At 35.1% G+C, this 71197-nt stretch overlaps 7 protein-coding genes and 2 long non-coding RNA genes across 12 annotated transcripts; 6 read left to right on the forward strand and 3 right to left on the reverse strand.

Moving 5' to 3' along the window:
* The first annotated feature begins 7985 nt into the window (after window positions 1–7985).
* Window positions 7986–9395, forward strand: LOC112282141 (uncharacterized). Its single transcript, XM_024519427.3, has one exon. The coding sequence runs from the start codon at window positions 8241–8243 to the stop codon at window positions 9084–9086; it is 846 nt and encodes a 281-aa protein (XP_024375195.1). The 5' UTR covers window positions 7986–8240; the 3' UTR covers window positions 9087–9395.
* A 4690-nt stretch (window positions 9396–14085) lies between these two features.
* On the forward strand, window positions 14086–15403 carry LOC112278626 (uncharacterized). The gene has a single exon (XM_024512227.3). It carries the CDS (start codon window positions 14102–14104, stop codon window positions 14936–14938), a length of 837 nt encoding a protein of 278 aa, XP_024367995.1. The 5' UTR covers window positions 14086–14101; the 3' UTR covers window positions 14939–15403.
* A 3147-nt stretch (window positions 15404–18550) lies between these two features.
* On the forward strand, window positions 18551–20720 carry LOC112278627 (uncharacterized). The gene is made up of 2 exons (XM_024512228.3): window positions 18551–18756; window positions 19353–20720. The coding sequence occupies exon 2, from the start codon at window positions 19517–19519 to the stop codon at window positions 20351–20353; it is 837 nt and encodes a 278-aa protein (XP_024367996.2). The 5' UTR covers window positions 18551–18756; window positions 19353–19516; the 3' UTR covers window positions 20354–20720.
* Window positions 20721–22102: 1382 nt separating this feature from the next.
* LOC112282898 (putative ribose-5-phosphate isomerase 4, chloroplastic) lies at window positions 22103–24494 on the forward strand. Of its 4 annotated transcripts, XM_024521038.3 has the most exons (6): window positions 22103–22415; window positions 22860–22987; window positions 23244–23300; window positions 23532–23683; window positions 23783–23849; window positions 24137–24494. In XM_024521038.3, the coding sequence occupies exons 3-6, from the start codon at window positions 23275–23277 to the stop codon at window positions 24216–24218; spliced, it is 327 nt and encodes a 108-aa protein (XP_024376806.1). In that variant the 5' UTR covers window positions 22103–22415; window positions 22860–22987; window positions 23244–23274; the 3' UTR covers window positions 24219–24494. The 4 variants fall into 4 exon arrangements, with proteins under 4 accessions (XP_024376806.1, XP_090106985.1, XP_090106987.1 ...); XM_090250859.1 differs by having other exon boundaries at window positions 23244–23683; XM_090250861.1 differs by lacking the exons at window positions 22103–22415; window positions 22860–22987 and having other exon boundaries at window positions 23003–23300.
* A 1783-nt stretch (window positions 24495–26277) lies between these two features.
* Window positions 26278–28015, reverse strand: LOC112282289 (zinc-finger homeodomain protein 7). The gene is made up of 3 exons (XM_024519720.3): window positions 27877–28015; window positions 27022–27735; window positions 26278–26897 (listed from the first exon to the last, which is right to left on the reverse strand). The coding sequence occupies exons 1-3, from the start codon at window positions 28013–28015 to the stop codon at window positions 26818–26820; spliced, it is 933 nt and encodes a 310-aa protein (XP_024375488.2). The 3' UTR covers window positions 26278–26817.
* Window positions 28016–37343: 9328 nt separating this feature from the next.
* On the reverse strand, window positions 37344–40338 carry LOC112282101 (uncharacterized). The gene is made up of 3 exons (XM_024519319.3): window positions 39699–40338; window positions 38735–39001; window positions 37344–38611 (listed from the first exon to the last, which is right to left on the reverse strand). The coding sequence occupies exons 1-3, from the start codon at window positions 40279–40281 to the stop codon at window positions 37731–37733; spliced, it is 1731 nt and encodes a 576-aa protein (XP_024375087.1). The 5' UTR covers window positions 40282–40338; the 3' UTR covers window positions 37344–37730.
* A 31-nt stretch (window positions 40339–40369) lies between these two features.
* LOC112282102 (zinc-finger homeodomain protein 3) lies at window positions 40370–40835 on the forward strand. The gene is made up of 2 exons (XM_024519320.3): window positions 40370–40631; window positions 40756–40835. The coding sequence occupies exons 1-2, from the start codon at window positions 40370–40372 to the stop codon at window positions 40833–40835; spliced, it is 342 nt and encodes a 113-aa protein (XP_024375088.1).
* Window positions 40836–43275: 2440 nt separating this feature from the next.
* LOC141045474 (uncharacterized) lies at window positions 43276–45844 on the reverse strand. Its single transcript, XR_012217623.2, has 4 exons — window positions 44596–45844; window positions 44166–44254; window positions 43724–43799; window positions 43276–43534 (listed from the first exon to the last, which is right to left on the reverse strand). It is a non-coding gene; the product is annotated as an uncharacterized LOC141045474 (long non-coding RNA).
* A 10-nt stretch (window positions 45845–45854) lies between these two features.
* Window positions 45855–47001, forward strand: LOC112282103 (uncharacterized). The gene is made up of 2 exons (XR_002969782.3): window positions 45855–46452; window positions 46633–47001. It is a non-coding gene; the product is annotated as an uncharacterized LOC112282103 (long non-coding RNA).
* The last annotated feature ends 24196 nt before the right edge of the window (window positions 47002–71197 follow it).

Here is a 71197-nt window from a genome sequence, read left to right on the forward strand (position 1 = left end):
GCTTATCACAGCTACATACAACAATGAAGATACAATTAAAAGAAGCTTAAGAACGACAAAAGACCAGTATGGATGCCTATCGCAAGGACAAACCACAATATAATATGGATGACAATATATGGTTATTTTGTCGTAATAACAAGACTACTTGTCCTTAATATAAATTACATTATCGTAGGCTGGGACCTTTTCTTATTTGTGAACAAATCAATCCTATTGCCTATTGATTACATCTATCGGAGTCTATGAAGATCCACCTTGTATTTCACAAGTCTCTTCTACAGCTGTATAAGACAATGAATATCTTGGAAAGAAGACAAATGCCACCTCTTTGTATAGAAGTAGATAATAACTAAGAGTTTGAGGTCGAAGAAGTTTTAGACTCAAGGTGGTGCCGAAATACGTTGGAATAACTTGTTCTTTGGTACGGATATGATATTAATGAATGCACATGGGAGCCATCAAAGAATCTTGCAAATGCAACAAAAAAAGTTGAAGTCTTTCATCAACAACATCCATCAAAACCAAGATGAAGAATATCAAACCTTTGCTATAAAAGAAACAAGATGAAAGGAAAATAACATTCTACCTTCTATCTTTCATTGTAGTTTTTGTGTATTTGTGATGAGATGAAGCACCAACAACCAGCAGATTCAACTCAAGAACTTTCATTTGCAGACTTACTAAACAAGACATTGCAATTGTCACAACCTTCAAGACGACGAAATCGAAATGAAGATCTTCAAGAACAAGATGTCTTTCCTCGAATAGTTGGTGAGATACAACGTGCTTGGTATGACAACCTTGGAAGAGACTCTTGATGTTTAGTGATTTTATTAGAGGTAGGAATAACTCCTGACGGTGATCCAAATATTTTATTTGAAGGAAGTTACGAAGGCCTTAACAATGATTAAATAACAAGGAGGTCTTCTCACCCTGGTATGGACACTATAGATGGTTGAGAGGACCTACCAACTATCTTTGAAGACAGCAAAGATTGGAGTATGTAGGAAATACAATTTGGCACATCTTGGACTTCCTCAACATATGAAGACCGCTCCTTGTGGAACTTGTTCCTAGAAGGGGAAGTAATCTCATGGACATATATATTTACTTCAATAGTTATTTATATGATTAAGTAGAAGTAGGTAAATATAGAATAATTTCATAAAGTCTTCTAGAGAAGCTTTTTAGAAGCTTCATAGGTACGGTTTTGACTTTAGATGTATTTGTAGGTTAGAAACTTAGCCAAAAAGCTAACCATGTATTGGTAGCTTGTAGAATAAGTTATTTCCATATAGTAGCTTGTGGAATAAGCCAACTACATGGCGCATACATAGATAACTTGCCTTGCAAGATAAGATATGTGGCTAGCAAAGTCAACACATGTTGGAAGTCCTATAGGACATTGTTATATAGCTCTTAGTTAGATAGTATATATAGAGGCAAGTATGAAGCCTTCTTCACTCTTCTCAATGCCTTTCTAATCTTAGTCTTGTTTCAAGACTTTTTAGTCTTCTTGTTTTTGGCAATAGTCATTTTTGTTAATATTACATCACTTTTTGAGTGACTTTTTAGTTCTCTTCATTGATAGAGGAGTGTATTGAGGATTCTCTTTCTTTGATATTCATGTCCTTGATAATATTTGATGGAAGTAAGAAAAATTATTCTACATTGGTTCTAAAAGTTCACTTCACCAATTGAAATATAAAAATAAAAAATAATCATTCTTCATTCTTTTATATAAAGAACAAACTTATAAGCAAGTTAAAGACAAGCAAGTAAGATTATCTCCTCTTCCCTTTGTTGATCAATGTATAAGATAACTAAAGCCTCAACCAACTCTATGGAGGTCCTATGGCCATAGCACAAATCTTACACAATTTTTTCTTTTGTAGAAATATTATATTTTTGCATATATAATTCCACAAAGATTTCAAAAAGTAAGCCATGCATAGTTTTTACTTTATAAAATTGTCATATAGGTTTTATGGATTGAAAGAAACAATGTTGTGTTTAATAGGATTCATTGGCCAATTGAAAAATTATATCAAAAGATATGATTATACTTCATAGATTACGATAGAAATGCTTGAATGAAGCCTCAACAAAGAATATAGCGCTCTCTTAAAAATTCAAATGAATACACATAGAGTTTTTTCTAATAATGGTATGTGAATAGCTTCTAAATATCATAATAACATCAAAAATGTATGTGGAAACTTGTCGGTCTTAAAGTGGCTTAGTTGTAAGGTCATTCTTACTTTTTATTTGTGGTTGGACTTTGATGGGGTTTATATACTAACCTTCTTGTAGTAAAGACTTGAAATTTTTTTTATTAAAAAAAAAAGAAAAGAAATAAAAAATAAATCATTAAGCTTCTATCTTTGCAATATAATTTTTTAGATTTTTCAAAATAAATATATTCTAAAACTTTCTAATATAAATAAGACTTTTATTTTGTATATTTTGTTGGCTTAAAAATTTCATAGATGATTTATTATCATTTCTATAAGAATAATTAATAAAAACTTTAAAATTTTATCTTTATTAAACTTTTTAAAACATATCATATAAACATTTACAAAGTAATTTTTTATATCACTATAATTTTTTATTTAATTTTTTAATATAATATTTATCAATTAAATATTACTATATATATATATATATATATATATATATATACAATGATTTATTCTTTTAAATTTTTTGTTTCTTAAATGCTTTATAATAATGTATTTCGGTTGCATTAATTTCCATCAAGTTTGTTTTTTGTAACCTTTTGAGTCTCTTAAAAGTATTAACAAAAGTTGACTATTTTAAGAAATCTAAAGTCTAATAGTTTTAATATAATAAATAAAGTTATTAAAATTTGAAGGTGATTTTTGTCTTTAATCTTCTTTACACATATTTATAATTATAAATATAAAAATATCTATATATATATATATGAAAAATAATTTTAAAAAATATTACTATAAAAAATTATATATACTTGTATATAAGAGATTTTTTTTTATTCTATAAAAAAAATTATTTAAATTTTATATAAATATTATTATTTTTATTTTTAATTATTTTTTATATCAATCTCAAAAAAATCAAAATTAATCAATTTTAAAAATGCATATTAAAATTCATCATTAAGTTTACCATCTATAATATTTAGTAGCATATTTATAAGCATTTGATTTTGATCATTAAATAGTATATCATGCAAATAACCTTTTTCTCAACAATTTAGTTAAGAATATCAAAAATAAAATAATATTATATTTATGATTTTAGCTCCAATATATTTTTATCATTTTTGCATTAAATCCATCATTAAATATATTCTTCCACTTTGATGACTTATCATAAGGTCTATCTTCATATGTAATCTATCTTTAATCACATAATCACTATCTTATTAAAAACTTCACTCTACTCTTCATTAATTTTGATCACTTAGAGGTCTTTGTAATATAATCAAATGAAACAGTATCTTTATTTGTCCAAACTTCAAGACTGTATATTTGATAAATGATCCCTTTTTTATTTTATATTAGAGGAATCGATTTGACATGCGAGACAATCCAGTTGTGCAGTAGCTTGTTTATGTAGGTAGCAGGAATGCAACGGCAGTAAACAGTTGAGATTTTGTTTGGAAACTTACAGACAGCAGCGTGTTAGCGTAACAAGATGGTCTCGCTGTTCATGTCAGCAGATAAGCAATGGTGACTATGGTTCCATGACACAGTGGTCAATCCACTAGACTCTCCACAGAACTAGAAAGTAGCGTCGCCGGCAGACCAGTCACTCATGCATCGGAAGCAGGGTTCTCGTGACTTGCATCCCACCTCATACTGGAATGGTTACAGGACTAGCGATTCTTGCAAGACTAGGATACCCATCCCTTTTTGTGCAGAATCTATTGTGGAAGTCTAAGACAGACGCTCGGACGTAGCAGGGGGAGCGCTCCATGAGCATGTCAACGTCGAATCAAGCCAGCTCTTTCTCCTCGTCTATCTGGGAAGCGAGCAAAACCTAAAACTGGTAACAATGACGCTTCGAATGCTGTTGCTGCTGTCAACAGTGCAGAAACGTGGTGGTCTGTAGAGTAGATAGGAGAGGTCCCACACATCCTGCTGCACGGGAGTCTGTGGATAGAGTCCAGTTTTCGCTGCAGGGAAAGGCAGCGTTAACTCTATCTTGAGCAAGACACACGTGATAAGTCACTCCGCTAGCCTGCCGTGTGCGGTGGATTCTCGAGGTCATCCGACGACAGACTTTTGGCCTCAGGTTGCGGTTTTCTGCAACATGTAGATTTTGCAACCCCTAAGCATCAACTCGGTTCTCTTCCTGTTTCTGGGCTCCAAGACATCGAACGATTCTTCTATCGCCGGAAAAATCTCAACAGGTCACTAACTGCTCGTCTACCTATATATAACTATGTGTGTATATTTGTGTACATATTTCTGGATTCAATGGTTCCTCTCTTAGCCGGCAGGGGAATCACCCACAAAATGCGCATTGACTGTGTTGTTTGGAGGTGCGAGAGGACAGAAAGTATTATTCAATGCACATCCAAAATCATGCACAAGATTGTTTTACAATTTGTTTATATCAGTGCTTTTTTTGACATTTCGCCGACGCTTATCTTCTACAAACAAAGAATACACCTATCACGTGATTAGTTACAAAAATCTGATAATGAATTTACCTGTTTCGCAACAAAAAAATGTACTGCTGAATTGCCGTTGTAATATATGACTGTTTAGCAGGTAAGGAATGTTGAAGTACAAAAAGAAGAGTATTTCAATGGATGATGACTAATTCCTGTGAAAATGGTGTCCAATATTTCTTGTGTTTATTTTATGAGTATTGTGATTTGTCTTGTTCTGTTTCTGTGAGTGTGTGATAGATTTAGTTGGAATCTATTGTGATTGTGAGGAATGAATTAATCTCTCTCATGAACAACTAAATGAACATTTTGTACTTGAAATTAAATTAAGTGTATAGATTATTACAGATTTGGGGATCGGAATAAAATGTTGGTTAGAGCATGTTATTGATGCTCAGTGTAATTGACAAAACAAAACACCAATTCATGGACTATACGATTGAGGAAGATTTTTGCAATGATAAATCAATATCAATGAAACTTTGAAAAATAAAATAAGAATGATCTATATGTGCCAATAGAACGAATAACCATAATTTTTTTATTGCTCTATACTACAAAACTGAGGATACTTTAAAAAATTAAAATATATAAGTTTTTGGATAAAAGTTCATTAGATAAAAATGTAAAGAAAAAAAATTCTGAAGAAAATTGAATTTCAATGAAAGGTGTGAAGTTAGGCAAGTCATGTGGTTTATTCTTATTTGCAAAAGAATTTATTACTTTCTTTTAAGTAGGCAAAGGTCCAATTTACAACCTTCTTTTTATACTTTTCTGTGTTTATCATTGTATTCTCATTTATGTTCCAAACCTATCTTCTTCCATATGGCTTAGTAAGAGTTATTTTTTAGAATAACATGCTGTAACCAACATTTCTTCAATATGACAAAAATGTGTAAATAAAGCTGGAGTTCTAGTTATATTTACAAGAACAGATTGTGTTATGTTTTGTTATAATTTAGAAGTCAAAAAGTAGACTTTTAATTATGGTGCATAATGTAAATTAATTAGATAGAAGAAAATAATAAATTATTTGAATCCCAACAAATATTTGAATAGTATATAATTATTTCTAGATGTCTCTTGTAAATATTTAAAAAAAAAAAATGGTAGAATAATTTGAAAAATATTTAGCATAAATATAGTAATATATTCAAATCCAACTTTAATATAATAGATGTATGATGTAGATCCTACTTTACATATATTCAAATTCTAAATTTTAAAAATAAAATGTACTATTTAAAATATCTACTTAGTTTTAGAGTTAACCTAAACCACAAATAAATCTATTTCTCTAATTATTTTATTTACTAAATTAGAAATTTTTAAAAATAATCTACTTACATCTAAAATAACTATCAAAGTGTTATTGTATTAAACAAAAAGACTAATATTTTTACAAAATAAATTGTAAATATTAAGTACCATTTGTAAAAAATAAACTCACAAAAAATTGGTTAAATTATATTATTAAAAAAATCTGATTATTAGTAATGTATTTATTTTATTTATTTTATGTAAAGTTTAGATATTTACTGAATTCTTCAAGCTTAAATTATATTTAAAACAAAATAAAATTTACTAACTTATGTCAAATTTTGCATTTCTTTTTTATAATAGTTTTACATACATAAAAGTAGTTCTTAAAAACATATTTATAGCTATTAGTGTGATTAATCTTGAATGAAAAGATGTATAAGTAAATAAGATTTTTTTAGTAATATGTATATTTTATCAAATTTGAGAGATTTTGAAACTTAATATTAAGCAAAATTAATTAAAAAGTATTTCAACAAAGTTAAATAATGTACTAAGTGAGTACTAATAATTACCAAGATTATTATTATTATTTTAAAATTTTATAAAACACTTAGATAAAAATAATAATAAAAAAATATTTAGTATCAAAAGTAAAAACAATATCAATCTCAATCACACAAAAAACCATTGCAATATGTTTAAGTAGTAACTTTCTAATAAACACCTTAAAAATATATTACAAAGCTATTTACTTTTAACACACAAGTATGATCAAAAAAGACTAAACAAAAATTATTATTAACACATATTACAAATTCATGCATTAAATTGTTAAAAATAAGTATCTAAAATTTACAAAAAACAGATTTTATTTTTATTAGTATTCAACTCTTATATTAAGAAATTATAATTGTTAAGTTAGTGTCACTAATTTTAAGAGAAATCTTATCTGAAAAAAAAAATTATAAAGTGAATAAAAAGATATAACTAACATTTTTTAAAATTACTTAGAAATTTTTTACTAATTTTTTTATTTTAAAAAACTAAAAAGAGTTGTAGCAAAATTTAGAATAAGGTTATCAAACTTAAGAATAAATAAATAAATAAATAACATTATAAGAAATTTTGCATGAAAATGCTAATCTTGTGTTAAAAAGTACAAAATAATTTATAATATATAAAAATAAATAGATACTAAAATTATACTATTAATATTATAGTATGGATGTTTCATACATATATATATATATATATATATATATATATACACATATACTAATAGTCGTATAAAGATATTTGAAGTTGTAATTCTATTATCAAGGATTGTTGCTATAGTTTATATAGCTTTGTTTTGTATATTTACATATATATATTTATATTTATATACATATGCACATATTATTACTTCCATCTATAATCTTTATACAATTATATATACATAGAGAGGTCTTATTATGTCAAACTTCAATTGGGGAGACAATGATTTGTCTATGACTCGTTGCTTGCATTCGGCAAGCAAAAAGCAATGAGCTAAATCCTTCTTTCAACAAAATAAAACTTCTTTTCTCAAAGAATTGAGACGTGGTGGTGAGGCTCTGTGGAAAATCCTAGTCTCTATACTTCCAAAGTGAACCACTTTGATTCATAGTGGTGATAAGTATGAGATGCGGCAAATAAAGCATTGTCGAACCCAACCTTTGTTCTAACACGCCCTCCTACCTTCTTCAAGCTCATGGATCACACTCATGCCTCTTCTACTCTACGGCTTTGTCGACACACATGACTCTTCCAAGTGCCGAGTCTGGTGGTGTTAGTGCGTTGGTTACCCTAACAAAGACTATGGGGGGAGGTGGGGGAGAGGGGGAGGGGAGGGGCAGGAGCACAGGACAAAGGGAGGGCAGCGCCCCCACCTGGGGACTAGTAAAGTTATTTATAGTGCAGTGGTGGTAGAGGAAGCATTAATTTGCCATGTGCTGTTATGGAGACTCCTGCCGAGGCCCCACCATTAAATGCGAAACTCACGTGTGGCCGTGTGCATGAGCCTGGCCTGAGTCATTTATACCCTCCTCCTTCACCTCCACCTCCCGCATCCCTCACCCCCTTCCGGTCCAGATTGCAGTGAGTGAGCGAACTAAACACGGGAATTTGTGTTGTCAAGTGACAAAGACTGGGTTTGTCGATTATTTCGCTTTTTGTTTTTTTTTTTTTTTTTTCGTTTTTGCAGGAATCCTGTGAGCTGAACTTTTCCTCCAATTCTCTCCCCTATCCTTCACCTTGAGCTTCTTGAATTGTTTTCGTTTCGATAACGATGGAGGAGAAGAAGAGGTCGACCCCCTTGGTGTTGAAGCGGAACGGGCAGGTGTTGGGTATCAAAAAGCCCGCCGCAGGCTCGATCTCTAAAAAGCAGAATTCTCATGCACTTGGCAACACTTGCACCTCGTCTTCGCCGCCTTGCACCTACAGAGGCGTGCGGATGCGCGCGTGGGGGAAGTGGGTCACCGAGATCAGAGACCCCGCCAGCAGGACGCGAATCTGGTTGGGATCCTTCTCCACTGCCGAAATGGCAGCCCGCGCTTACGATGCCGCGGTTGTGTGCCTCAAGGGTCCATCGGCTCCGGAGTTGAACTTCCCCAATTCCCTCCCAAACTTCATTCCTGAGGTTCGATCGCCGAAGGACATTCAAGCTGCGGCAGCTGCTGCTGCCACTGCTTCGGTGTCCCCCGCGATCCCTCTCGCCGTCGGGACCGCCCCACCGACTCAGACTCAGGCCTTAAATGATGTACAGGATGAATTAGCAGATGAGTTGACGAGCATGATAAGTAGTGCTTCATCAGAGCAGGACTCGAATAACATGGCGTTCGGAGAGGATGCAATTGCTGCATTCCAAGAGCAGCCCAACAGCAGCCCTTCAAGCAGCTCCTCAACGATCACTTCAGCAGTGGAGGCTTTTGTGAATTGGGAATTTGCGGAGTATGAGGAATCCAAGCATCATGGGATTGATTTGTGTCAAGGGTTGATGCGGGGGGACAGCAATGTGATCGAATTCTATTATCCGAGAATAAATGGGAACTCGCAAGATGACAAGGTTGGATGGAATACAGCATCTTACGACTTTTCGGTAGCCTACGAACAAAGCCTTTGGTGCTTCTCCTAATAGTTCGACAGACAAAAGAGGAGAAAAGTGTGTTTTATTTTAGTTGTAGGGAAATACATTTTCCTCTCCTGGAAGTGAATCAAAAAGTGAAATCAGAGTGTACAGAAAAAAGAGGTGTGGCAACAATTTTGGAAAACAGTGATTGCAGTTTCAGTGCCGCCACAGAACCGCTCCACTGGTTGCCCCCATTTAGTTACTTGAGGTAGTTAGAGTAGATCACATGTGAGAGTAGCTTCTCAAAGCATGTTTCCCACCCGGTTGCTTTTCGAATGAATGAATTCAAGCAAGAAATCTTGCCATCTCTATCAATTCCGGGTTCCACCTCGTAGCGTAACCACAGCGTGAGCGTCATGGACTTCGTTGCAGACACAGACCATATAACTCACAAGCATCCAATTCTTTAATAAAGCACTTCTATCCTCATCCTCCCTGAAAATTATTCTATTATCAGATTGGATGCATGTACCTACTTACATACATAATAAAAGGCGTTTCTTTTTCTTTTCTTTTCTGTTTGTCCACAAAAATCAGTGATTGACTGAGGTATGAAATCAGTTATAAAATCAGGTATGTGGGGAGAGGCACCATCCACATCTGTTCCCAGCCCCCTGTCCTGCGTCTTTTTACTTAACACATCTTCCATGTATATTGTGTATGAATTTGGATTTTCCAAACAACATTTTCTAAAATTAAAAATCATGTACAAATAACAGTATATTGATTCAATAAATTTGGTTTATATATGTGTGTTCATTCATCAATTTAAATTGTTGAGAAGGTTTAAATTATTATAAACACTTCATTCTCAACCAAAACTATATTGTGCAACTTTTAAACATTGAAATATTCTTTGGTAACTTTTTTACAACATATTTTCATCATAGAAAAACCTCTATCATATACAAATATCAGGGATTCAAGGTTATTGCAATGGTTATACAATTATTTAGCTTGCTAAATGGGTTTTATCTAGCATATGTATGTATGAATATATATATATATATATATATATATAAAGATAGATGTTTGTTCAATGAAAATTTTGACATGACTACCATCCTTGCTTGATCAAGCATTTGATTAGTTGCTACACCGTAAGAATCTCTCAAATACTCAAAGACACAGTCGACATTCAATTACAGGAGCTTCAAATTTATATTAAGTGAGGTCAAAATCACATTAAACAATTAGAAACTTTATGCAACCCAATTTCATCATGTCTCAAAACATTACATTAATGCAAAAAATGAAGTATTATTGCATCTTTCAATATTTGAATTTAGTGATGCAAGTGATAGTTTGCTATGAATTTTTCTATTATAGCAGCATATACCTCATTCATTCAATTCATTTTAGTCTAACTCTTGCTTTGCAATGCTTATGGCTGAGAAGAATCTCTTGCTAGATTTTTAATTCTCTTTGTGAGGTAAGGTTTTAAGGATCAAAAAGTGTATATATATATATATATATATATATGTACATACACATATACAATGCATTGTTATCCATCCTTGTTCTTTTTCTTATATGTCTTTGCTTTTCCATACAATAATTTTGATAGAATAAAAAAATTATAATTTTTTTTGTAAAATATTTACATTTATTTTTTGTCTAATTTTCTAATTAAATGTCTTTACTTACTCTTCTTCAAGATATTTTATGTTAAGTTCATATTTAACTTTCATTGTGATTGAAGGTATAATTTGCAAAAACAATAAAAATAAAAATAAAAGATAATTGGGAGACAATCCAATACTAATGTATTTCTCCTAATATCAAATTTGTAGATCTAAAATTCGTAGAATCAACCAGATTTTTCTAATTCTTATATATTACTAATTTTATTGATTTATAATTATTTCATCATACTAATTGAAATTGAAAAGGAAAAAGAAAAAGAAAAAGAAAAAACCTGAAGATTTAGGTAATCTTTAAGTCTATATTAAGTTAATTGTTCCATAGTTCACAGGTTTCTATTGTAATATGATGATTTATTTTTGTATTTTTGTCACATTCTAATGACTACCTAATATCCATCCAATGCTTTTTTGGCAAAGAAAAATGTGTTTTCTTGCAAGATTGGCTATTTTCACATATTTTATTTTTTAAAATGCATACATACATACATACATACATACATACATACATTAATTTTATCTAGTGAATAGGTGTATTTTCAGGATAATAAAAAAAAAATTATTTTGCCAAGCAAAGAGCCAACATAAGAGATGAGGTATTTAATATGAGGACCAATGATAATTTTTAGCTCAATTCTCTGCATGATTGTAATTTGTTAATGCATTTAAATATACTACAATTTGCAATGTCCTTCTATAAAAAGCATCCAGGGTCCTTCACATTAATTTTTCTTAGCTTATGTTCTTGTAAAACTAAGTTTTTGTGAAGCATTAGTGAATATGTAATATAATTTTTAAGTTGAATTATTAATTAAATATTCTTGTAATATTAAGTGGAATTTATAATTGAATAAATCTCAATCTCAAAGATCTATTAGAAGGTGTTTCTATTCTAAATATCTCTTAAAATAAGAAAATGTTTGAACTTAAAAAATTTCTTGGCAAGCAATTATTTGTATTGATATAGATTTTTGGAAATTAAGTGATATAGATTTTGCAATAAAAGATGTTACTTGTAGTTTTATTTTATATTTTTTATTTTTCATATTTATGTTTAATTAAAAACTGAAAGTTTAATAAAAATAGAGATGCATTTTATGTTAAAATAGTGCCATCTTCGTTTTAAATGTAGGTTTATTCTCAAAGTTTTTATATCACATTCAATGGAATTTTTGTAATTTATAATTTTTAGTTTCTTTTATTTATTTATTAGAAAGTCTAATGTTGTAATTGTTGACAGATGCTTCAAGTAAGTTAGATAACAAAATAGCTACTTTACAATCAAGTGAATTGTATTCTTATGTAGGCTATAGAACATCAGTATCTTTAACTTTATTTTGCAACGTAGCTACAAGAAGTAATTATTATTTTGTCGCAAATCACAAATCTAATAAATTTTATACCATATTAAATATATAATTTTCTATGATGAAGAATTACGTCTTATTTTAATAAGTTAAGATTGGGTTTGCAATGTCTATTTGATTATATAGTATCTTGTTTAAAGTTACATCATAATATATATATATATATATATATACACACACACACACACACACACACATATATATATATATATATATGTATATATATAAACATATGTATATTTATCTGCGAAATTTTTCTATCATCAATATTACGGTTTTTCTTTTTCTTTTCTTTAATTTTTGTACATAAATGCATTAGTATTCACCATATATTTTACTAGAAATATATTTATTTTAAAAGTAGAATCTGAAAAACAAGTGTTGAATTCAACATCCTTTAAAATATCCATTAACATTCATCTTTCTTAACATTGATACTAAATTAGTTTGTTTTGTAGTTGCTTTGATAAGCTTGCCCTTATATTCCACCTATAAAGATATATTTTGGTCATTTTTATTAGGAATCTCAAAAATATATGTTTTGTTAAAATTTTATTATCTTTTATTTTCTCTCAAATTTTCAAAATCAAGATAATTGGTGCTACACATTGTTAACCATAGAAATATATATATATATATATATATATATATATCTTCCATTAATAAAAATATGTCTAATAGATACTGATCTATTTCAAGAATTTTGGCACATCAAAAGTCATTCAATTTGCCTACTTGTCTTGTTAACCTATAGATCTATATGGAGTATATCCAAGTGAATGTACTTTATTTCAAATTGAATATAATACATAATCACTTTTAGTACTAGGAATCAATGTTATGAGATTATTTGTTACAATATACTCAACTACTACATATATTCAAATCTCTCGTCTATACTCTCTCTTTTAAAAACATCCAAAATTCCCATTTATTTGTCAAAGTGAGTATTGCTACGTTCAAATAAAACACATAATATATTTTAAACATATTTGCTTTCATGAGACTGAGTGTATTTTTAGGTTTGTTTACTCTACCCCTGTTACTTCACTCCACTGCCACCACACTTTTCAAAGTCTCGAGTATAAAAAGTATTATCAAAAAGAGAAAAATATCATCAGTTTCTTTAGTCAAGTATATCTCACTATGGGCGAACATGACATGTCTTTGCAATGGGACTTTCTAATGCAGTCAAAAAGGAAAGCAAATGATGTTAAAGCCGAGTGGAATACATAAAGCCAAGTACACAAAACAACGACCCATCCAGGACAAGAGAAGTGGTACTATTTGTAACCAGTCAGGGCCATGAAAAAAGACCGATAATTCTCATCATCCAACTGGTGAAGAAGGGAGGGGAGTTGCGAGAAGACCCCGCAATTGAGATGAGCACGGCACTCCAGAGATGGATGGATTCCCCTTGCGAATCTGGGGGCGAGCCACAGCGTTTCATACAATGAAACATGTGTTATTTGGCATCATCTGTGGCTTCTATCTGTCTCTTCTGGAGTTAATTACTCCTGGTCTGGCCCCACTTGCGGGACCGACGCCAGTAGAGCCACACGCATTGGTGGTCACCCTCTCAACTGTTATAGTCCTCCTTGCATGTATGAAAAGTTCCGGGCTATGAACAGAGAAATATATTCGCCTTCCCCTTCATGGGCTTGGGATTCGCTTGAAATTTCTCGATTGCGCTGACTACGGGGTTCTCAGGAATCGGCATTGGAATCTGTGTACTTCTGTGGTTTTCCAAATGAAGTGCTTTTGGAGCAGGAAAGATTAGTATGCATTTCTGCACACTTGAAGAAAACACTATCCTTCACTAGCAATCATAGCGGCACAGCGCAAGGACGCCACAAGTGACGCTGCGTGCGGACTCTTAGTTGGCTACAACAGTCCTGAAACATACTGATCTGTTAGGATTGGCTCGAAATAATCGAAGAACTGGGGCTAACTTAGGCACGTATCAAATTGTTGTTGTCTCACGAGCAAGCGACGATTATCCCATCTGGATATGGTGGAGAAGAGGAAACTGAAAGCCATTCAGGTGAGACGAGGAGGATACCTGCTCGGGTCCCTGAAACGATTCTCCCCCTCCTCCATTGCCAAGACGTCTGCCTCTTCTTCCCTTCACGGACACAACTGCCACCACGCCCTCCCTTCGCTCCCCAATGCCGCACCCTACAAGGGCGTGCGAATGCGGGTGTGGGGCAAGTGGGTGACGGAGATCAGAGATCCCATCACCAAGACGCGGATATGGTTGGGATCCTTCGCCACCGCGGAAATGGCCGCCCGAGCGTACGATGCCGCCGTTGTGTGCCTCAAGGGAGCGTCGGCTCCGGAGCTGAACTTCCCCGACGCCATTCCGCCGTTCTTGATCCCCCAGTCCACGTCCTCTCCCAAGGAGATTCAAGCCGTCGCTCTGGCAGCTGCCACGGGCTCCATCCAGCCGGGTGCTCCCGCACCCATCCAAGCCGCATCAGGGGGTGCTCGCCAGGAATCGGAGGTGGACGTCGTGGGCTCCGCATCGTCCAAATGCATGGACGTGGAGCACGCACATGGGAACGACGCGGAGGGGGAGAATCATGACATGCCCGACGTGAAGCAGCGCAGCAGCGAGGCAGATTTGGAGGAGTGGATAAAGAAGGAGTTCGGAGAGATGGATCCGGTGGAGAGGGAGCCGAGCGAGGATCTGTTGCAAGAGCTGATGAAAGGAGGGAACGACGAAGACACGGCGGGAGCGTTGGGAGGGTACAGCGGAGTGGAGCAAGCATCGGAGTGTGTGTGGCCTTCGTCCGATGAGGCAGACGAGTCGCTGGTTTATGATGTGAAGTTGTGGTCGTTTACCTGAGGCGTCAAACATCGCTCGGCCAAGCACCGCATTCTGAGGTTTAACTTAAACACTTCTGTAGAGAAAGCCTCTGAAGGCAGCGGTGAAAATGCTGCAATCTGTAACTGACGGTTGCTCGACTATCTAATTCTGTTCGACACACGACGTTTAACAGCAACAGTGCTTACTGACCTCGACATGGAGATCGAGGGCACCGAATTCATTCTGTGAGACGCATTCAGAAATTCTATTCTCACCTTATTCTGGAATGTCACCAATTCTTGAACAGCAGAATTTCGGCCACAATATTTTTGGAACGTCAACTCAGACTAAGCTGTAGGAACATTCGTTATGGCAGAGCACAGTGCACTCGCAGTCAACCAGCCCAAAATTCTGAATTCGGACTTTATAAAATGTTCCACAACATAGTTAATTCTCCTCATCGTCCAGCATGGCGGCGGCACTGGTTATCATGCAATAAGTCTCGGAAGTAAGAACACTGTCACATCACTTTACAATTAAATGATTCAGGGCACAATCCCGAACAAGGCTTTTCTTTTCCATTTTCTTTTGACACAATCAGCGTCTACTCGTTGCGTAAATTAAAGAAGTGAAAATACAAAACAAGACATCCTGGGCTCTAACACATCTCCAATGCGAGCGTAGGAGTACCATTCCCTTAACCCTCAAGTTTTGCGAGCTGAACTGTTGTCAGAAACAATGTGGGGTCCTCATGTCTGCGGTGAATATGGGGGAGATGTACGCATCATGCCGCCGTTGATGACGACGGTACTCGCCAACTATGGCGTTTCTGACCACGTCGTCACGGTTGACGCAGTTCAAGGCAAAAGAAGAGACTTCCTGGGACGAGAGTACTATTATTGGTCCGGCAAGCCAGTTAAATCCCAACTGCCAAGACGTCATTCCGGATGCATCAACAACAGCAGCAACAACAACTGAGGAATGAATCTGATGAGAATAGAAAGAGAACAGAATGTTGCAAGTACGAAGAGTGGAATTAATGCATGTGGGATTTATTTATTTTATTATTTTATTATTTTTTGTCAAGAAACTGGGTGGTTCTATATCCTCTGACATGGCACATTGTTCCCAATCTCTAGACCCGGGGATTACCACGGAATGACACGTGGCGCGCCCTCCTTCGTCGTCCAACTCCTTGTTTTAATTTTATCTATTTATTTTGTTAACATTTCGGTAACATGTACAGGGGTGCACCAATTCAGTGAATCCTTCATTCCTTATCCAATTTGTGATTTCCTAACCCATTCTGGGAAACTTTTATGTTCTAAGTAATAGTCATGCCATTTCTAAGTGCTAAAATTCTTCTTAATTTCAACATATTGTCCCATTCATTAAAAAATATCAACAATTCTTTGTTAATTATATATTTTTCTTTTTTTTTTCTTAAAAAAATTCTATATTTATTTTGGATTCACTCTTCATTTCTTGCTCAAATGCCAAATATTTTCTTTAGATCTAAATAGTTAATAAATACATGTCTTTTATTTTACGTTACTATTGGATCTTACATATCAATACATTTAAGTAACTATATATATATATATATATATATACGGTACACCATGCAATTGTGTGACATCTAACAATAAGTAGAAGAATATGATATATATCTTAAACTAGACATTAGATTCAAATGGTTTAGTAAACTATAAATAATTTATATCTTATAGAATTTAATTAAGCCACAACATGAGTTAAACATAAGTATCCAACTACAATACACATCTTTTAATTTAACTTTGTAGAATATTCAGAATAAAAAATATTTCAACTTTTCTTAATTGACCAATGGGCATTGGAACAGAAACCATTGTTTTGGACAAATTCAATAAACAATGGTCCTTGTGATGCCTAAAGCTAATCTTCAATATAAAACTTTTTTTTTTGGAAAAAATTTAAATCTGAAGTTAAGTCTCTTCATGGCTAGAACAAGCTTGTAGACAATTAAGAAGCAAAAACTTTACATGATCCTTAGACAAGAACAATAAATCCTCTCAAAGAAATCAATTGAGATAAAATAATTGAATATAGCAATATTTATTAGTATAAAATAATGACTATAGTAAATAAATCATTTCGAGAATGCATCTTCAGTGATGTGAGGATTTTGCTAATCTAAAACTTAGAATCAAAGAAAAAGAAACTTTATTAGCAAGTACTAATATCTTTATTCCTCTCATCTTTTAAAATCTAAATCTCCTATATAAACAAAAGATCTTACAATAAGATATAAGATATGCAACAACCATGTTAAGAAAAAATAGTGATATTTAAATTGCAAGCAAATAAATACACCCTATTTTATTCAAAATATATAAAAAAGTAAATTCTAAATTATATTATTTATTATATTCTATTATATTTTAAAAAATACCAACACATAAGATGTTACGAAATAAGTTTTTTATTTTAAAAACATCATTTAAACTTTATAATTTTAATAATAATTATATAAACTCTTTTTTGAATCAATATTATTAAAATATATAAGTATATATAATTATAGTTATTTTTATATATACAATTATTATTTTTAAGATAAGAAATTTAAAATTTTAATGGTGAGAAGTGTCATTAGTATTAATGGTGCCAAAATTACTTATTTAAATTATAAATTATTTTGCACATACATGTATAGATATATGTATAAATAGATGGCTTTTATGAATAGATGCATACAAATAAACTCAACCTATATGTGTATATATATATATATATATATATATATAATTTTACAATGATTATACTAATATTCTTATTATTTTTGTATTATGTTTATATAGTCTTGAAAAGAAATCTAATTCACATTAACCTCAAGTACTATTTTTTTTATACATAATCATATCAATTTTAGCTTTGAAGATCTTTTTGGTTCTAAATATATATTTTTTTATTCTTTAAAGATAATTGCATAATTAAAGTCTATAAAGTATATATATATATATATATATATATATATAATAAGGAGTTGTTAAAGCAACACCCCATTGTTGTTAAAGCCACACCCCATTGTTGTTAAAGCCACACATTTCCATTTCATGATCAATTTTGTCCATTTCCATCTCTATCCTTTATTCCATGTCTCTTGTCTTCTATTCCTAACCTCCATGCTTTATTCCATATCTCCATCTTTTATTCCATGTCCCCCAAAATTAATCATGAGTTTGGAAGATGTGGATTTAACTATTATATATATATATATATATATGTATATATATATTAGATACTTGAATTTTAAGAAAGATATTATAACTTAAAATTTACAATATTTAAAATATTAAAAAAATCTTATTAATACGTTTCATATATATATTTGATTAAATATATTAAATAAATAAATAATTTTATGATATTAATTTAAAGATTGTAAGTTTTAATTTGTAATAAAACAAATAATACATTGTAAGTTTAAAGTTGTAATATAAAAATAAAAGACCATAACCAAGAGCGAGTATTGGATGAGGTACAAGCAGGGGATGGAAGGCAAAGGACGAAATTTAGGGTTTGGACACTTGAGGGGCGGGGGTCGCGGCGCCGAGCCCGCCCGCACGCGCGCCACCACGCGCGGCGTGTCGGGGTCCACTGGGGAATATGCTGGAGGGAGTAGTTCCAGAGTGTGGCAGAAGAAGCGAGAAGAATCGAGTGGCGCAACGGAGGGCAGTAAAGTTAGATGTGGAAACGCATCGCGGGGTGGGTACGTGAGTGAGAACGCCTCGGTGAAAAGATGGAATAAGTCGCCTGCGTTATGCCATGGCGTCGCGTCGCGGGGCCTACAGCAGCAACTGCAGCAGGAGCAGGTATTTTGGGTGCCTGAGAAACATGTGCTCAGTATTTTTCGTGAACAGTGCATTTCTTAGCATTGGGTTTTACCAGGTGCCAGGACGCTCATGGCGCGTCCAGGGTTACCTTCCAACTTCGGGTGTCGCCAGGCCGGCACGTGGACTTGCGCAGTCGCGTTCACTCTCGATGGAATCTCTCCTGCCTCCCTCTTTAAAAAACCCCATGTCTCACAATCCCTACCGCACCAGCACAAATAATTCGCAGATTTTGTGGCCTTTCATCCCTCAATTGGAAAGTGTACCGTGGGGTTCTGGTGAAATTCTTTGAGATTGCTTCGATCATTGCTCAAAGTAGAGTCAATTTTTGAAGATTGTTGTCAAGACTTTGAGAGAGTGGGAGTTGAGTGCTCTTGATTTTGACGCTGTTGAGGAGTATGTGGTATGTAAGTGTGGGTATTTATCTCTTCGACGGCGAGCTTGTACGAAGAAGAGTGGGTTATGAGTCAAGTGCTTGCGTCCAAGAAATATAGGGTTGGAATTGATGCAGCTCAAGAAGCTCGCTGCTGCAACACCGACGAATCACAGACTCTGTTTTAAAATTCAAAGTGTTTCAGTGACGCAGCAGAAGAACGGAGGTCTACATTCTTGCATTGGGACATTCCAAGAACATTGTGAGGTGTTGAAGTTGGATCAGCAGATTCCAAGAACTGAGATCAGTTTAACAGCCAGCGTTAGACTAATTTCGTCAGAGAGAGCAAATCCACTAGTATAATTGGATATGGTGGAGAAGAGGAAACTGAAAGCCATTCAGGTGAGACGAGGAGGATACCTGCTCGGGTCCCTGAAACGATTCTCCCCCTCCTCCATTGCCAAGACGTCTGCCTCTTCTTCCCTTCACGGACACAACTGCCACCACGCCCTCCCTTCGCTCCCCAATGCCGCACCCTACAAGGGCGTGCGAATGCGGGTGTGGGGCAAGTGGGTGACGGAGATCAGAGATCCCATCACCAAGACGCGGATATGGTTGGGATCCTTCGCCACCGCGGAAATGGCCGCCCGAGCGTACGATGCCGCCGTTGTGTGCCTCAAGGGAGCGTCGGCTCCGGAGCTGAACTTCCCCGACGCCATTCCGCCGTTCTTGATCCCCCAGTCCACGTCCTCTCCCAAGGAGATTCAAGCCGTCGCTCTGGCAGCTGCCACGGGCTCCATCCAGCCGGGTGCTCCCGCACCCATCCAAGCCGCATCAGGGGGTGCTCGCCAGGAATCGGAGGTGGACGTCGTGGGCTCCGCATCGTCCAAATGCATGGACGTGGAGCACGCACATGGGAACGACGCGGAGGGGGAGAATCATGACATGCCCGACGTGAAGCAGCGCAGCAGCGAGGCAGATTTGGAGGAGTGGATAAAGAAGGAGTTCGGAGAGATGGATCCGGTGGAGAGGGAGCCGAGCGAGGATCTGTTGCAAGAGCTGATGAAAGGAGGGAACGACGAAGACACGGCGGGAGCGTTGGGAGGGTACAGCGGAGTGGAGCAAGCATCGGAGTGTGTGTGGCCTTCGTCCGATGAGGCAGACGAGTCGCTGGTTTATGATGTGAAGTTGTGGTCGTTTACCTGAGGCGTCAAACATCGCTCGGCCAAGCACCGCATTCTGAAGCACGACACCGGAGAAATTTCAGATCGACGCACCGAAGACGCCAAGTGTCTTTCCTAAGTGACTCAGAAGGAGTACTTGAGTCAGTTGTATTAGAGTTAGATTTTCATTTTTTTCATTTCTTAATCATGATAAACACTATTATCTTCCACATATCTAGGGCGTGTGGTGGCAATTTTTTGGGGATCACCCTCACTTCCGTTGTGGAAACATTCTTTGCGGCAGAGCACATGGCCGTTACGACACCATAGATTTCACTCATTCTTTTGTGTAACATGCCAGTATTGCTGGTGAAACATTTTAACAGAATTTGAATCATGCCGTTTCTTTATTTTTCTTTCTCCGAATCATTAGTTTGAATACAATTGACGAGCTTCAACTTCCAGTAATCGTGCTGCAGATAAGTCATGCTGTGACAGTTTCTAGGATGCAGAAGCTCATGCAGATTATGGAACAAGCTTGCAAAGATGCAAATGAAGGTTGACTAGGATGCATTGACTTTACACTTGACCGTTGCATCCATGCAAATATAATAAAAATTTGAAGCTAAAGCACCCAACAACCATCCCATTTCTCAACAATTTCATTTTGATCTGTGATGTCTACTTCCAATAATTTCACTTTCACAGAAACCAATCACTCCATGAATCAAAAAGTTGTTACTTCTATCTTCTTACCACAGACAAGAGTTTGTTTTTAGTGGAAGCTTGTCATCTTGTTGTTGAACACTCTGGGTGCTGCGTAGTCTTCGAGTTAAGTAACATGTTGCTTTTTGCTCGAGGATAAGCTGATAGTGAAGGATAAGTGACTCAAAATCATCCTCAAAATCCATCAGCACTTCACACATCAAAATATCCAATTCTAAATACTTTCGCAATGTATTTGTAGGAAAAAGGAGATTCACTCTCTGCACTCAAGTGCTGCATACTTTCAAATCACTTGCAGTGCAGACGGAATTTGTTCAATAAAGATGTTTCTAAACCCAGTCACACTGTTTATACGTTGGGGACAGGCAGCATTGGCTCGGGTTTGTTAATAAACAGGCCAGTTGATCGTTCGAGAACCGCTTCACGCAACAACGCAACTCAACTTCAGAATTGATTCATTGACATTCAAATTACCAAATGGTAAACAATCACAGAACCACTCATTTGTTAACATGGGATAGTGAGGTACCCAAAAAAACTTGTGAAAAAAATATGTCTTGCATACTGTGCACACCTGCAGTTTCATAAGAACCTTTGAAATACCATTCACATTGGCCATAAAGAAGGGCGATTCGAAACGGTTGCCGAATCTGAAATGTCCAAAGACTGTGGAAGGCTGTAAAGCTTGCCTTTCCACTCGTGCAATTCTATCAAGGAATGAGACACTCGAATGCATTAGCTCGGATAGTGCTGTTTTCATTGCAGTGACGAAGCTGCAACTTCTCAAACAGGCGTTCGGACACATTTTGTGCGCTGCATGGAACCGAAACTAGGGCATGCAAATGTAAGAATAAACTACGTGATACACCAAGAGAAGATATATACTAGGAGATCACCACCTCAACAGAATGGAAATTGTGAGGGGGAGTCGAATTTGAGCTGGGTGAAACAGAGCAGGGGCAAGAGAGGCAACAGTCCACTACTTTTGGTCATAGGTCCACAGTGAAAAGTACTCTCGAATAAGATAGCACGCTGGACTGATCTGCTGGAGGAGTCTCTTCTGCCTCATTGCGAATTCTAGCTAGCCGCTCCACCAATTCTCTCCTGTCGTCTTCTCCTCTGCTCCTGTTGTCTTTCAGCGTCCTTCGAAGACCTCTCCCTATATCACCGCACTCTGTCTTGTTCTCCCATCCAGTAGGATTGCCAAATCCCTGCCACTTTCAGACAGGACCGATTTTACATCTTCATCATTCTTGAACGGGAGTGAGGTTCACTTCCTCAGCTGGTAAAAGGTGGCGATTGGCAGTAGAACGGTATTGGAGAGAACTCTGAAAGTCCATCCTTCTCTAAATTATCTCGATGATGCGGCGAGGCAAATGGTACGTGATTTTTCATTTTTTGCGACTATGTAATGTTAAAGAGACATGTTGATTAAATTGGGTTGCTTCAAGTTTTGATAAACTAGTGATTCATGCGATTTTGAACTCACCAGGTATTGATTCATAAATTATTTTTCAAAATTCGAAGCTCCCATAAGTGAAGGGTTAATGGAAGGTCGGCTGCGTCTTTGAGCGTCTGAGAGATTCTCATGGTATAGCAACTGTTCGAGCATGACCCAGCGAGGATGGCAGCTTTTTCATATATTTCTGGACGATTTTTTTTGGATGTGATTGCTTGGTCCTTCTTACCGCAAAAGGAGAATCAATAGCTTACCGATCATCTGGAAGCTCAATTCTTGTAATTTAGGGAGCCTTGATATTGCTTTCCAATTACAGGTTGGATTATGACTAATATGTTGCTCATGTTGCCATTGACTTGCGCAGCTGGACTCTTTTGGGAAGAGTGGAATGGCTGTTGGGCTTGGAATAGGACGCGCTTCCTGCATGGCTATTGTCGACATCGGTGAAAAGCTTAGAGACGACTCGCTTAGAGACATCATTTGTGTGCCAATGTGAGTGCTTTTATCATTGACGAGAAACAGTTAGTTGACAAGTTGGAGGGTGCAGTCCCTGTCCTTGTTCGATCGGTATGCATGCAGCCTTGGTGTCAGTAATTTTGCAACTTATTGCGAAATATATTGAGGCAATGCACATGCTTGTGGTTTGGATTTTTGGGTTACGCGACAAATGTCTAACCTTGAAGACCTACTTAGCACCACGAAAATGTGCTGAACATCAAACTTCAGCATTTAACTGCGTATTTTACAGGAGAACTGGCTAGAGGTGGCAGAAGAAATCGATGACGTATTTCTGGGTGATGCTGAGGTATAGGAATGTTCTTGAAAGTGGGAGTTAATAAAGAAAAATTCTGTAAGAAATCTCATTTTGAACTTAATTGTGACTCTGACCAGATGGTTTTGTTCTGACTTTGACTCTAATTCTGCAGTCAAGATGGTGATAAAAAATCGTGCTCTTGTGAGCCTTCAGCGCCTAGCTATTGTTCTCCGAAATTGCAATGCTGACTGTATTTGGTTTTTTCGTGCAAATCTGGAGAAGACCAAGCTTCGGAGAAGCAGGGCCATCGGGTGGAGACAATCCTCTTATAACGCCTGAGGGTCACTTTGTGTTGGATGTGGTCTTCACGACTCCTATTACGGCTGGAAACTTACCTATGAGCTGTCGAACTATTCGTCTCTGCAACTCACCATGTAATAAGTGATGTCGATTTTTGTGAATTCGTAAACCCAGTGCTTGAAGATTCAAATTTTGTATTTAGTGCTCATTTGTTGAATGGGCTTTTGGTGCAGCTGAAGTGGCAGAGAACTTGGAAACCATACCTGGAGTTATGGGACATGGTCTTGTGATAGATGTAGCGTAAGTTCCTCCAACTTGTTGAAGTTGACATGCCGATTTAACTTATTGCTTACAAACTCGGTACTAGGTAGACTAAAAATCTTACATGGCAATGATTTCAGGTGCTTGATCATTTTAGGGTTACCGGAATTAGCTTGTGTGATCATGATTGCACGTTAACCGATCATTTCATACGCAGTTCCTATATGGTGCGACAGTTTATGCTCTTTTGATACATACATGATTTTGTCTTTACCTCTTCTACATTAACCTAAGACATTGTACACTGACCCCTCTACTTGATGCAGGTCTGCGGTAGCTGCAGCAGGCCCAGCTGGGACGAGGATCAGAACACCATTGTTCCAAGCTGCCCTCACGTCTACGGAGTGAGTTAACCTTCGAGTTCGCATAGCAGTATACGTGGTGAATACATTCAGGAATTTAAGTTGAGTTCTTCCATGGAATTGTCAGCACACCTTACATCACTGAACACCATTGCAATAGAGGCTTAGCGAAGTTGGAATACCTATATTCATAAGGAGCATTCGACCTAATAGATTTGGAAGTTGGGATAAACTATTCAACATGGAATCAAAAAGATTCAGAATGATGGAGTTAGGTCTTTACAACATACTAAGTTACCTCATGTGTCTGTCTTTGCAGCCATTACCTCTCCAACTACTCATTTTGCATGTTACATACCAAGAATTCTTTCTAATTTTTTTGTGTTCTTTTGTAAGCTTGACCACAAATTATGATTTTTTTATTTCACAAATAATTCAAGGTTTCAATTAAGTCTTTTGTTTTGAGATAGTAAATGCATTGTCAAATTCTATTATTATAGCCATTATTACAAGGTAGCTAATTCTACAATTTTGAATGTTTGTAATTCATTGATGGTTGCAAATCATTGTCAAAATTAAAATTACTATATTTTATTTTATTATTTTATAATTATACAATAGTAGAGATCCATGTCATTTGGCACAAAAAAGTTGTAAAATGATTTGTTGTAAATAGTAATAAATTAGAGGTCTTTTTGCAAGTTATGCATGGCTTTTTGTTGGTTAACAATTTCTTTGATTTTGGCCAATGCAAAAGGTTTATTTTATTTTATTTTATTTTTTTATTTTATGTCTTTGTCTTATAACTAAGCTTCCTTATTCTATAGATGTTTGAATGGCACTACATCTCATTTTAATATTGGTGCACTTAATAAATCTAAAGTCAGCATTGGCACTCTCTTGTTTGACATTTCTATAACTCCAAATCATAAGTATTATTAGTTGGAAGACAATTACTTGGAACTAAAAATGTATATTAGATCTTAGCTATTAAAAAGATACAGAAGAATATTAATTCCACCAAATACAACTCTTTAAGTACCAATACTTTCAAGATTAGTAAAAATTGCATTAATTAAACAATCTTCAATGTTGTACTTGATTTCAACCATGATTTTGAAGTTTGATGAATCACAACAATAAATAAATTTAAAAGAAAGAAAAAAAAAATCACTTTAACAGGGCAATTGATAACAATTGTTCTTCTACTCCCCCTCCAACCACCCTGAGCCAAAACCTTCTTGAACTACACATACAGGTAGAGAAAAGAGGCAGATTCTAGGCATGTCAGCACAACATTTCATGCAAAGAAAAGAAAGAGAGGGTTAGCCTCACTGAAACAGTAGCCTGTTGAACGAAGCCCAACTTTAGCTGCCCACTTTTTCTAGATTAGTACTAGTTGCCAATTGGAAGCTCGTTATGTCAAATCTACACACACACCCGAAAGACTGCGGGTTAAAGGAAAAAGCATAAGGATAGACTCATCAAAGGTAAGTCATTGGTAATCCAGAAACTTTAAGGTATTGATCAGCTAAAACACGCCTTGACGACTGCTTCAAGGTTGAGTTAACTTGTACTTAATACTTCACATTCTCTCCCAACAAAAGATTCGTTTTCATGCAGAATCTAGACTTTGATCCTTACGGATCTGATCTAACCACCCTAGTGGTGATCTAGCCATTCAGGGGAGGGTGTTCGCAACCATCCGGCATCAGTTTATCATGAAGCTCTTGTGCTATTGCTAGAAATACGACTGCGAATATGTTCCCAGCAGCAGCTCGGGAGAGTTTTTGGTCTGTAGCAAGTCAGATACTTTCGCATGGGACATGCACTTCGAAAATTGCAGTGCGAGCAGCAACATAGAGTTTTGTGCTGACCCATCCAGCATACTAAGAAAGTGCTGATGGTATTAATCTTGTTTTTAGGACTTGAGCAAGGTTTGAAAAGAGTATGAAACCAATTTTGGTCGTTAGCGGGGGCTTCAATATTTGGAAGATACTCTTGTGATGGCAGTAACATATGCTGTCTTTCACCGGCCTCATGGGCTCTGCGTTGTGATCATGATAATCTATGACTAATTGCAGGATATGCGTTCAAAACGAGAGTAACTGAGAAAATCGATTTTTACAGCTTTGGCGTTGTGCTCTTCGAGCTAGTGATCGGAAAACGTGCCGTTAGTTTAGCCATGTTCGGAGAACCAGCCGACCATGTGTGATGGCTTCACTTAAGGGTTCAAACACAGAAGTACAAGAGACCTTCAACTCCTACTTAAAGTACGGTGAGTGCACGAAAAAAATTGATTGCCTTTCAGAGGATTGCACTTTTGTACATTGTTTCATCCTCGTGAACTATGCGTCAATGTAAAAGGTTGATTTCTGATGGATTTTTTTATACTTGACAGAAGACCCAAAGAAGGCACTGCACCGCACTCCTTTTTGAGCAGGAATCATACTTCTCAGGAACCGAGGTAATCAATGGCCTCCAACCTGAACTTCTGTATTGCCTGTCTATGATGAAAGTCCCCACCAGTCTGTAATCCTTATATCGATTCACCTGTCGATACCGTCGACTTCATCAATGTCTCAGTTAGATTATCCACCTTTGACTTCACGTCAACCTGCGAAGGTTTATGTGGTGTGAGGATGCTACAGCGCTTGATCATGTGATCGCTTCAGCTTCTGCTTCGCATTGTGGATCCAATACTTCAAAGTCTTGGGTGTTACACCTGGAACAAGGCAACGGTCATTTCTTGTGTGAGTGGCGCTTGACAGATACTTGAGAAGTTTTCAGAGAATACTGATCATTCCAAGTTGACGAGAGAGCAGCAGTTGCATTCGGGAGGCTGTTACCGATATCTTTGCAGGCTGCGGCGATATTTTCTTTGCGCTGGCCAACGATTGTCCATCCAGCGTGCTCAGCGTATGATTTCATCTTTTCTCGTTGTTCATCGGTCAACTGCGTCCGTTTCCTTTTAGGCTTTCCAGGGTGTGATCCATTCTGAGCTTGACCATTTGGTGCAGAGATTCTGTCTACTTGGAGCAGGTTGCTTTGGATGTGGAGGTGGGAAGGGGACAGCTGTAATTGAGCCCTTCTTCGATGCTCTTTATTCATGACCGGGCTTACCTCGGACGACAATCGGCCATGATCTGGAACACTAGGACGATCTCGAGAGCTCGCGCTTTGTTGAGTACTCGCCGCTGTCTGTAAAATGCCAATGCATTCAACAGTGGATAGCGTCACCTTCGAAATGTGATCCAGATTTTCGATGGAAATTTTCATCACAGTGTCAAGCTCCTTTGTGGCAAGATCATCACTCCCTCGTGGTGGATGATCTGCGGCAAGTAGGGGTAAAGCTCGCCCAGTGGCTTCCATGAGGTTAAGCGCAACGGTTTCAATTCTGCTCAAAGAGAGATGCAGATCATTGTTGATAAGTCGCGGCTGAACTGCATCTACTTCTCCAATGGTATCCAGTTCCTTGCCATTGTCCCCAACTAGTACACTTCGGTGGTAGCTGCGGTGACAGCCGCAAGCCATGCATTGCAAGGCCTCTTGTCCCTCTCTTCCTACATGTGCATTCACAGGCGCTGTTTCCGTAAATCCAGCTTAAGAGTTGCCAGAAACATCTACCTTTTCGGAGGAAGAGTAAAAGTGAAAAAGAAAAAGAACAATTTCAAATTCTCAATGGGTCTGATAGAAAATTATACCTCGTCGCATGAATTCACCGCAACCATCAACACAGTGGTTAGCAGTGTCAAGCGCTTGGTTCTTTTGGCACTCCTTGTACACCACGGTGCAAGTTCCTGATTTCGCTTGAAGGTTTGGCTGAGCAGATCGCTGGTCCATGGAGAACCCCAAGAGGTCGTCTTCATCCAGCTGTCCTCGAAAACGCGAGGTTGTGTTCTGATTCGCCCACTTTGCTTGTTCTTGGTCATCTCTCTGGTTGCCGGAGGTTTGATTCTCCCCGGGCTGAACTGGGTTGAGATCCCACCTGAACAATTAATGTCATTAACGGTACTGATACTGTTGGACACTGTTCCTTACATCATCGTTGTAACCATCGACATCCACAAGGAGGTGGGGCACATTTGCTCTGTAGATGATTGAGTATGTGCACCTGGCATGAAGTGCTGCAGAGCTAGGCTGCAAGGATCCGCCATAGCCCCTGCCACCAAGAAAGCCTTGAAATAGGATGGCTCCCTGGGCGGTCCCAGCATCTCCTGCACTGGCAGCATTGCAGTTGGTGACGTTCCCAGCGTGATGACCCGCTGATATTACTGGATTCATTGGGCCAACCTGCCATGGATTCCTGGTCGATGCTGCCAAGAACAGGTTCGCGGCCTCCTCCGCAGAGTCGCCATATCCTCCACGTCGATCGCAATTATAGTTCATGCTTCTTATCGCAATGAAGTTACGTTTGTTCTTTTATAAGGTCCCTCGAAACTATTCCAAGAGCTCAAAGGCCCCTAGGCTTGGAAGAGTGCTCGAGGATACCTGTGAAAGCTAACGGTGGTGAACTTTTATCTACTGTTGACCTTGAGGCTCACACCTGTCTGCAACCCACAATTAGTTCTACATTATGGTGCGTAAATGATTCAATCAGCTCTATCCTAGGCTTTTATAAGCCAAAGGCTGATTGGTCCTGCTCAAGCATGCAAGTCCGGTGGCCTGTGCACATCCGAGTGGGTATATATATCAATGGATGAATCTACTCACGTGCGCTTGAGATAATTAAAAAACATTGTCTACGTCCAGCGGTGGTCTTTCTAAACTGCATGGAAGCCTCACTCCGGCTTTAGCTTTCAGACACCATGACGACCGAAAAGGGATTACAGCGAAGGGGGGAAGTTTTTTGAATCTACCACAACTGCAGCTGTGAGTGCCCACAGTGAAAGGTGCATAAGCGCAACGTTCGAATCAATATCAGGAACAGCGTAGGAATTCTGTGCTGGGCTGCAACTGTGTGGAGATCTAATCATCAGTCAAATGTTGCGTTTGACCATGAAGATCGATCTGGGATGATGAGCTTGCAATCGGTAACGATAGAACACGACCCAACCAACTTACACGGGCTAGAAGTGACTGGGAAGATCTCCAGCAGATCGCTGCACCAAGTGAACCGTAAACCTACTCCCTCGGTATCTGCAACACTTCTTCCGTTTTGTGACCCACCTTCCTCATCCCACGCTATGTCAAAGTCAACCGAAGGCAGATGCACCACCGCCACTTGTTCGTTCGTTGTCTGTGTTTGACTTTTGTCGGTCTTGGCCATTCAGCACTGGCGTTGCGTCTCCTCCGATCCATGAGTGCCTTGGCTGCTTTGTGGGTTTCAGATCCATGCCCATGAATGTTGCTCACTCATTCACAATTGAATCTTTGCCAGGAAATCATGTGCTCCGTTTCATTCTGTTTTGAGTTCATTGTGAGATTTTATAAAAGCTGAGAGTTTCAAAGTCATTTCAAAAATTGTGGGAGCTTGGTGTGTTCTATTTGAAGATTCCTTTTGTTCTTTGGTGGCAGCAATGTAGCTCGTATCTTAATGTAGCAGCAGTAATATAATTGAAGGAAAGGTAGAATATGACTTTGTTGTGTTTGACGATTTTGATAATATCTTTGGAATAAAAACCAAAAAGTCTTCCACTTAGATCTTTTTATTTTTAACAAGATATAGTTAGGTAAATTATATTTATATTTATTTTTATTTTTTGCTCTATTTTTTATTAAATCATTAACATTTTGAAATATAAAATTTCTTACAATTTTTAGTTTTTTTTACTACATGAAATAAATTTCAAAGACACTTTTTAAATGTGTTTGTATGTTGTTTTTGGAAACAAAGAATATAATTGAATTTTAAGCTACGACCACATGATTATAAAAAACAGTAATAATAATAATAAAATAAATAGTGAAATAAATTTGATCAGTAAAAATACATATATATTTTTATAATAATTTTGATATAACAATCTAAGAATATATCAGAAAAATATATTTTTAATATTCAAAAAGTATATCTTTATTTATTTAAGTAAAAGATAAGATAGATGTTTTAGATTATAGAAAATACTTACACTAGGTGACTTCGATTTTTTTACTAATTAAGATGTAGACATTTTTAAATATTTATTTTAAAGAGCATTGTTATTTTTTTATACCAAATTTTGGAATGACTGCTGTAACTTATACTACAAAGAGATCAAATATTAATTGTAAAGCCTTAAATTTTTTATAGTTATGTCTTTATATCTAGAAACTCACTTTGAAAGGTTTTAGTTAAAAAGGTTATATGACAATCTCTTACTTGGTGAAAAATAAATTTTCTTTAGAAGGCTTGAAACTATAGAAATAGTAAAGAATAAAAAGATGGCATGCTACAAAAAAATAAACAAAAATAAATAAATAATCTATAATAATTCTAATTTTAAAAAATTTCATATCTTAATTTTGAGAGTTACGAAAAAATAACATTATATTCGAAATCATTTTTTACACATTTTGGATTTTTTTAATAAGAATCTACTCTTGGGATAGACCAACCACTCTTTTTAAGAGACAAGACCATTCATGCCATATAGAAAAAAATGCACTTTACCTTGTCTTCTCAGTCTCTCTTAAAAACATTAAATATAAACCAACTGAAGGATGTTACTTAATTTCAACTAATTACAAGCTTTAAAAGTTAAAAGCTCTTGATTTTAACTTAAAGATCTCTTAAATTTGTTGCAAATACAATCTTTTTATTTATTGAGATTGAAGTATTTTTGACTTTTGGATTTTATTGACTTTCAAAGTTTTTTTGACATCTTGTACTTTTATAATAGAAAATAACCAATTTGAATCTTTTAAGCACATCCTTTATGGTCTAATAAACGTTTGTATTGCATATAATGACAACAACTTTGTAAAATAAGAATAAATTAGTAGTGGTTGGTAATTAGTTTAGTCTTAATATATTTTAAATATAAATATAAATAAATATATATATATATATATATATATTAATAAATGATCATTAATAAAATCAATGATCATTTGAAAAATATTAATAGTTGTAAATTTTATCATGAAATATTTTGATAACTTGATTGCAATTTTAAGTTTTTTTAAAAATTTATTTTTAAAAATTTTATTTACTTTTAACGTTGACTAGTATTTATTAATTTTTCTGTTTAAAATAGAATTAATTTGAAATGAAGATAATTAATAAATTTAACTCTATGACTACAAGAATTTATAAAAAAATAATAATATTCTATAAAAAATATGGATACATTATGGAATCACATTATGGTGTATAAATTGAATTTTTTATTAGATTTCTTATTTTTAAATTATATTTTGATAATTTTTTATAATTAAAAAATTATCTCTAACATAAAAATATAATTTTTATTATTTTCATTGCTTAGAAAGTAAATAGTATAGACTAAAATATTCTTTAGTTTCAATATAAAGTTTTTTTTTAAGTAAATATTTCTTTAATATTTATTAAATTCAAGACTTTTTTATTTAATTTATTATTTACTTAGCCAAGTGAAAAAAAAAAAACTAATTTACAAACTAACTATCTCAAATAATTTGGAACAAACTCTATAGCTACTAAACTCTTCAAAAAAGATTATATATATATATATATATATATATATATTCTTTTAAATTACACAATTTAATATCACCTTTGTGTCAAGGACAAGAACTCGATGAAAAAACAATTCAAACAAGTGAGCATTTACTCAAAGAGAGATAACAAAATATATATAAACAAGTATATATATTGAAAGAGAAACTGGAATGGCTATTGCCAAAAGACAAGAAAACTAGAGACCCTTGAAACAGACTAGAAGGAAGAAAGGAGTTGACAAGAGTGAAGAAGCCTTCACTCTTGTCTCTATATATACTATCTAATTAAGAGCTACGTGGCGACATTCTATAGGACCTCCAATATGTATTGACTTTGTAGGGCACATGCCTTGACTTACAAGGCAAGTTTTTCTACTTGTGGGCCACATAGTTAGCTTGATCTTTAAGCTAACAACATGTGTGGCACATGGCCAACTTGTTGACCACGTTTCTAATCCAAAAAGTCAATTAAAGACACCTATGAAGTCAAAGCAGCGTCTAGGAAGTTTCTAGGAAGCTTCCATATTAAATATTATAGAATTAACTTACTTTTACCTACTTTTATTTACTTCTACCTATTTCTATATGTAATTATTAGCTTACATGATTATGGCCGTGACACTTTGTGAGGCCAAATTTCACCACTTGATGAAACCTATGCCACACAACAAGTCCAAGAGGTGGAATTGGAGAGCTTCCAATTGTATAATTGTTAGATTAATTTAAATCTTTATATTGAAAATTCAATTAGTTTATGCCTTCCAAGCAATGGTTACCAATATTAAATTAATATGGTAAATAAAATTTACTATGCAAATACAATAAAAATAATTAACTAAATTATTACTATTAATTAACCATAAGAATAAAACTTAAGTTTGAATTAAAAGTTAAGTTAAAAGTTAAGTTAAAAAAAAGTTAAAATTAAAAATTAAGATTAAAAGGTTAAATTAAAAGTTAAAATTAAAAGTTTAAGTAAAAAAGTTAAGTTAAAAGTTAAGATTAAAGGTTAAGTCAAAAGTTAAAATTAAAAGTTCACTTTAAAAGTTAAAGTTAAAGTTAAAAGTTAAAGTCAAAAGTTAAAGTGAAAATATTAAAGGATAAAAGTTAAACTTAAAATTTATTAGCCAAAGAGTGAAATGTGGAGCTTACAATTGTGAAGATAATAGTAAAAATAAAGTGAGAGAGGTGAAAGCGAAGGTACCTTGACAACACCTAAGGATTGAAGGCAGCGACCCCCCTTTACTCCTAAATTTGCCAAAATTTGTAATCAGTTTTAATTTAAATGATTCTTAGCTTGTTGCAAGGCTGACTTGAAGACGCTTTTGATCCAATAATCTTCGTTGCAATCTAATGATCCAATCATGAGAATTCCTCCTTTGAAGTTGAGTGATCCAAACTGCCATGGTGACTAACCCTCTTCACTTAGAAATTCACTAAAAATTCAGATTTTCTTCAAATTCACCAAAACTTATGTCTTTCAAAGCTTAGATTATAAAGATTGATGCTCCCAAAATCTCAAATAAATCAAATCACCATGCACTGAGAAATGCCTTTCCAAACTTGATTGATTCAAACTGCAAAGGCAACCGACTCCCTCAAACCCAAAAATTCACCAAAAATTCCTTCTTACTCCTAATCAAGCAAGTCTTATCTTGTTGGAAAGCTAAAAACAAAAGCTACAACTATTCAAAATCTTACATTGAGACAACAGAAATTGAGTGTCTGATTGAAGAAAATCCGAGGCCCTTGAAACCCTTGGGGTATCTGGAAGGCCGAGGAAATATCTACCTCAATGAAACATATTTTAAAACTTAATGACCATCCTTCACAATGCAAAATCCATACATACACAATCACAAGGTTCACAATGAGAATTAAAATCTAAATAAAATTAAGATTAGGGTTTTGGCCAAATTTTGGCATACTTTTGCCCTTCATCCAAAAGAGGAGAGAGAAAGGGCTTGGAAAACCAAGCCTCTTATACAATTGAGTGGAGGCTCATAGAAGGGTGGCTACATCTCCACCCTTGATTTTTAAGAGCCCTAATCTAGATCTACGGCTTTCATTCATCCAAGAGCCAATCTCGTTACCAAGGCTAATGGCTCTTATAAGTGGTCAAGAAAGCATTTTTTTTTTTGTAAATCTAACTTCACAATTGTGTTCAAAACACCTTTTTAAGCTTAGATCGACTACTGACATGCCTCAATCCAAGCTCAATTATAATTTTCATGGAAGTTTTTACTTACAAGGATCTTGGCAATTTTTGTGAAATTCTTCAAAATGAGAATTTCATTGCTTTTCTTGTATTTTGAAGGAGAGGTTGGTGATCTTGTTTTCTTCACTCCACAAGGTAAATCTGGTGCCACCATTGCATTAAAAAGACTCCCATTAAGTAGAAGAATCACCATTCCGCTTAAATTTGTCGAATTTGGAGGAAAATCCAAAATTACCATTGCTAACTTCCCTAAATCTTTTAGAGAATTATAATTCCAACTCCTAAATCATGTGAATGATTATAGATGCACTCATAGGCTTTTAGTCAACCCTTATAGTAATGACTAACAACCTCTAAATTATTAAACTAACTAAGTTGCTATTCTAATTTTCTAACTCTTATCACTTTAGTCCAATTAACGTAATTCTAGGAATTAGGCTATGATTTATACCATCAAGGGTTGTAATCCTAAAAATTCTATAAAACTGAATTCCACTTATATAAATCCTAATCTAACATATTTAATTATCATAAAATAGGAAAATGAAATAAAAAATAAATTTTAGAGCATAATTGAGAGCTCACAACCTTCAAAATTGAGTTTTTGTTTCTCTTGTTTTTCTTTATCCTACTTTGTTAAAAAATTAAGTAAATTTGGGATACATATTCTACTTGCATGTCTAATCTTTAGGCCACAACTCAATATTCACAACAATTGTATATCGTGATATATTATTAATCCATATTTTTTATTACTTCTAAAGTTATTCTTTTAAATAAAATTAAAATAAAATTTCTATAAATATTTTAAAATATAAAATTATTTTAAATTTTATAAATAAAAATCTAACTAAAATTTACATTAAAAATTCAAAAGATATGTAATATTATCAAAATAAAGATACTATACACTCAATTATAAATATACATCTTTAAGAAAATATTTAAAATAAAAAATATATAATATCACCTATTTAATAATTTCCAAATCTTCTACGTAATACTATAAAACATAATAGCATCTAACACATAATGGATGTGACTTGCTAAGTCTTTAATATAATATTCTTTTGAATAACCTATGATATGGACCAATTAATTTTTTTTGTAAAATAAAAATTAGCAAATTGGATAGTAAAAAATGGTCAAATTATATTCAAAGTTTTGTTTTAAAATGTATTTTTAAGAACTGTAAAAAAATTGGCACCAAGTATTATCTTATCAAAATTTTTTATTTTTTATTTTTTTTAAAAAAATAAGGTAATCTCATTGCATTAACACAATTATATAAAAATAATTCTACATGTACATCTTTCCTCTTTAGTGTTGTTATATCTAGTAAAGAAACAATTAAATTCTAATAAAAAATAAAAAGAATGTTATATGATTATGTTATCTTATTTTTCTTCTTCTTTTTTAAAGAAGTTATTTTTATCTAATATTAGTTATATTTATTAATAAGATTTGGTTTATTTTTTTTTACAAATCTCTTTTTGATATCTTTTTATATTAGTTTTTTTATATTTAGAAAATCATATTTATATTAGTTAGTTTATATAATAATCATTCTATATTATCTATTTAAAATTACTTTTTTCTTTTATTACACATAGTTCACAAGAAATTTTTTGTGATAAGTTTGAAATCACTATAAGTTTTTTGAATCTTAAAAAAACTTTGATTGCAAAAATAATTTATTTCTAAAAATATTATTTCCATTGTTCTAAGCATCTAAAGCAAATGATCATCTTGTAAAGAAGTAATGTGGTCTAATCTTATATCTTTCTTAGTTGAAAACATTTCCAAAATCAGTATATGAAAGATCCAATGTTTGAGTTGTACATAGGAGGCAAAACAACAAATAATTAGTACTAATCTTTGTTTTCTATTTATTAACTACTGTTCCTTTATGCCATGTGTGTCACAACAATATGGCTTCTTTTGGGACTCTAATCTAAAGCCAAGTCTTCTATTATTTAGAAATAATATCTTATTCTATATTATTATTATTATTGGACGGAGTTCCAAACACAATTGACACGCCCTTTAACTTGTTCTATCTTATTTGGTTGAATATATTATTAGACCATCTCTATCATTTTATTTATAAGTAAGTGGATCAAAAAACAACTTTACAATAAATCTACTTTTTTGGATAATAAGATGTGATAAATATATTTAAAAAAAATCTTGTTCATATTCAGAAAGGCCATGTGAATGGACAATTTTGCTATGTGACATAAATTGTTTTAAGTCCATATCAAAAATCTTATTAGGCCTTCAAATTCCATCCTTACATAGGAGAGCTGCCCTGTCGGCTGTGATAGAGTGGGGGCCTAGAAGAAATTTTGATTATGGAATCACAAAACACAAGAAAGGGGGAGGTAGGATTTGATTTGATAGGCATAAAGCAAAGCTCATACAAGTTCAGTGCTCAAAGTTTGTGGGATAAAACTGGGCAAAATACATTGCAAATCATCTGTCCAGATTTCTTTTTTTTGTCTGTATCTTCATCAAACTCTTTGCAGTTGCCCAGATTGCCATAAAAGGTGTTAAATTCTCTGCACCTTTCAGAAATGTAACATTTAAATTCTTGGACTTTCAGAAACAAACTGACCCAAAAGCATTTGCCTTACATGGGACCTGACATATTGTGGCTAGATGCACGTGATTATTGGATTGGCAGAGGGGAGAGATGTCTTGAATGAGGCCTAGCAGAGCTCCACCATTCACTGTTGAAATCCAAGGGCAGAGAAGATGGAAGAACTCATGAGAGAGTTGGTAACCGCCGCCTGCCTATCATTAAAAAGTATTAGTCTAGAGCCGCACCAGAGCCTAAAAACACTCCTCTTTGTCGAGCGATGTACAAATTGTGAGAGGAAAAACATTACAACTCAGGAAATGAGTTCAAGGCTGCGTTGTTACCATCGATAACTGGAGCTAGAGGATATAAATGGAGCTCATTGAGTCGAAACACACAGCTAATGAGAGTGTCAATCAGCCTTTGGAGTTACTGCAAGATGAGTACAAAATTTGAGCAAATCTTTTCCTTCATTCATCTAAGCACAAAGTGTGTTTCTTTTGCCAGCCTCTCAATTACTAAGTTCATACTGATGACTTGTAGTGTCGCCCAAACGAAGGGGCATGGTTTTCCCTAATAAGCATCAGCTCATGCTTTAATTAAGTGTTGACAGAGAGCATGCCTGACTTCAGAATAAACGAAGTGTGTGCAAAACTGAATCCAGATGAGCATATGACATTTTAGAAACCTGCAAATACAAGTGATATCACATTTGGAATCAAAGCTCCGTGGATCGAACAGACAGAAAACCCTTTTCAAGTACAAACTATGTCTAAACTTGGTGATTTTGAACTTTACAAGACAGAAAGCTGGTTGTCCAAATGTCACAATCTTGCATTTCTTCCTTTTTTAAATGATCGCCCGCTTAAGTCTCCATGTACATATATCTACAAGCCCTGCATACTAGTGCTGAACCTTCAAATCTCGATTTCAAGTTGTCCTTGAAACAAGTTTGAACTCTTCTTTTCTCAGTTACCCATCAGAATGAGCTAGTTGCAACTCAATCCAAGAGACGAGATCTTCAGTCAACTATTAGGGCTTCCAGGTGTTGCTAACCATTGAAAAGAATGAAGGGAACCGTAGTTTATACATCCACAATTTGGCAAGCTTCTAAACCTGATTTATTTTCTGTAGAAAACCTAATTCTGGCCCAGATATGGGTCATCTTCGAAAGAGTCAAATGGTAGTTGTCCACTTGGAGAAGCGATCTCTGGAAAAGTTGATTGCAACTCCCCAGGTTGGTCAAAAATCTGATCATAAGACAATTCTACGTAAGGGCTAGGATTAGCCGAGCTAACGCTTAGGTTATAGTTTACGACTGGCAAAGCTTGAGGCTGACTTGGTGGGAAGCCTTGCCCTCCCGGATCAAATACCACGTTTGATCTCCTATAATCTACAGAGAACGGGGTACCCAACCTGTACTGATCGTAATGTAAAATTGGGTCATGAAGTTCATCAGCATATAAATCCTCGTGTTCCAAGTTCAGGGTGGGGCTTGTAAGTTCCGGATATTGCCTTGAGGTTTGTGAGTTCTGTGGCTGTACGGGATCAAGGCTTTGATCACTCCTAGATTTTGGGCGTGACCACTGAGGATAAATTAGGGGTTGCTGGGAGGGCCTCAAACCCTGATGTGGACCAGATTGGTTGCTGCCACTACTACCACCACCAGGTTGTAGTAAACCAGTAGATCTAGGATAAGGTTCATAAGCTTCTGGAGCTGCAGTGACACTAGACATCTGATGAGATGGAATAGAAGCTAATGGTGAGGAATGAAAAGGTACTGATGCTCCAGCTACTGAGGATATGCTACGAAAACTCCTGCTCACAGGGGCTGGTTGGGTACTATGACCGGAGAATTGCGAGGAGGACGAAGTGCAGGTGGAAGGAGTGGTTGCAGAAATTGAGATAGAGGAAGAGTCTGGTTGCGAAGCAGTGGTGGAACCCACTGCAGAAGCGGTGGGAGGTATGATTCCGTCGGGAAAATTGAGCTTCGCTCTTAACCCTCTGAATCTAATGGCGGCTGCATGTACCAAGGAACGCAAACCAGTTACTGAAATCCATGAAGAACCACATTCCTGTAGTACCAAGAAAAATCATCAATTGATACCAGCTGCAATTGTGAGCAACGAAGGTAACCTCTTACCTTTGTCGTAAGCCATCGCTGCCTCTTCGGCTGTGTTGAAGGTCCCCAGCCAAACTCTAGCTGCTTTCTGAGGATCACGAATCTCGGCGGCCCACTTCCCCCAGGGCCGCTGCCTTACCCCGCGGTACCTTCGTTTCTTCGTAGGCGGGACAGATAATTCTTGAGTCTCTGATGGTCCCTCCTCCCTGGCTCCCTGTAGATGACTGCCATCCCCAATCCCAGCTTGATCCAATTGTTCCAAATTGCCACCCCATGGTCGAGGCGCATCTGTTACAGCACACCCATGAGAATCAAGTCCTGACCTCCGCACCATGACCACAAATCCCGCTCTATCATAGCTCCTAGGAAACTAAATGAAAAACCGATTACTATGAGGAAAGACTGCAGTTATTACAATTAATTATTGACATGGTGTCTCACCGACCACGAGAGCGGTTACAGTGATTTGCACGCTATGTACACTTGACATTCATAAACACTCCGTGGCGAACACCCTAACGCTTAGATATAGTAAAAACGTCTAACCTTGGATTCCTACATCCAGGGTCCCACCACCCATGGCATCCTAACCTTCAAAAAATCCCCTCAGCTGCGCAAATTAAGAACCATAATTCTCCAAGAAGCTTGCAAATTCGCAGGATAAAGACAACTAAAACTAACTGCACGAAATTCCACATGACCCGAAAACGCTCGACATGCTGTACATAAACTGTTGCGAATCTAATGTGTCAAGAGTTAACGGGCTGAGAAGATTCTCGATGCCGGCGAGCTTTTTAGAATTCTCATGCTCAGTACTGTGATCACAAATTGAACGGGTTACTTTGAGTTACAGGAACACCTTTAAGGTTCTTGACTGGACGAACACCCGATGACTGCTGAAGGTAGCTTCAAAAACCACGTTGTCATCTAGAGCAGACCCAGCTAAATTTGCGCAACTATTTGCGCTAATCTGAGTGCAGCGTACCTTCATTTGTGGGAGTGGACAAATGCAGTGGCCTGCTGAAATCAGAAATCCTGCCAACCTGATCCTGGCTTGGAAAAGTGTCTTGAGTGAGGCTTGGACTGGTGCTGTGAGTTCCAAATCTCTCAGATTCCTCCCCAGTAGCATCTAAAAGTACTGGAGCCCATGTCACCGCACTCGCCTCCGTCACATTGACATATGCTGTTGCGCCTATTTTCTGTTCCTTAATACCCATACTGGCGTCTACTTTATGTTTTGTGCTGAGCATGCTTGGAGCCTGCTCAGACCTCGTTTCAGCGTGGCTTACCAGCTCCCGAGTAGGACTATCTCGGTGCCGCTTTCGACATGTAATTGCTGCATCTTGTGGGATGTTTTCGGGATGCTGTGATCCGGTAAAAGCCTGATCAGGCCTTGCGACGCCGGCTTGCGTGAGTGCGGACACCATCAAGGACACCTCCGAGGCCGAACCTGGGCGCACCCCCGCCCACTTAGGGCTGGAGGAACCACTGGTGTCAGGCGGATCACTGGGCGGATCCAGTTTGTGTAATAATCGGCTTCTTCCTGGCAGTGCTTGCAGCCAACACATGATCACAATCAGTTACGTTCGTCTGCCCGCCACGCTATTGAGCCCAGAAACAAAGTCGGAAGCTTGATTGTCCAACGTAAGCCCTGTCATGAATAAAGAGCATCGAAGAAGGGCTCAATTACAGCTGTCCCCTTCCCACCTCCACATCCAAAGCAACCTGCTCCAAGTAGACAGAATCTCTGCACCAAATGGTCAAGCTCAGAATGGATCACACCCTGGAAAGCCTAAAAGGAAACGGACGCAGTTGACCGATGAACAACGAGAAAAGATGAAATCATACGCTGAGCACGCTGGATGGACAATCGTTGGCCAGCGCAAAGAAAATATCGCCGCAGCCTGCAAAGATATCGGTAACAGCCTCCCGAATGCAACTGCTGCTCTCTCGTCAACTTGGAATGATCAGTATTCTCTGAAAACTTCTCAAGTATCTGTCAAGCGCCACTCACACAAGAAATGACCGTTGCCTTGTTCCAGGTGTAACACCCAAGACTTTGAAGTATTGGATCCACAATGCGAAGCAGAAGCTGAAGCGATCACATGATCAAGCGCTGTAGCATCCTCACACCACATAAACCTTCGCAGGTTGACGTGAAGTCAAAGGTGGATAATCTAACTGAGACATTGATGAAGTCGACGGTATCGACAGGTGAATCGATATAAGGATTACAGACTGGTGGGGACTTTCATCATAGACAGGCAATACAGAAGTTCAGGTTGGAGGCCATTGATTACCTCGGTTCCTGAGAAGTATGATTCCTGCTCAAAAAGGAGTGCGGTGCAGAGCCTTCTTTGGGACTTCAGTGAACCATAAACGTTTGCAGTTACTTGCTCGAACAGCACAACGCCAAAGCTGTGGATTTCGGTTTTTTAATCCACTCTCGTTTTGAACGCGTATTCTGCAATCAGTCGTAGATCAGTACATTCAAAACGAAACTCCTATGAGATCGATGAATTGAGAAGCGTAAATAACTGATATCACAAGAGTAGCGTCGACGTTTTGATGTCCCTGCCAAACCAAAAATGGAAGCCTCTATACAATCCAAAACCTTAATCAAGTCGTACAACAAGATTGAAATCACCAGAACTTGGTGAATATGTTCGATGGGTCAGACCCAAATCACCATGTGGCTGTTGCACCACTGATCAAGCTTCAGCACCACGGATCAATATAGGTCACTAGCTTCTTATACGAGGTGGCGTATATTATCTGTCAAGAGTACAACATTCACTCTTGCTCCTCGTCCAGATTTCTCTATTTCAAAAGCGTCGTGGACTAACCTTCAGAGCTAGCTATTTGAGCGGGAGTGCCTGAGCCTGACGTGAACGTACACAGTAGAGTATCGATCTGGAAGTCCACTCAGTAGAGACGTTGTGAATTGCGTAACCCTATTCTCTGCTGGTTACTCGAACCTTAAGCTGCACCGACCTTCGCCAAACCTGTAGACTTTCAATAAATTCACCAACTTCTTGTCCAGGTGTTCTTAGGTCGATCAAAGACCTGGTCCTTATGCATGAGGCAAATAAAGACTTCATTAATCCAAAATTATGCCTCCGGTGGTCAACTGTAAGCTCCTTTCGGTTGTTGCCGCATTTGGATACATGTGCACAGGCTCCGACCACTTTCCTCTCACGTCAACCCCAAACATCTCAAGTGCGCAGTACAAACGACACAAAAGCAACCCTTTGGTGAACCCGGAAACAACACTGCACCCGAAACCCCCATACGGTTACAATCTGATGCTGACGCAGTTGACCCAAGAGCCTGGTTTTTCACCAACTCCTCTGACGACAACAGGCTTACCACAGCGCACCCACCCAAACCTTGGTTCCAACCAGTACAACATTTTACTACAACATATCCTTCTCATGCAGATTCCCTTTCCATCTGCGACTTTCCACATGGGCTGCTGCCGCTGCTGCTCCAGGGTGCCTGCAAACGTGATTCCAAAAAGCTCCAGGCTCTATCTCCAGAGCGAAGCCTCGACTTGGTCCCCTGTAATCAAAAGCTCATTGCACCTTCACTCGGGCCCTCGCAGAATCCCACGTACTCTCCAGGGGGGGGGGGTGTTGGGAGGGAAAGGGAGAATGTTTATGGGGTCCTTAATTTAGTGAAGGTCATCGACAAGGAGGAGTCGGCGAGAGGGATGGCAGCAGCTTCATCCTAAGCGGCGAGCGTAACTAAAATTGCGGTGACAGAAAGAAAGACGTTATAGGACCAGAATTGTTAACTAGCTATTCTTGACGTGCACGGAAACTGGGCCGTGCCTGCGTTGTAAAAAAAGAGGGCTAATGCCAGAGAGGACCTACCAACCCCTAGATCTTTTTCCCGTTGTCATGAGCTTGTAAATCTTGTGACAATTGGCAGCGCATGAATACATATTACTCCTCCCATCATCCCCGTTGATACAACAGCCCTTTGACCTTCTGATCTCCACCTCACATGGCCACAGCTCCCTTCTGACTGACTGCGAGACTCCCCTCCTGCTACACGCCTACACATGAGCAAGCCTAGATTGCATTCTCCATTCAATCTAACCTGCTCTACTCAGCTCTTATGGAATCGTCTAGAACACACGAGCACCTGCTGACGAGGTTAGCGCCGTAGACTGCTTTAAACTATCTCAATGATATGTGATCCTGTTTTATCCTTCTTCCTTTCTCCCTTCCCTTTTCCCTCCTCCACTCTTCATCTAAGTTCATTTAAAACTCAACTTAAATAAAATCTTCATATCAGATATGCCAGCATCAGATACCAACATCAGTAAAAACTCGTATGTCCTGTTTAGTTTTACTTTTCCAGTCTGATATCAAGTTCATAACATGACACACCACTCATTTCATCTTATTTTATTTTATTAGCTACAACAAACTTTGTTTGAAAATTGTCAAGCCCACTTGGACAATGGAGGGGTGAATTGTCAAGAGGTGTTGGAAGTAGTACATGAAGTCTGCCGTATTTTTTAATCACATAAATCTCAAGCTTCCCATGTTCATACCTTCAGCTATTGAAACTTCAGGTTTGAATAATATGTGCTTGGACTAATATGTGAAGGGAATATTTATTGAGCTCTTCTTGGACTACTAATAATTTTAAATAAATAAATGCATAGATAGCTTTCTTCCACCCCCTTTAATTGAAGACTTTGTTGCTATATTTATCCCTCACCCCTCAGCATTATGATTTTGTACTTTTCTGCTTTTTCTGTCAATTCTTGACTGGTTGAGCTGTAATTCAACTTTGCATCCTCTCCATCTGAATGATAGTACATATTGCTTGTTGGAAGTTAGAAAAATGAATGTGTGTAAATATGTATATATATATGTATATATATATATATATATATATATATAGTATTCAATAACCTTGGGATAAGAGCAATAAATACACAGCAAAGGAGTTGGAAAATGCTTCCTCTCCCAGAGATTGTACTTGGGGCTGCACCTGCCAAGATCTACTATTCCACAGCTTTTGACTGAGAATATGCAAAAATCTTGATAGACTTTTGGGTCAATTTGGCCTGCAATATAGAATTTCAAAAATTGAGAGTGACTAAAGTTTTTGGTCTACAAATTCAACCTTCAAATCCCTACTATTGAGCACAAAAGATGAAGCAGCTCATCATCTTGTTGATGCCAGCCTTCCAACAATGGACTTTTGCCTTTGGACCACTTAAAAAGTGTGGAAAAATATTTAATAAAAAATAAAATCCCATGAAAAATTGTCTGATGAAGTTATTTTTTAAAAATAAAATAAAAAACAAAACAAAACAAAAGTATACAGACAAACAGCCTTTTCCATTCTATTATTTTATTTCTCTTATGCTTGCTGAACATGAATGGTGTGTTGGTTCTTTATTCTTTTATTTTATTTCTCTTGTACTCACTGAACATGAATGTTGCATTGGTCTTCCTGAATTTTCTCAACATGGTAGCCATGGCTTTGAGATGCTTGCTATGATTTTCTCAGGAGAGTCTGTAGCTCCACAACCCCCCCCCCCCCCCCCCCCCCCCCCATGATTATCCAATGCCACAAGACAGCAAGACAGCAAAGTTCAAAACTTATGCACATTAACTTTCATAATAAATGATAATGATAATATTAAAAGAATATATTTTTAAAATAAGATCCCCAACAAACAAACAAACAAACAAAAGCTAAAAATGAAAAGAACTTGAGACTTGAAAGAAAGGCCACCATATGTCTGATACTGTAAAGTTGTGTATCAAGAAAATATTCAACGTTACAGTATCAATAATATACACAACTTTACAGTATAAAAAATTGCTGCCCGTGATACGAAATAATCGACGAACCTGAGTTGGAATCGACAAAGCAAGTGAGGGTGAATCTTTGGAATATTTTGATGAATGAATGCACAAGCTCATGCTGCAAAGCGCAAAATACGTTTTTGTTGTGGTGTTTGTGAGTCTTCCTGAATAGCGGAAAGAGATTCATCAACCATAAAGTTGAAAGGACAAGGGAGAAGCTAGAAAACCAACTACGTACTCGCACAGAGCTTTGGGTTTCCACCACATCACAGCGCTTTCAGTCATCGTGTGGAAATCTACACCCACGGTTCCTGTTCGTGAAAGAGAGGAGAATGGATCCGCTTTATTTCCTCTTCTTTAATCCAAGAGCACAGGAATTGGCGAAAAGCAGGACCCACTTCCGGAACATGAATGGACTCTCCAACGACTTGAACCAAAACTGCTGGATCTATATCCTCAAACAGACACCTGATGAGGAACTTTGCGGATGTCCTCAAGATAGCGTGAATTTGCTAAGAAAAGTTCGGTTTAACTTCCATGTAAGGAATGTCTCCCAAGGTTACTGTTCCTACATGTAGAAGCCTTGAAGCTTTGGCTTTCGTCACTTTTAATATTGTGGACGGACGATAAGTAGAGCAAATACAGAGCTCGGATTTTAGCAAACACCGCTGTAGATTCGGATATTCGAGAGTTTCGTAGAAGCAGACAGGAAAGATAGAGGGAAGTTGTTAGTTTGTTATTGACCCGCTAGGTGGGAGTGCGCTATTTGTCCAGGTTGCTGTACTCCCGAGCATGGGCACGATGCTGCCGTCGATTGAATGGAATTACAATGCTTGAGTACGTGCCGTTACAGTATGACCCACACTGTTCCTGTGATCTGGAAGCACCGTGCAGTTGGGTTCGGCTTCTAGAATGTATCCTCCTTAACGACTAGTAGCAAACAGGAAATCTGTGTCGAAGCCATCGCAAGTCGCAGGTGCGAAATCGGTGGTTTTCTCAGGTTTCCGAGCTGCCAGCCATCCTAGAAATAAGCCAAATTAATCGCTTTCTGTAATCGTTTCCGATAACTCTCATCTCTTTAATGGCAGGTTTGAATTGGGATACCGTTGCGGTTGCTGCACGACATGCCAAATAAACCTTCCTGATGTGTAGTGAATAGAAAACGAGATCGGATGTTTCGGACCTGCTTGAAGGCTTGCTGCCCTTTAATTAAAGATTCCTGATAACCCCCCATTCTGATGTTGCTTGGATGCACCAGATAATCATGGCACCAAGGCACGTCAATGACCAAAAAAATCAGGAGTCGATGCGGTGCTCCGTTTGCCCTGTGTGCCAAGCCCACATCAGTTTATGTATCGCGAAGTTCATAAGTTGGTGGTAGATTTTGTGTGCCCCTGCTTAGATTGTTGACTTGGTCACCTAATCTCACCACCGGTGTCTGTCTGTCTGTCTGTGCCGTGTACGTTTTACAGGACTTCCGTGGCAACCGCGGCGTTCTTATCACTGGTCGATGTTACGGTCTAACAGGGGTTTTCGATCCATTGATTACGTGTGTTGGGCTGATGTGTCGCCATTATCCAGCAAAGTCCTGGGGTTTAACTCTCACGAGTGACTTTAAATGAAACTGTAAGTCAATATTTTAAGAGTCAAATTCTGAGAAACACATGGACTCCGCCGCAATCCCTCCCTATGATGGGCTACTTCCTGAAATCATGGTAGCACATGCTAATAGCCTTATGAATATTTATCAATAACCCGCCCCACGCCCAAGCTCGTTTTCTCAAATCTTCCTGAAACATCGGCCTTTGTCAGTGTATGAATTTCAGACTTATGCCCTTGTGAAGGAGGCACTGCAACTCACTCCGCCGTCATTTTGTGTCGAATACTGCGTGAGATACATGGGTATTTTTCTAACCACCTCCCCTTCAGTAATCTGATTGTTGTGTTTTTTTGGAATTCTGAATCGGGAGGTAACTAGCGTGATGCATGTAATCGCCCATCAAACAGGGGATGTCCTTGAGTAGATTTTGCCAGGCTGAGATATTCGATAGAATGATGCTAATTTTGCTTCGAATTCGGCAGGTCTTCGTTGGTGCACTAGCAACGCTGGAACCCGTGACTGAATTCGGCAGGTCTTCGTTAGACCATTCTAGGTTTCAGAATCAAAATGTTTGCGTACCTTCTCGACTCCGTGATGGGCCTTCGGTAACCGCCTGAAAGGAGAGTTGAGTGCACCAGCTTTAGGAGGCAGTTGCAGGCGGCTTCCAGCCAGCAAAACCTCCACAAACAATGCTGTAGCTCCAGCGGTGCACAATCTCTATCGGTGACAATCTGTGCAAGGCCACAAAATCAATCTACACAAGCATGTATCGATTGAGGTTTACACAGCAGATCTTGCAGAAATGTTTTTGGGAATATGTTTATTATCGTCTGTGTAGATACTTTCTAAAATTCCCCTCCTGAGAAGTAAAATAAGTCCAGCTAAGAGAATCAAGAGTCACATCAGTCAAATTATTTATATCACCTTCATGTTCATGACAAAATCAAGATCATATCAAACCCATTGTCATACATTAAATGAGAATTTAAGTCCACAAGCTCCTTCACATTATCCCATGTTCGTAGATCGAACTTACACTAGATTCGACTTCTGAACCATACGTCAGAAAAGATGGAAAAAGATGGTACTTTAATTTGCCACCCTATCCAAGGTTGATTGCTTCCGCAGTAGGTCATCCTGATTGAAGAAAAAACAGATGACTGAACGTTGAGATTGTATCTGTACATATCAAGGTATATGTACAAAGTAGTACTGCAAACCAGCGAAATTACACACTGACTGAGAAAATCTGGCATGAACGATTAAAAGATTCACATACTTTGCCACAATCTAGAGGAATCTGGAGTGGTAGGAAGCAAAATCAGTTCATTAGACTTTCTCTAGAAAGTTCATGGCCTATTCTGCAGATGTGAACTTTCCAGAAGAAGACGTGATGTACAAAGGAATGCACAGATACTTGCCTCCTAGTGAGAGTTCTAGTGTGTTGCACTCATAGTAACCAATAACTCCTCTCAGCGTCTTAGATGAAGCTCAATGTATTGGAATATCAGCACTGCTCTCCACAAAGAAGTAAACTCCAATTTAGGGCTTGGATATTTGTCCTCCATGCCAGCTTCGTGCTTCGTTTCGTCTGTGAACAACTGCCTCTTCTACTTCTCCATTCTCTTTCAACCTTAATGATACAAAACACCCACTCTCTAAATTACAATTAGCAGTTTTTGCATGTTTTGCATGGTATTTTGCTAATGTAAATCATTTTTCCAATCCACCCTTGCAATGCTCATTCTTCTTTTGTAAGTCACCTTTCTAATAAAATTATCATCTAAAAATATTAGATTTGAAAATTTTTATATAAAGTACAAACCATGTACACTTCTTTTTTTTAAGCAAAGTTGAAGTTGATGAAACTTTTAGAAGAAGAATTTATAGAAGTTAAAGATAAAATAGAAGATATTGAATACAATAGAATATTAGAATTATTCAATGTTAGATATAAGAGTGGATCTTTCACATATGGTGAATGTTGTAAATCAAGATATCCTCCAAGCTAGATCTAAATATTATTAGGCAAGCATAAAAAAATAATCTTGAGGTAATTCAAAAGCATGTTTGATCTCAAATTACACTTTAATAACAAAAGGATTAAAAATTAAGATCAAATTAATTCATATTTATCAAAGAAATGAATTTCAAAGAATTAAAAGATCAGTATATTCTTGTGTCACTCAAAAGACCAAAAAATCATTAAAGATGATATAATATTAAACTAGTATGGCTATTGCTAAAGGCAAGAAGACTAGAAAGTCTTAAAATAAGTCTAAAGACTAGAAAGGCATTGATAAGAGTGAATAAGTGTCAAGGACATGAATCTCAAAGAAAGAAATCTTCAATACACTCTTGTATCATTCAAAAGTACTAAAAGTCTACCTAAAGTTGATATAATATTAAATTAGAATGACTAAACTAAAGACAAGAAGACTAAAAAGTTTTGAAACAAGACTAAAGACTAGAAAGGTGTTGATAAAAATAAAAAAAGGCTTCATTCTTGCTTCTATATATACTCTTAACTAGAAGCTATATAATGATGTCCTATAGAACCTCCAAAACATATTGACTTTATAAGACACATACCTTAACTTACAAGGTAAGTTTTCTATATGTGTGCCACATAGTTAGCTTATTCTGCAAGCTATCAATACATGGTTAACTTGTTGACTAAGTTTCTAACCTGTTAATTAACTACAAACACATGTAAAATCAAAGCAGCATCTATAAAGCTTCTAAGAAGCTTTTCTAAAAATTATTATGGAATAAATTTAATTTTATGTGCTTCTATTTAATTATATAGGTAAATATTAGAAAAAAAAATATGTCCATGACATTATCTTTCCTTTTAAGCACAAGTTCTACAAAGAGTAGTTAATAACTTTCATAGATCTTGCAATTCTTCATCTTGGTTTTAATGGATGTCATCTATATTAGAGCATGGATAGGATAATTATATTATTGACACATAAAAATAGGTAATTGGAGTCATTTTTGAAAAGTTTTTAGAAGTTTTTTAGAATTGAGACTAGGTTGGTGGTCCATATAGGGCCCACCATAGAATATCCTAGAAGAATTAAGGACAATTATCTAAGTAGAATCTACTTTTAGAAGGTGGTTATCAAAGTGGCGTAGATTTCTAAAATCTTCTAGAAAGGTAATTATTTTGGTGGAATCCACCATTAAAAACATTCTAAGAAGTTCCAAGATGGATGACTATTTGAAACATTGAATGAGATGTGACTTTGGTTCCTATCTTTTAATAAAGTTTGATTTATATTTTTTATTTTGTTTTATTTTATTTTCTTTTGCTTTATTTTATCTTTTATATTCTATTTTTTTAGTTATATTCAATTTTATTTTGGTCTATTTTTTCCTACTTTGTGACAAGATTTATATTACTATAGACTAGAAGGATTTCAAATCTTTAAGAAAATTTAGTCTTATTTCATCATTGATAAAAATCTTCAATCTTCTTTGCTATATTTTTAAGATTCTTTACTAGTTCTCATATACATTCACTAATATCATATCTACACCAATAAATAAGATATTTGAATTTATTTTAGTATTACCTTGAATCTATGTCACAAACACATATTTATTGTAATTATTACCTTGGTGATATGAATAGATAGAAGTAGGTAAAAATAGATTAATTTCATAATATCTTCTAGAAAAGCTTTTTAAAAGCTTCATAGACATTGCTTTGACTTTACATGTGTTTATACTTGATTGATAGCTAACTATATGGCACCCACATAGAAAACTTGTCTTACAAGTTAAAATACGTATAGTGCAAAGTCAACACGTTTTTGGAGGTCCTATAGAATGTTGCCACATAGCTCCAAGGTAGATAGTATATATAGAGGCAAGAGTGAAGCCTGCTTCACTTTTGTCAACTTCTTTCTTACTTCTAGTCTAGTTTGAAGGATCTCTAGTTTTCTTGTCTTTTAGCAATAGCCACTTTAATTTCTTTCTTAATATACATATTTAGTTATTTCTATTTTTTCATCTTTTTTTGAATAAAGTCTCACTTGTTTATTTATTTTTATCATATTCTTGTCCTTAACAGATTGATAAGAGTGCACTTGCAATATTAAAGCTTTGTCTAATCTTGATTAAGAGTGGATTACTCCTTTCTCTTGATAAGACATAAATGTATTAGAAATTATAGATTACCCTCTTCTAAATTGATATTTTTCTTAATATTTTCTTTGTTCTTAAGTCCTCACTTCTATTTGCCTTAAGCAATATTAGACATCTTTTCTTTTTTAAGTGTTATTATGGCAAAACTTACTGAAATGAAGAGTGCAATGGCACAAATGTAAGAGCAATTGAGGGAGTTAATGCTTACAATATATCAACTCAATTTACCACCACAAGGAATAACAAGTTTGGTAGGAAGTGAAGATATAGAAATGATTAGAGCTGCTTCAATATTTGCACCAAATCATGTCCCTTCTCCTATAGTGGAACATCCTTATAGTATTAGAAAACCAAGAATTGTCCTACCCAAGAAGTTTGATGGCATCGGATCAAAATTTAAAGGATTTATCAATCAAGTACAACTTGTGATTGAACTTCAACTCCAAAGCTATCCAATTCCAAGATCACAATTTAGATTCATTGATATACTTCTTTTAGGTTTAACATTATCATGATTTTCATCTTTTCTTGAATGACGAGATCTAATATTGCTGTCACAAACACAGAAATACAGACTCGAGATCTAACATGAAGTTCAAGAAGAACTGGCAAGAACTAGATTAATTACATGAATACAAGAACAACACCAGAGAAGTGAGCTAGAGCTTCAAGAGATGTGTTGTCGAGACTGAAGAATTCTTCAACCTCGATTCCAATATATACTCCTATTTAGGAAGCTTCTCAAGCAACTTCTACCAACTAGGAAGCTTCTAGAAAGTTCCAGAGACTTGCTTCTAGAAGGTTCTAGAAACTTATCTCTAGAAGGTTCTAAGAACTATATTCCTAACATCTTCTACTAATTAAGAAGCTTCTAAAAGGTTCCAAAGACTTGCTTCTAGAAGGTTCTAGAAACTTATCTCTAGAAGGTTCTAAGGACTATGTTCCTAACATCACCCCCTCCTTTAGCTTCGAGGTCTCTGAGAAGCAATGTTGTTGTTAATCAGTACTAATGCAAGAAAATGAAGATCTGTCGCATAACGTCTGCAATGAACTCCAACTGTTGTTCACAAGGTAAGTGGTTCATCAGCCCTTGAAGCCAACGGTAGTGGCCCACTCCTTCAACTTCTCACCAAGCATGAACTTCCATGTCCTCATTGTGAAATTGTCCTGCAAACACACCTTTTGGCTAATCATCGTAAGCAAGCTCGGACTCAAATACAATCACCAGTGATCGGTTACTCGGTATCCTCCGTCGTTGTCGTGGTGTAGGTGGTTCTTCATCTCGGGGTCGCCTTCGTGAGCTAATCGGTTGAGATAATCTGAATGGCATAGTATCTATCTCTTGAATATCCATATCAGAAGACCAAACTATGGCTACTGAAAAAATTCTATTTTATCTTAGAGAAAATAACTACATCAACTATGAATTTTGGTGGTGCTCTCTCCCTTATATTCTTGGGTGAGCAAGCTTCAAAAGGAAGCTATCGTCGAACCGGCTTAAATTTATGAGGATGTTATTGATGAAACTCTTGTACCTTTTGTGGCGCATTGGCGAGATTTTTAGCTGGCTCCCACGTTCGTTCATTAATGTCGTAGCCGCACCAATGAAGAAGATACTCCAACTTGCCCCACCTTCACCGTGAATCTAACACCTTTTCAACCTCGTATTCATCGTGGTACTCGATCTCAATACTAGGTGGCAGACATTGCACTCTTCTAAGAAAAGACGACTCTCGATAAGGCTCCAACAGAGAAACATGAAAGACTGGATGTACCTTCATAGAAGCCGGTAATTCTAGACGGTACGCCACTGGATTGATTTGCTTTTGGATGATAAATGGTCCCAATCTTCAATAGTCCAACTTATCACATGATCGCTTAGTCTTAATATTCCATCGAAGAAGCCATGCTTTATCTCTAATTTTGAAAGTAGGTGCTTGATTCCGAAATCTATCTGCAGACGCCTTGTAGGATTCTTGAGCGGATTGTAATTGAAGCTTCAATGTATTTTGAAGCTCTGATAGTTGTTTCGCAAATCCTTCAGCTGCTGGATTGTTATTTGTTGACAGACTCAATAAATCAAGCTTCGGATGATACCCATAGTTGGAAAAGAATGGTGTGTATTGAGTCGACGCATGGAGGGTGTTGTTATATGCAAACTCGGCTAGCGGCAGATATGTGGTCCAATCGTCTTGCTGATAGTTGATGTTGCATCGTAAGTATTGTTCCAAGACTTGGTTCACCCGTTCCGTTTGGCCATCAGTTTGAGGATGAAAAGTCGAAGAAAGCTTGATATCCACCTTCAGAATCTCAAAGAGAGATCTCCAAAACTTTGATACAAACTGGGTTCCTCGATCTGATACGATATCATCTGGTAGTCCATGATATCGATAGACATTGTCGAGAAAGAGCTTTGTTGTGACTTCACTGGATGATGTCTTCTTGCAAGGGACAAAGTGTGCCATCTTTGTAAGCTGATCTACCATGACAAAAGATGCTATCAAATGAGTTCGATGATGGCAGGTCCGTGATGAAGTCCATGGAAATTGAAGACCATGGTCGACGTGGAATCGGAAATGGCTGTAGGAGTTCATAAGGGCGATGCCGAGGATTCTTAGATCTTGAACAGATGTCGCACGAGAGGACAAAATCTTTCACATCCTTTCACATTTGGGGCCACCAAAAATCTTGAGAAATAAGCTCCAAGGTCTTGTTGAATCCAAAATGTCTCGCAGTTGGAAAATCGTGGCGAGATTGAAGAACTCGGAGTTGTGTTGGTCCTTTTGGGATATATAACCGCTCCTCAAAGTATAAAAGATCTCCCTCTATCTTGAACTTGTCGTCATTGGTACGCTGCTTAATATCAATGGCTACTGAATCTTCAATGGTCATGGCACGTACCTGATTCAGGAAGTCACCATCAATTGGCACAATAGTAGCGCAAAGTTGAAATTGCTCTGGCTTCAACAATGTCGTACATTGTTGATCAAACGCTATTTCTCCAGCCTTTGGTACAAGATACGATCTCCTCGATAAGGCATCAGATAGTCCTTGCTGCTTTCCAAGTCGATAAGTGATAACAAAATCGAACCTAAATAGCAACATACTCCACCAAGCTTGACGTCAATTTAAAACTCGAGCCGACATGAAATACTCCAAATTCTTGTGATCTGTGTATACGGTCACTGGATGTGCAGCTCTTTCAAGAAAGTGATCCCATTTTTGGAAAGAATCCACTATACCAAGAAGTTCTTTATTGTGGATCTCATAATTGATTTCAGCAGCAGAGAACTTTTGAGAATAGAATGCAACCGGATGGAGCTTCTTGTCTTCTCCCATTTGTGAAAGTACAACTCCCAAAGCAAAATCCGAAGCATCAGTTTCTAAATAAAAGGTCTTTGTAAAGTCTGGATGTACCAAGATTGGAGCCGTAGTAAATATGGTCTTCAGGTCTTGAAACGCCTTCTCCGCTAGAGGTCCCCATTCCAGCTTATCCTTGCATGTCGAAGTTGTTTTAAGAGACTAGAAATCAAGGGTAACGGATAACGATTCTTCTTTGTTACCTTATTGAGGCCTTGATAGTCCACGCACATCCGTAGCGAGCCATCTTTCTTCTTCACAAATAAGATGGGTGCTCTAGCTGACGATTTTGAATGAAAGATGAAGTTCTTGGCTAGATTCTCGTTGATGTACTTTCGCAACTCTGCCAACTTCATCTGCGATAGATTGTAGATTAGGCCAAAAGGCAGTTGTGCTCCTTCCTGCAAGTCTATGGCGCAATCATATGGTCGGTGTTCCGGTAGCATGTTGGCATTCTTCTTTTGAAACACGTCTTTAAAATCTTTATATTGCTCAGGTATATTTGTTGTCGAGATCTTCTCCCCAGTAGTTGGAGCCGCATAAATGACAAACGATGTACCTTTCTTGGATGATTTTATAAACGCTCTTGCTCCAATGAATAAGGATTTCTCTATTTGGGGTTTTCTACTAGGCTTGCTCTTGGGTGGTTTTGTGAGAAAGGTCATCTTCCGCAACCTCCAATCTATGGATGGGTTATGCTTTTCCAACTAGGAAAGACCAAGAATAATAGGATTTGATGGAGTTCTAATAATATTGAAAATAATATGACTACTATGGCCCTTAAACATCACTTCTATAGGTTCTGATTCATGGGTGACACTACCAGACAATAAAGGTCGCCCATCTATGACCTCAACATGAACAGATTTGGATTTTTGTAGTACAGGGATCTTATGACACTTCGCAAATTCTTCGTCTAAGAAACAAGTAGATGCTTTTGAATCTAATAATGCTAAGGTTCTAAGTTTCTAAGGGCCAATAAACAAAGGGATTGTAAAACAAAGGACAGGTTGAGCGGAAAGAAAAGAGTCTGGTTGTTGTTGCGATATTTCACTGTATAGCTGCATGGTTCCTATTGTGGCTAGGCATCCTCGTTTTCTTGAACAAACATGCCCCTAGTCTTGACAATACGTCAATTTTGCTTCTTAAGGCAGTTTCCAACTTTGTGGCCTTCTTCACCGCAATACAAGCATAGACCTTCCTCGATACATTGCTTTTTTTCTTCTAGGGTAAGGAATTTGACACGTACCGCATCAATTTGCATGTTTTTTAGCTCTGAATGTGAATTCACGCTGCTTGCCAACATAATTGGGATGTGGCGAACCGTATGTTGTCTTGAACATTGATCTTGGCGGCGTTGGAATAGGCGATTATCATACTTCACAGCTTGGCTAATAGCTTCGTTGAGCGTTTGTGGATCAGGAAGAGTTAATAGCAAATCCTTCACATCATCCTTTAAACTCCAATAGAATTGACTCATCAATGCTTCTTCGTCCCAATTGATGTCGCATGCTAACTGCCTGAAGTTCGATGCATAGACTGATGTAGAGCGCATCTCTTGTCGTAGTGATCGGATCTTTGTTATAGCCCATCGAACCTTATCGTATTCACCAAATGCTTCTGCAAACGCCTCCAAAAAGGTTTCAAAGTTGTTTAGTATGGACGATAGTTTCTCAAACAAAGGAACAAACCATGATAGAGCTTGCCCTGTAAGTAAGGTTCCAACAAGCCCAACACGTGACTCCTCCGTTGGATAGTGTTTGGGCTGTAAAACTGTTATCAACCTGATTTGATTGACGAATCCTTGAAACTTGGAATGCGTACCATCGAACTTGTCTGGAAGGCTAACTCGGGGCTCCTTATATTGTAGAACCAGCGGTGCTTGTTGAACCTGAGGCAAAGTTGCTTCTCCAAGTATAGAAGTTTGAGGCTGGTGCAACCTAGATTGTGCCATCCCAGATGCTCTATCATTATGAAGCCTTGCCACGACTCCTTCAATCTCTGCAGTTCTTTGCGATAACGTAGCGATGGCATTCATGATAGCATCCAACTTAGACTCCAAACTTTCCGTCATACTAATGTCTTGGCCTCCAGCCATTCTAAGAGAAGGACAAAAATGACTCTACAAGAAGACAATATTGGTTTAGAGGAGGGTACTCCGCAACCTCTAAAATGCCTTAAGAGCTTCAAGAAAAGGGGTAATCCACTCTCTCCAAGAAGAATAAGACTCTAATATTATAACAAAAGAAGTATCAGTTTAGAGGAGGGTAATCCGCAACCTCTAAAATGTTAGTACACTTCCAAGCAGAGGGGTAATCCACACTCTAACAAAGAAGAAACTAGCTCTAATATTTGAGGTGAGTGAAGTCTTGACAAACTGTCATGGACACAGAAATACACACTCGAGATCTAACATGAAGTTCAAGAAGAATTGGTAAGAACTAGATTAATCAGATGAATACAAGAACAACACCAAAGAGGTGAGCTAGAGCTCCAAGAGATGTATTGTCGAGACTGAAGAACTCTTCAGCCTCGATTTCAATATATACTCTTATTTAGGAAGCTTCTCAAGCAACTTCTACCAACTAGGAAGCTTCTTGAAGGTTCCAGAGACTTGCTTCTAGAAGGTTCTAGAAACTTGTCTTTAGAAGGTTCTAAGAACTATGTCCCTAACAATTGCATAATCTAGAGGCTTTTTGATAAAGTTTAGATATGTGTATGGAGAACATGATGTAATTCGTGTTGCAACCAACAAGATCCTTATTTTGTGACAAGGCAATCGATCAATAACGTTGTATGCTTCACAGTTTTGATAACTTGCAACTGATATCAAGTGGAATGATGTTGCACTTATTAGGTAATTTCTCTACGGATTACAATATGAAGTAAAAAAATTAATGCTCAACTTATCTAATCTTTAAACATTGAGTCAAGCAATTGACTTTGCTGTGAAGTGCGACAATGGTCTTTTTGAATTTTGATCTGAGAACTGTACAAGTGGACCTCAATGCTAATATAATTCAATGGCAATATCAATATCTGTTCAACACATACATTCGGAGGTAGAGGATATGCAAATTGATGCAATAGGTTTCAAACCTCTTATTGAGCAAGAAAAGACTTCTCTTCGTCAGAAAGGATTGTACTTATATTGTAAATAACCTAAGTACATTGCTCAATATTGTCCAAAGAAGTGATGCAACCATAAAATGAAAAGTATGGCTATCAAAGAAGATAATATGTTGGAAAACAAGTTTGTCTAGTTACAATAGGGACTGTGCAGTTAGAATCTTATACAACACCTAGTGAAGGTCCTATTCTCTCCTTAGAACCCTCTCCTTGTTTTACAATAAATGTTATTTTAGGACCTAAATATCACAAAGCCTCTGCCTTATTAGATTCAAGAGCCTTAGCATGTTTCTTAGATGAAGAATTTGCTAAAAGACATAGCATATTTTTAGTGAAGAAAACTAAACATGTTCATGTAGAAGTCATAGATGGTTCTTCCTTGTCTTTAGGAGATGTTACTCATTAAACCCTTCCTATAAAAGTAGCAACTAATGGTCATAGTAGCTTTGTAATATTTAATATCATTAAATCTCCTTCTAATCGAGTCATTTTAGATTTATCATGGCTAGAAAAATATAATCCTAAAATAGATTGGACTTCTTGTAGTCTTGACTTTTCTGAAAGTATAACTAAGAGCATAGTTAATCAAGTAGAAAGTCACAAGTCTAATACAATTAAACATGTATTTATAGGTGCAAGAGCTTTCTTGCATGCTGCAAAAAAAAGATCACCTTGTATCATTTATGTCGCACTTATTTCTATTGGTAGAAAGATTTCAAGTAGCATTCTAAGTCAATATTAAGATTTTCAAGATGTAATTGAGAAGAAGAATGCAGATACTCTTCCAGAACATCGTTCCTATGACTATTCAATTGACCTTCAAGAAGGAGCTCAACCGCCATTTGGACCAATCTACAATTTATCACAAAATGAGTTGGCTGAACTTAAGGAATATATTGAAGAAAATCTGGCCAAGAACTTCATACGCCATTCCAAATCTCCAGTAAGAGCTTCAATTTTATTTATGAAGAAAAAAGATGGATCATTTAGGATGTGTTTTAATTATCGAGGACTCAACAAAATCACCATCAAAAACAAGAATCCGCTACCTTTGATATGTAGACCCCTTGATCAGTTGAATTTAGCTAAGATCTATACAAAAATAAATCTACAAAGAGTACATAATTTGATATGCATCAAAGAAGGAGATGAATGGAAGACTGTATTTCGAATAAGGTGTGGATATTTTGAATACAACGTTGTCGTGATGTAACACGACTAATAGGTGAAAGAATGTAGAGATTATTGTAATTTAAGAGATCTTGGTTCAAAGTATTAGAACAAATTATCTTAGAAATATAGTTAATAGTCAAAGGGGTAGACAAATTAAAAGATACCAATGCTGCCTTTTAGAGAGGTAACTTCTACTTACTTTGTAGCACCATAAGTAAGGCAAAATAAAGTAGATTGGAAAAATAAATGATATAGACATCTTTAGGAGGAAGTTAAGAGTAAATTCTAGAAAAAATTACTTAGAAAAATTAGATATTGATACCCAGTTATGAACCAGGGTCGAAATCAGACTATGAGGCACAAAACCAAGTCTCAGCGACGACTCCGGGATTCTTTGGCAGATCAAAGAATGAACTTTGATAGGAGATTGAATAAAGTTTTTATAAGTATTAATTTTGGATGATTTGGAGTTGTAATGACTTTGTAAGAGCTTTGCAAAGTCAAGGTTTGTTTCAAATGACTTGGGTTTTATGAAATAAAATAGGATTTTATTTTGGATGATTTTGAGAGTTTTGAAGCAGATCTATAGGTGAAATTTTGTGGATTTATGGTTATAGTTGTGTTCAATATATGTTGTGAATTTAAGCTCGATCTAATGAATTAAAAGATATTGAAGTTTAAATGGGTCAAGGTCTCAAAAAATAGAATTTTAGGTCTAATGAGGATTTTTGAGATTTCTTGCAATCTACTACTTGGATTGGAGTGAAACTTCGTGAGAAGATATTAGACTTATTTTTCTATGTGATTGAGAATTTTGAGATCAATTGAATGATTCAAAGAAGAGATATTGGCTCTGGAAGATTAGCATCAAGATTAGAGAAGGAGGCTAGCCAATATCCAAGCACATTTTTGAAGTTATCATCAATTTGGTAACTTCGATTCTTTTCAATTTTTATGTGTTTTTTTTAACTTAATTTTTAAGAAGTGAGAAAAATTTGAGTTAAAATCAACGGTTTATTCATTAGTTATTGAGGTTTAAATCTATTGTAGGAACTACTAGGATTTGGTTTAGGATTTGTTTAGAGTTTGATTTAGGGTTTAGGATTTGGATTAGGGTTTGATTTAGGATTTAAGATTTGGTTAGGATTTGATTTAGGATTTAGTTTAGGATTTAGGATTTGTATTAGAATTTGGTTAGGATTTGATTAGAGTTTGGTTTAGGATTTGGTTGAGGTTTAGTTTAAGGTTTGTTTAGGATTTGATTTAGGATTTGATTTAGGGTTTGGTTAGGATTTTATTTAGGGTTTTGATTAAGGTTTGGTTTAAGATTTGGTTAGGATTTGGTTTAGGATTTAGGATTTGGTTAGAGTTTGGTTAGGATTTGGTTTAAGGTTTAAGATTTGGATTAGGATTTGGTTTAGAGTTTAAGATTTGGATTAAGATTTGGTTAGGGTTTGATTTAGGGTTTGGTTAGGATTTGATTTAGGATTTGATTTAGGATTTGATTTAGGATTTGGTTGGCGTTTGGTTTAAGGTTTTTTTAGGGTTTGATTTAGGATTTAGGATTTTATTAGGATTTAAGATTCAATTAGTTTTGGCCTAAAGTTTAAATGAAGTTCAATAGGATTTTAACTAGAATTAAATTAAGATTGAATTGAGATGTATATGAGTGATATTTGTGATCCTTTTAATATTTCTTTAAGAATTTTTATTGTTTTTTTGAAATTTCTTTGAGATTTTTTTGAATTTGATTAAGCTTATTTAGCATTATTATGGTATATTTAGAGCATTGTTAGTATTCTACTAGAATTAGGATTTTGTTATTGTAATTTCTATTCTTCCTTCTACAACCAGGTGCCCGGAGCATTTTCAAGCAAGACTTCATGTATTATGACAACGTCATGCCTTTTGGACTTACAAATGCACCAACAACATTCCAACATCTATTGAATGATGTCTTTTGAAAGTTTTTAGATGATTTTATTGTCTATTATCTAGACGACATCTTAATCTATTCTAAGAATACAGAAAAATATGAACTTTATGTTTGTCGTGTGTTACAAAAACTAAGAGATGCAGAATTCTATGCCAAGATAGAAAAGTGTATATTTCACACTATTCAAGTCAACTTCTTAGGATACATTATTTCAAATGATGGACTTATGATCGATCCTAAGAAAGTTCAAACTATTATAGATTAGAAGATCCCAAAAATGGTAAGAGATGTCCAATGCTTTTTGGGATTTGCCAACTACTATCGGACCTTCATCAAAGACTTCTCTCAAGTTGCAACTTTACTTATACTTTTGACTTATAAAGACAAACTTCAATGGAATCAAGAAGCAGAAGTAGCATTTAAAGCTTTGAAGACAACCTTTGTTTCTACAACAATCTTGTATTGTGTCAATTTTTCTAAGCCATTTTTCATGGAAATAGATGCATCAGACTTTGCTTTAGATACTGTATTGTCATAAATAGGAACAAATGATAAACTTCATGTAGTAGCTTTTCGTTCTAGAAAATTTTCAGCAGCCGAGATTAACTATGAGATCTACGACAAAGAATTTCTTGCAATCATGGATTTGTTTCAAGAATGGCACCATTATCTAAAAGGTGCTCCTAGTCTAGTCACCGTACATACGAATCACAAGAATCTTGAATATTTTATGTCAGCACATATTTTGAATCATCGCCAAGCCTGTTGGAGTATGTCTTTGTCAAGATTCGAATTCAAGATCACTTATCGATTGAAAAAACAAAAAGCTTTGTTAGATGAACTCTCGAGACAATCTTACCTTGCACCAAAGGAAGAAGATGCTGTTTTTGATTAGCAATGAACAATTCTCTTCAAGTCAAAGCATCTTCATCTTTGAACAATGAAATCAACACTAACTGTTGATTCAACTTTCATTAAGCAAGTTCAGTCAAGTATGTCTTTTGATCCTCTTATTTGTGATATTAAAAAAAATCCTTTAAAGTCTCATGATACTTCTAAGTTTGAATTCAAGAATAATCTACTATATTTTGAAGGATGCCTATATATTCTAGAAGGTGAAGTTTGATTATATATTCTTCAAGCTCATCATGACTTTCTAGTAGCACGACATTTTCGATACAATAAAACTTTGGAACTAATATCCAAGGATTTTTGATGGCTCCAAATATAGAGAGCAGTCAAAGATTTTGTACAATCTTATGATATTTTCTCAAGATAAAAAAATTCCTCGTCATCAACTTTACAGACTTGTTCAGCCATTACCCATTCCAGAATAACTATGGTCTTCTATTTCTATGGATTTTATCATAGATCTTCCAATCTCAGTTTCTTATGACTCTATATTCGTGATAGTAGATCATTTTATTAAGATGGCACAGTTTGTATCATGTACAAAATCTATCACAGGTGAAGAAACAGCTAAGCTCTTTCTTGACAATATCTATCACTATCATGGATTATCCATGGATATTATATCAGATAGAGGAACTCAGTTTGTATCAAGATTTTGGCGGACTCTTTTCAAGACTCTAAAAGTGGATATAAAACTATCTTCGGTATTCCATCCTCAAACAGATGGACAAACAGAGGATGTTAATTAAGATTCGGAGCAGTATTTAAGATGTACCATCAACTACCAAGAAGATGATTGGACAATTCTTTTGCCATTGGCAAAGTTTGCTAATAATAATACAATACATTCTTCTACAAAATAAATACCTTTCTTTGCCAATTATGGTTATTATCCACGACTTCATACTTTTGACTTTTCAAAAGTTGATAATCATGTTGTGAAAGTTTTGGCAATTCATTTGTCAGAGCTACATGCAACGATGAAGGCGTAGTTAAAAAAAGCTCAAGAACAACAATAGATCAATGTGGATGTCTATCAAAAGGAACAACCACCATTCTACATGGGTAACAAGGTATAGTTACTTCATCATAATATCAAGACCACTCGTCCTTGTAACAAATTGGACTATTGAAGGCTTCAACCATTTTCTATTTTTCGACAAATCAATCAAGTTGCATATCGTTTATACCTACCAGAGTCAATAAAAATCCATCCAGTATTCCACATGTTTCTTCTTGAACCATACAAGACAATAGACATACCAAAAAGAAGACAAGCTCTATTTCTTCTTATAGAAGTGGACAATAATGAAGAATTTGAAGTAGAAGAAGTCCTAGATTTAAGGTAGCACCGAAATAAATTGAAATATCTTATCCATTGGCAAGGATATGATATTAGTGAACGCATATGGGAGCTAGTAAAGAAACTTGCAAATACAACAAAGGCGGTGGAGGCTTTTCATCAACAACATCTATGAAAATTAAGATGAAAACCTTTTTTATAAAAGAAACAAGATCTAGGTAAGATAACATTCTACTTTCAATCCTTGTTTGAAGCTTTTTTGTAGTTGTGATGCTGAGGAGAGGGAGAATCAACAACCAGTGGATTTGACCTAAGAGCCTTCACTTGCTAACCTATCAGATGAGACTTTACGATTGACACAACCTTCAAGACGATGCAATCGAGATGAAAACCCTCAAAAATGATATATTCTTCCTTGAATAGATGGCAAGATACAATGCATTTGATATCACAACCTTGGAAGGGACTCTCGATGTTTGGTGATTTTACTTGAGGTGTGAACAACTCCTGACGGTGTTCCAAATGTTTTATTTGAAAGAAGTTATGAAGGCCTCAATAACAATCAAATAACTGGATGGTCTTCTTGCCTTGGTATGAGACACTATCGATGTTTGAAAGGCCCTATCAATCATCTTTGAAGAGAACAAAGATCAGAATATGTGGCAAATATAATTCGCTGCATTTTAGACTTCTTTGACATGTAATCACTGGTCCTTGTGGAATTCGTTTTTAGAAGGAGGAGTAATGTCATGGATATATATATTTATTACAATTATTACTTAGATGATATGAATATATAGAAGTAGATAAAAATAGATTAATTTCATAATATCTTCTAGAGAAGCTTCTTAGAAGCTTAATAGACACTACTTTGACTTTATATGTGTTTATACTTCATTGATAGGTTAGAAACTTGGTCAACAAATTAACTACATACCATACATGTTGGTAGCTTACGGAACAAGCTAACTATGTGGCATCCACATAGAAAACTTGCCTTGCAAGTTAAGATACGTGTTGTGCAAAGTCAACACGTTTTTGGAGGTCCTATAGAACCTTACCACATAACTCCAAGGTAGATAGTATATATAGAGGCAAGAATGAAGTCTTCTTCACTCTTGTTAACTCCTTTCTTACTTCTAGTCTAATTTGAAGGATCTCTAGTTTTCTTGGCTTTTGGCAATAGCCACTCCGGTGTCGTGTTGTGACATGGCTATATGGTGAAAATATGACAAAAAAATGATATTTTAATTAATATTCTATTATCATGGTTCAACAAGCATTCAATATATTTTACAAGGCTTTTATAAAAGCCTCTAATCCTATTTTCTTCACTTAATAGCTAATAGATAAAAACTAGTTAGTAATTTTACCTTCTAGGCTGTAGTAACTTTTTTATTGCCTTAGAAAGGCCATAAAATGGTAAAAAAAGGATAAAAAAGATAATTTATTAGCATGGTTGATACTAGGGTTAAGTTGAGGGTAGGATCGGGCTATAAAACCACTAGGATAGATTAGATAGATATCCGGGGATCGGCCGGATATGAGACAGGGTCGAAATCCGACCTCTAGCCACTAAAACGGCCGCCTAGGGCAAAATACGGGGTTTTTTTCAGATCGGGTTTTTGGATCGAAGAGCTAGCTTCAAGCTCTTTTCAAGGTCACTAGTTTGGTTTCCTTAGGGTTTGTGAGGAGAGAGCAATCTCTGCTCAAAGTCAGTGTTTATTTTGGTGTTTTGGATTTTATATAAAATATTGATGGTTTGCATTTTCAATCGGTTTGTGCAAGTTGTGTAGCATCTATGGGTCAAAATTTGGTATTGTCTGGATAGTTGGGTGTGATAAGTTTATACAAAAATTTGTGTTAATCTAACGATGCAATCAAGAGATATCTGGGTTTTAGTACAAAGGGTTGTCGAAAGTTGGCAATCTAGGGTTGGATAGGGTTTTTGTGATATTTGAAGATCTACTGGTTGGATCGACGTAATTTTTGGCTTGGTAATAGAAGATTTGGAGATCAAGCGGCTATTCAATTTTGAGCTAGAGTTAACGGTTGACAAAGGAGAAATCACTTCTGGAGTTTCTACATCAAATTTCAAGGTTGCGGCCGAGTGTCATCACTGCGGTTTTTGGGCGTTTTCTTGCAATCTGTAAGTTGGGTTGAGCTGAAATTTTCTGAGCATATAGAAGGCTTATACTGGTATTTAGGTGCAAAATTTCACACTAAGTGGACGGTTGGATCAAAAGTTACAGCTTGTCAAAGCTCACTTGCTAGGGTTAGGGTTTGTTAAGAAAAACAAAAACAACTTAATTATAAAAGAAATAAAGCAATTGGAATATTGTATGGTTAAAATGACTATGAGGAGTGTTTTTAAATACTTGGAAATTGATATTTCAATTATATTCTTCATACATGGATAAAATCTATTAGGGTTTCTTTGTTATTTGCAAAAATAACTATACCTTCCACAGCTAGATACCCAGTGTATTCCCGAACAAGACAACACGTAATATGACATCAGTTTTTTTCTTAATATACATATTTAGTTACTTCTATTTTGTTATCTTTCTTTGAGAAAAGTCTCACTTGTTTATTTATTTTTATCGAGTTCTTGCCCTTGACAATCTAAGACTTCTTTTACCTCAAATTCTTACCTTGATTATTATCCACTTTTATAGAAAGAGGTGGCATTTATCTTCTATTCAAGATATTCATAGTCTTATATGGCTTAAAAAGAAATACATGGAAAATGAGATGGATCTTTATAAAATTTGATAGATATAATCAATAAGTAATAGGATTGATTTGTTTACAAATAGAAAAAGATTCAAGCCTACAATAGTTCAACTTATCACAAGTTTAAGTAAACTTGATATTATAATGAAGTAGCCATACCTTGTCATTGATGTTGAATTATAATTATTCCTTGTAATAGGCATAAACATTGATCTTTTGTCATTGTTAAGCTTCTTTTAATTGTGCCTTTATTTTTGCATGTAGCTTTAATTAACAATTTGATAAATCTTTTGCTACAACATTATCAACTTTTGAAAAGTTAAAAGTATCAAATTATGGATAATAACCATAATTGGCAAAGAAAGATGTTTGTTGAATAGAAAAATGTACCAAATTATTATATGAAAATTCTGCCAATAATAAAAGAATTGTCTAATCATCTTAATGATAATTGATAATACATTTCAAATACTGCTTAAGAACTTAATTTACTCATTTTGTTTGCCTATTTGTTTGAAGATAGAAAGTTAAAGAAAAATTTATATCCACTTTTAGAATCTTGAAAAAGATTTTTCAAAATCTTGAAACAAATTGAGTTCGTCCTATCTCATATAATATCTTTGATTAATCCATGATAGCAATAGATGTTGTCAAGAAAAAACTTAGTCATTTTTTTTACTTGTGATAGATATTGTATATGGTACAAAATGTGCCATCTTCATAAAACAATCTACTATTATGAATATAGAATTATATAAACTTGAGACTAAAAGTTTTATGAAATGAAAGACCATAGTTGTTTTGGAATAGGTAATGGTTGGAAAAATTGATAAGGTCAATGGTAAGAGTTTTGGAACTTAAACAAATATCACATGATTGTATAAAATCTTTGATTGCCTTTCATATTTGAAATTATTAAAAATCTCTTGATATTAGCTCCAAAGTCTTGTTGTATCCAAAATGGTTGAGCTTCTAAGAGTGTTTTAGAATGTGATTAAGATATTCCAACTGATATCTTTATTATTTTTGATAATTTTTTTTAAAATATAACTTTCAACTATAAAATATTTAACTTTTTTTAGTACTTTAATAACTTTGAAAAATTATTATTTGTTTCTGTCCAAAGCTATTTAATGACTTTGAAAATTAAAACTTTAATATTTCTTTTTTTAAACGAAATATTCTTTTGATTGTAAGAATCTAAATTTTAAAATATTTTTCTTTCTAATAAGTATCTATCTTCTTAAATATAATAAAATTTTAATAGCTGCCTGATTTTATACATCTATAGTTGTATAATATCAAAGCCATTAGATGAAAGTAAAAATAAAGTATTTTAGAGGAGCTTAAATGAAAATACTTTAGCATATTATCATAAAAATATAAATAATAAAAGATGAGGTAATAAAAATTGATAAGTGCTAATACTATATTCTTATAGAAGAGACTTCTATTTACTTTATAGGAACAAAAATGAGCCAAATAAAAATAATTGAGATAAAAAATTAATATAGGCATCTTTAAAAGAGATAAAAATAATTCTTAACAAAAATTATTTTAAAATACTAAGAATTGATATCCTAAGTGGATCAATTCTGAATCAAAGTCAAAATCAGACTTCAAGACACAAAATTACGCACCTATAGCGACTCAAGGATTCTTTGATTGATTAGAGAGTGATATTTGAGAACAAACTTATGAGAAGTTATTTGAAAGTTGATTTTATGTGATTTGAAGGTATATTGAGATTTTGAGTACTTTTTTAATGTAAGAGATGTCTTCAATGAGTTTGGATTTCAAAAAATAAAAATAAATTCATAATTTTGAAGATTTTGTAAGTATTGTAGCATATATATAAGTGAAATTTAGTCGATCTTTTATTGTGTTTATCTTCAATGTATTTATAAAATTTTATGTTAATTAAATAATTAGAATGATGGTTATGAGAGTTTTTATGGATTTTGGTCTTGAATAAATAAAATTTAAGATTAGTGAGGATTTTATATTTTTACAACATCTACCAATTTAATTGAAGTAAAAATTATTAAAAATTATTTGGACTTAAAATTCTACAAACCATCTAATTTTTGAAGAAATTGAATGACTAAATAAAGAAAATTGCTATTGAAATATCAACATCTAGATTAAAAAAGAAGAATAGATAACATTTGAGCAATTTAGGAGCTTTTTCTTTCAAATTAGTGAGTTGATTTTTTTCAAAACTTTTGCGTGTAGATTAAGATTTAAATAAAATTTTAATTAAAATAAATGGTTTAATTAATATTTATTGAGATTTTAAAATAATTATAGTAACTGATTAAAATTTACTTAAAATTTTCTTAAGATTGTTTAGAATTTGATTAAGATTTAGTGAAGATTTAGAATCTGATTAGAATTTAGTTTAAGATTTAATTAGGATTTTATTAAGACTTGATTAGGATTTGGTCTAAGATTTGATTAAGATTTGATAAGGATTTAATTAGAATTTGATTAAGATTTGTTTAAATTTGATTAGATATATATTAAGATTTGGTTAATATTTATTTAAAATTTATTTAAAATTTATTTAAATATTTTATTTAAAATATTTTTTTAAAGATTTTTTATCATTTTTTAAAGATTTTTATTTTAAATATCTCTTTTGAGGTTATTATTTTTTTAAGGCTTTTATTTTGTATTTTTTTAAAATTAAATTATGAATTTATTCTAATTTTTTTAATTTTTTGAATTTTATTTTTGAATTTTTTTAAATATTGATTAGAATTATTAAAGATTACTTAGAATTTATTTAAGATTCTATTAGATTTGATAGGATCTTATTGTTGTATTTTCTATTTACCTTCTACAACTAGATGCTTGACACATTCTCAAGGAAGAATTCATGTTATACAACATATTTGGTGAACCTGATGTAAAAAGCTTGAAATGGAAGGTGTTTGGATTTTTTGGTTTATTTGTATTATGAAAGAAGAAGGTAAGAGAATAAAAAAATAATGGCTTTGGATGGTATTTTAATTGATGCTTCAAGTAGACTTGGAAATAAAGCTATAAGTGGAGGTCATGGTATGTATTTTGATTCCAACTTTTGAAGCATGTTTGAAGCTTTTATTCTATTCATGCAACAAAAATAGGTTAAAAATTACAAAGAAGATATGAAAATATGGCTTTATAAGTAATTTTCAATAAAATTGATCAAGTTGAAAGAATTATTATAAGATTGCTAGTAAAAAGAAAAAAGAGAAATGAAAAAGGAGAAGGTGTCAAGGACATGAACCTCAAAGAATTAAAATACCAATACACTCTTATGACATTAAAAAGGACCAAAAAATTACTCCAGATGATATAATTTTAAATTAGAATGACTATTGCTAAAAACAAAAAGAATTTTTTTGCTTGATATTATATCTCTTTCTAAAGACGAGCTCTACAAAGAACAATCATCATATGTTGAAGAAATCCAAGATGCAGCAAATTGTGTTTGTCAAATACTCTAATTTTTGTTCTCTTCAAAGATGGTTGATAGATCATTTTAGCTATTGATAGTATTTCATACTAGGGCAAAAATACTACCTTATTATTTAATCATTGTTGAGGACTTTGTAACTTTCTTCAAATAAAATATTTGTAACACTATCAAGAGTTGTTTTGATGTCGAATAAAATCACCAAACATTGGAAGTCTTAAAGGTTGTGACAATCACGATGTTTTGTCCAATAAGTCAATAAATGATAGCTCTTGAGTTGAATGTGTTGGTTGTTGATTCTCTATCTCTTTAATGTCAAAAATATATAAAAGTACCAAACAAGAATAGAAGATACAATATTATCTTCTTTAGATCTTCTTTCTTTTAAAGAAAAGATTTTGTATTCTTCATCTTGTTTTGATGGATGCTGTCAATAAAAAATCTAAACCTTCTTCATTTTATTTGCAAGATTCTTTGGTGGCTCCCATGTGTATTCACTAATATCATATCCATGCCAATCAACAAGATATTTTAATCTATTTTGGCACCGCCTTGAATCTAAGACTTTTTCTTTTTCAAATTCTTGATTATTTTCTATTTCTATAGGAAGAAGTGGCATTTGTCTTCATTTAAAAATATTCATTGTTTTATTTTACTCAAGAAGAAATACATAGAATATGAGATGGATTTTCATAGACTTCGATAGATATAATCAATAAGCAACACAATTTACTTATTCACTAATAGAAAAAGATCTAAGCCTATGATAGTCCAACTTGTCACAAGAACAAGTAGTTTTGATATTGCAATGAAGTATCCATACCTTGTTATCCTTTATTAAATTTTAGTTTTTCCTTGTGATAGGCATCCATATTAATTTATTGTTGTTTTTGAGCTTCTTTTAATTGTACCTTTATTGTTACATGTAGTTCTAACAAATAATTTTCTAAATCTTCTACCATAGGATTATCAACTTTTGAAAAGTCAAAAATATCAAGTCATAGATGATAACCATAATTGGTTATAAAAAATAAAAATAAAAAAAAAAAAATAAAATAAAAAAAAAAAAATGTTGAGTAGAAAAATTTATTAAATTATTGTTTGTAAATTATAGCAATGAAAAAAAAATTGTCTAATCATCTTGATAATAATTAATAGTACACATCAAATATTGTTCCAAAACTTGATTCATTCATTTTATTTATTCATTAGTTTAAAGATGAAAATTCAAAGAAAAATTTATATCTACTTTTAATATTTTGAAAAAGATTCTTCAACATCTTGATATAAATTGAGTCTTCCTATTTAATATAATATCTTTAGATAATCCATGATAGTGATAGATGTTGTGAAGAAAAAGCTTAGCCGTTTCTTCACTTATAATAGATTTTATACATGATACAAAATATGCCATCTTATTAAATAAACTACTATCATGAGTATAGAATCATATAAACTTGAAATTCAAAGATCCATTGTTATGTTGTAGTTTGGCTACCATGTGAAAATATTATGTTTATATGTTTGATATATGATTTATTAAATAATATGGTAAAAGCCATGTTAATAAATTTTAATTAATTATAGAATAGAATTAGATTATTATAAAAGACTATTATTAAAATTTATATAACTTTATTTTCTTTTAATAGTGAATTTTGAAATTAATCTTAATATTAGTAACTTTTAAATATTTAGAGTCATTCTTGTTAGATATTGGTGATCCTTGAAGTTTTATTTTGGTTCTTTTATTTGGTGTTTAAGAAATATATTATGTAAATCTTATTAAAAATAAGATTGGAGAGGGATTTTGGAAACAAAAAGAGAAGTTAGGATATCCATATAGATGAATGGAGATGGATGATAAAAATCTCCATTCCTATTGGCTAAAAATCATGCCCAATGGGCTTCAACGAGGCTGCCCAAGGCCTTGTTAGGGATTAGGATTATTCTTTTAGAAGAATTTGAGCTTTGGAGACTAGGATCAAGAAGTTTATATTTTTTACTATAGTTTTGATAAAATTTTTGTGTAATTTGGAATTTATATGAAAGAAATATGGATGCTTAAAGCTAAGGTATTGATTTTGTACCTACTATCACTCTTTCGAACATAATACGCTTGTATAAAAAGCACTAAGGGTTGGTGACTAGGATTTGAAAGAAAATATTTTTGGCTACACTTTTGGCATAATGTTTGATGGATAAAAAGTTGAGATGAAGGAGATATTGGAGGTTGAAATTAGTACTTACAAATCTAAGGATAGTAAGGGACTTGATTTCCTACTGGTTGTATTTTGAACTATATTTTGAGGAATTTGACAAGATTTTGACTCAAAAATTTTAAAAATATATGTAATCATATTAATAAACTTAATGCATAAATTTTATGGCATTTAAGTTTTTGATTTTTGAGATATGAAGAAAATTGTGCTTGGATACTTATAAGTTAGGATTTAGAGTATCTACTAGGATTTCTAAGTGTGAGGGTAAATTTTCCCTTCACCTCAAATTACAAGATGGCCTCAATTAAGACTTTTTTGTAATTGGTGGTATGAAGTAGAAGTAGCAATAAACAAGAACAAAAGAAGAATAATAAAAAAACAAGTAAAACAAGTGCAATCAAGCAATTATACACTATAAAACTTATCATAATTTGTTCACTATATTTTTACTCAAAAAAATAAAAGTAAATAATATAAAATATATTTTTAGATATATAATTTTTTTATCTTTTCAATGACATAAAACTCATGTAATTCTAAGTTATTACGAATAAGTTATGATAGATTAAAGATAGAATATAAATAATAGAAAAGTTAAGTGAATAATTATTATCTCAAAGATAACTTGCTTAAGAAATCAAGAGCTTGAGCCTCACCA

Source organism: Physcomitrium patens, chromosome 5, assembly GCF_059467195.1.
Source record: "Physcomitrium patens ecotype Gransden chromosome 5, ASM5946719v1, whole genome shotgun sequence".
NCBI classification, from domain to species: domain Eukaryota; kingdom Viridiplantae; phylum Streptophyta; class Bryopsida; order Funariales; family Funariaceae; genus Physcomitrium; species Physcomitrium patens.

What these genes read in the sequence shown, in the direction of transcription:
- LOC112282141 (XM_024519427.3), top strand. Translation starts at nt 8,241, where the DNA reads ATGGAGGAGAAGAAGAGGTCGACCCCCTTGGTGTTGAAGCGGAACGGG.
- LOC112278626 (XM_024512227.3), top strand. Translation starts at nt 14,102, where the DNA reads ATGGTGGAGAAGAGGAAACTGAAAGCCATTCAGGTGAGACGAGGAGGA.
- LOC112278627 (XM_024512228.3), top strand. Translation starts at nt 19,517, where the DNA reads ATGGTGGAGAAGAGGAAACTGAAAGCCATTCAGGTGAGACGAGGAGGA.
- LOC112282898 (XM_090250859.1), top strand. Translation starts at nt 23,491, where the DNA reads ATGCTGACTGTATTTGGTTTTTTCGTGCAAATCTGGAGAAGACCAAGC. An exon ending in TCGTCTCTGCAACTCACCAT is followed by an intron (nt 23,684 to 23,782) that starts GTAATAAGTGAT and finishes CTTTTGGTGCAG; the next exon opens with CTGAAGTGGCAGAGAACTTG. An exon ending in GGTCTTGTGATAGATGTAGC is followed by an intron (nt 23,850 to 24,136) that starts GTAAGTTCCTCC and finishes TACTTGATGCAG; the next exon opens with GTCTGCGGTAGCTGCAGCAG.
- LOC112282289 (XM_024519720.3), bottom strand. Translation starts at nt 28,015, where the DNA reads ATGGACCAGCGATCTGCTCAGCCAAACCTTCAAGCGAAATCAGGAACT. An exon ending in CGGTGAATTCATGCGACGAG is followed by an intron (nt 27,736 to 27,876) that starts GTATAATTTTCT and finishes ATGCACATGTAG; the next exon opens with GAAGAGAGGGACAAGAGGCC. An exon ending in CGCAGCCTGCAAAGATATCG is followed by an intron (nt 26,898 to 27,021) that starts GTAACAGCCTCC and finishes GCCTTGTTCCAG; the next exon opens with GTGTAACACCCAAGACTTTG.
- LOC112282101 (XM_024519319.3), bottom strand. Translation starts at nt 40,281, where the DNA reads ATGTGTTGGCTGCAAGCACTGCCAGGAAGAAGCCGATTATTACACAAA. An exon ending in GTCCACTCCCACAAATGAAG is followed by an intron (nt 39,002 to 39,698) that starts GTACGCTGCACT and finishes GTGCTGTAACAG; the next exon opens with ATGCGCCTCGACCATGGGGT. An exon ending in AGCGATGGCTTACGACAAAG is followed by an intron (nt 38,612 to 38,734) that starts GTAAGAGGTTAC and finishes TGGTACATGCAG; the next exon opens with CCGCCATTAGATTCAGAGGG.
- LOC112282102 (XM_024519320.3), top strand. Translation starts at nt 40,370, where the DNA reads ATGAATAAAGAGCATCGAAGAAGGGCTCAATTACAGCTGTCCCCTTCC. An exon ending in CGCAGCCTGCAAAGATATCG is followed by an intron (nt 40,632 to 40,755) that starts GTAACAGCCTCC and finishes GCCTTGTTCCAG; the next exon opens with GTGTAACACCCAAGACTTTG.